Source organism: Lycium barbarum, chromosome 11 (genome assembly GCF_019175385.1).
Source record: "Lycium barbarum isolate Lr01 chromosome 11, ASM1917538v2, whole genome shotgun sequence".
Classification (NCBI taxonomy): domain Eukaryota; kingdom Viridiplantae; phylum Streptophyta; class Magnoliopsida; order Solanales; family Solanaceae; genus Lycium; species Lycium barbarum.
The window spans coordinates 21,074,705-21,146,793 of NC_083347.1; the positions used below are offsets into that span (position 1 = coordinate 21,074,705).

A 72,089-nucleotide genomic window follows, 5' to 3' on the forward strand; every position below is an offset into this window, starting at 1 on the left:
TTCCAATAGTTCCTCCTTACATAAAAAAAAATGTAAAATAAATAAATACAATTTTATATATACCACCCACCTAGCCGTTTCTATATAAATCCCATAAGTACAATTGGATTCCATAAAAGGGTTTAGAATTCATATGTGATTACTCTTTTATGAGTGAAAGAACACACTTTTTATTCTTATAATTTACACCGATTTTAAAATAAATCACATAAGTACACAATTTCAATTTCTAAAGTAAATGAAAAAAGAAGAAATAAATAAATCTTTAAATAAAACATAAATAATTTTTCATCATGCATATAAAACAATTTAAATTACCTTATTCTTCCTCCCCTATATAGTTTATATTCATCAATTTTCAAGCATTATATTTCTTACTGATTCTACAAACTTAAAATAAAAAACACCATGTATTTCAATGTTTAAATTTCTTCGATTTAAAAAATCAATTATGAATTTTGAAACTTGCTGAAATGCAACATATTGCAAAGAAAAAACCAGCCATTCACTCACTCTCTCAACATTTGAAAGAGTTTTATTTTTTCGGAAACTTGCTGAAATGCAACATATTCCCCCTCTTTTTGTTGTCAAAATTCATGAGTATACATTCAGTTCAAACTTCAACACGAGGCATGCACCTATACCTATCTAACCAGTAAGATTCCATGCATGAAATGAACCTTTTTTATCAGACTGTCAATAAAAAAGGTTAAATGTAACACAAAATTTGCGAAGCTTCTAGCAAAATATATTTTAGCGCTTTCAATTCTGAAAGAAGATGGCCAACATGAAAATTTAAGATAAAGTTTAGCCCAACAAAAGAGTACGCCGCATGAGTTTTTTTAATTCTATAAATATCCAGGATGGTGGAAAGTTTCACTTGAATATAAACTTAACCACCCTATGCATTTCGTTGCTATTTGTTAGTAACAACAATCACAAGTCATATAAAAGTTAAACTAAAGAGGTATTATAGATAACATACAAAAAATAAATTAAGAAAATACTACAAACACATCATTCTAACAAATTTAACCATAAAAATATAAAAGAAAAATACCAAAGTAGATGTTCCAGATTCTACCACACTGTCATTATGTAATAACAAGAAATAGTTACCATTTAGGATGGAGCAGAATTTGGGTGAAAGAAACCATAGATTTATGAAATATAAATCCAAGAAAGCAGATAAAGGAGGAAAGTGGTAATTAAGAAAATTTAAGTAGTGTCTTTTGGGTTCAAAATTTAAAGCAAATAAAGAAGAGAAAAAGATAACTGCAAATGGTATTAAGTGCTACAACTACGTGGGCTCTGTTTAAGAAAATGCATATCATCCTTTATTTGGCTACTTGGGCTTTATTAGGCAAATTAAACGGATGAAACATTTTCTTTCTTTATTACTCCACTAGTGAATTGGTTCGCGCTTCGCGCGACCATAAAAATCTTATTCAATTTTTGAAATAATTTTTTAATGTCGGAATATTAAAAATATTTAACTCTTCTTTAGTTTTCAAACTCAAATAAATTAGATTTTCAGTCTAAGCTATTTTATTATTGTCGTTTATTTTTCTTTTTGTTTGATTTTTTATCAATTACGGATTTTTAATTATCCACAAATGCTAAATTTTAAATAATAATCTATACAATTTACACATAAGTTTCCTTTGTTTATTTAATATATTAGTATCTATTTAATTTTTCTTCTCTCTACCTTTCAAGAGCTACATTTTAGTGCTTCATTTTTTTTCCTTTAAAATTCTTAGAAAAAACATCAACAACAACATCTACTACATAAATAATAATGAAAGGGGTAAAACACACAAATGAAATCTCTTTGGTTAACTTTTTCTTTAATGTTTTCCGTTTTCCTCTTCTTCTTCTTCTTCTTCTTCTTCTTCTTCTTCTTCTCTTGCTTCCTTGTTCATTCATTCTAAAAAAGAATATCTACCTTTTCTTCTCTCTCACTCGAACATTACATTTTTTATAGTGGCCACTTCATTCTAAGGCTACTATTTTTCCGGTCTAAAAATTATTGAAGCTATATTGAAAATTCATAAAATCTAACCTGAATTTTCAAGCTTTATTACATTGACAATCCTTCTTTGGACAATTGGAAAATTTATCATTTACTAATTCATTTTTTAACGGAAATATGTAAAATTACTTGGTTAAACTTATTCTAAAATAATATCTTCACTTATTATTGTTGATATATTTTCAAACCTTAGCAGGTATCGACTAAGCAACAAAAACATGGTTATACTATCTATAGAAATACAGGATAGAGGAATAAGAAAGAAGATAAATCATTTAAAAAAGAAATAGAAAACAAATGACACCAAAAAAAAATCTAGGACCTGGAAAAAACCGCTTTCGATTCATGAAAGTTCATACACGTGAGAGATCAAAATTGGAAGAAGAATAAAGTAACATAAATAGAAAATCCTATTAATCCCAAAATAATATATCAACAACTTACTAAATAAAATAGAGTAAAATTACATCCATATATAACCTCATTAGTCACCTATTTTTAATTTGCAAAAAAAACACAAACATTTAGCAAAAGTAACCATATAATATTATATAAATATTTCAAGAAGAAAATGAACAGATAAACAAAGAATTCAAATGAACTAATCACCTTGCATCAGAAGAATGACAAACACGGTTGATCAGGAAGTAGGATTAATATGTTACTTATCACATGGTGGATGAGAAAAAATTTGAAGAGAAATTGGGTCCATATATATTTGCCATAAGTATGTAATTATATTGATAATTGATAATGGAGGTCTTGAAAGGAGGTAATAATTATAGGTAACCAAAAGGTTAAAAAAAAACTGAAATTTTAAAGTACCCCATTTATGGGTGAGTTAAGGGCAGTTAAGTATTATTTTGTATGGGATTGATGAATCGTGGAGATCAAATTTTCAAAAGTTCAACTCTTTAAATTTTCATGGGAAAAAAATCAACTTTGTAAATTTGAATCTTTACAAGCTTTTTGGGGGAAACCACAAAGAAAATTATTCATTTCCATTTACAACGTGGGCAACAGAATTCAATGCCGCTATTGCACAGTGCCTTTCTAGTTGGTTAGGGACTTTTAAGTTTTTCACCATAATTAAGAGAGGTACAGAGATGAGCTTTTAATATGGCATGTTTAATATAACTAAGAGAGTTAAAAGAGTAATTTTTGAGTTTTTTTAACATAGCACATAAATGAAAGAAAATAGAAAAAATCTCAAAAAAAGGAGAAAAAAGATAAATGTTAATGGAGGCCATAGAAAGGTGCCACATAGGATTGTTTATGCCTAGCTTTATATTATATATAGATTTTGTGTCAATTAAATTGAAGGAGAAAAATTTTAAAAATCCAAAAAAAGGAGAAAAAAGATAAATAGGAATGGAGGCCAAAGAGAGATGCCACATCACCTTGTCTATGCCTAGCTTTATATTATATATAGATTTGGATTCTAATAATGAAGGGTATTGGCATGTACATACAACCTCTAAATAGAATTGGCTTATTCTAATCAAATATTTTAGGGGAGGTCACTTAAATACAATTTTTGAAATAGTAATTAAAAAGATGACAACTATTTCCTAAAAATTACATAAATACAACTTATTCATATTTTTAACTTTTTAATTACAAAAATACAAATTTTTACATTCCTAAAATATCAGTAATACTTAATTTTAGGGGTTACTACCATTAATGCATATCCACTTTTTACTTTATGTCCGCCCCCCCCCCCCCCCCCCCCCCCCAAACCAAAAAGAAAATGTATGAAAAGGGCATGAGAGAAAATGCAATTCTCCAAATAAACAAAACAAAATCAACTTCAATTCTCACATCACATCTACCGTTTTAAAAATATTTTTTCCTTTCGTTTTCTCCTCTTTATTCTTTTTTTTTATTATTATTTTCACTTGATGACTCATGCAATTATTTTTTTGTGACTAAATTATTTGGATATATTAATATTAAGAAAAGTACATGAAAAGATATGGTATAAGAAAAGTAAATGAAAATATACCTAAAAAGTATATGGTATATTCAAATTGGCAAATTTAACTGAAAAGATGATAACAAAATATTTATAGATATAATAGTAAAATTTAGTATATTTAAGTTTGTATATTATATATAGTATATAATATAATGATACCTTTTGTGTATATAGTATATAATATTACAACATACTTAATATATAAATATATTACTATACGTGCCAACCATTCTACTCTACAATAACAAGTATAGTATACAATATACAATATATGGATGGAATAATATATATACTTGTTAAAGTCACACAAATACACTTTTCAAATGGTAATTAAAAAGATTACTACTACTTTTAAAAAATTACATAAATACAACTTATTCAAATTTTTAACTTTTTAATTATAAAAATACAACTTTTTACATTCCTAAAATATCAATAATATATCAACAAAAAGTTACATCATAGAAGACATAGCTTAACAAATCAATTTCAAATCCCATATTCCATCTACCGTTTTAAAAAGATTTTTTTTTCTTTCGTTTCCTCCTCTTTATTCTTCTTTTTTTTATTTTTTTATTTTCACTTGTTGACTGATGCAATTATTTTTTTTGTGACTAAAAGAAATTATTTGAATATATTAATATTGAGAAAAGTACACAAAAATATATGGTATATTGTATAACAAAAGTATATGAAAATATACCTAAAAAAATATATGGTATGTTCAATATATATAGTATATAATATTACAATATACCTAATATACTACTCTACATGCCAACCAATTGTACTCTACAATAACATATATAGTAACAATAGACGATATATAGATAGAATAATATATATATATATATATATATACACACACACATACTTGTTCATAGTTTTTTTTTTTTTTGGGGGGGGGGGGGGGGGGGGGGTTAAATTCATGAATTACCTTGCAAGTAGATTGTGCTGGAGCTTTTTTAGGTAAGCACTTATTGTGTTTTTATATGCATTTAATTATGTTATCACTAATATAGAGAATCTCCTTCTTTTTAGCTTTAAATTGCACAATTTGTAATATCTAAATTAGTTGTAGATTATATAATTAACTCTTATATATCTTGTATTTATGAAAACTCCCCTATATATAACATATACAGTAGTATACTTGTTCATGAATTAACTTTTTTTTTTTTTGTTAAAAGAATGAATTAGATTGTTAGTAGATTGTGCTGGGGCTTTTTTAGGTGAGCAATTATTGTGTTTTTGTATGCATTTAATTATGTTATCACCAATATAGGGTATTTCCTTATTTTTAACTTTTTATTCATAACAATAATCTCCTTGTTTTTAGCTTTAAGTTGTATAATTTGTAATATCTAAATTAGCTATATATTATATAATTAACTCTTATATTTATTGTATTTATGAAAGTTCCCCAATATTTTCTTTAGCAAATTAAGCCCAAAAATGACAGTCAGTAGCCATTTATGTATCAAGCCCGCACAAAAATGGGGGAAGAGATATTTGGGGAAATAACTTATATATACAACCCACACATCTAGTTTGTAGCCGGTATAGCCCATTGTATCGTTAATGTATATGTTCTGTATAACTACACAGCCTACGCATCTAGTTTGTATCATTAGTGTATAGATAACGTAACTGTTCTATATAGCTATATATAAACATTACATATACTATATATATAACATGTATACTTTGTATAATTATGAATTAACACACGAAACCAACTCAAATTGCAGTGTCTATATAATATATCTGTTTTGTATAGCTATATATAAACATTACATAGCTAATGCGGAAAAATAACATCATTTACACCAACATGTCACAGATGTAACTCCTAAATAAAATTAAAAAAAAAAAAAAAACACCCTATTTTAGATCAATTCAATAAGTAGAAGACAATAATGGAATTTTTGTACAAAACCCAGAAATCACAGACCAAAGTAGTTGCAATTTGCGAATATAGAAAGGTTTTGAATACCTCAAAGATAAAAATAGAAACCGAGTTTTTAAGGAGCCGTTTGGATATGATTTGAAAATATGATTTCAAATCATGATTTGAAATCATATTTGGACATGCAATTTAGATATCTTAAATTGTATTTTCTCGTATAGACATAAAAACCCCATAAGTTGTGAAGACTATCAAAACATTCCCAATTCTTATACAATCTTACCAAATGAGCAAGTCATAGTTCATAAAAAAATTACTACACTACTAGAAGGTCTTTCTAAAAAATACAACATTAATTTATCAAACTTTAGTTCAATAAAAACGAAAATTTAACATGAATAGTAATGAGGTTGGTAGACATAAATAAAGGTAGACACAAATAAAGGTTGGTAGACATAAATAAAGGCTGGTGGAAGTTAATGAGATTGGTAAATGATTGGTGGGAGTAATTGTTAAAAATATCTACTAACTTATGTGTCTTTTTACAAAATATAAATTTATGGGTCAAATTTTCTATTTTTGAAACCATGGTTTGAAACCCAAATCATGCCTTTTTGGATGATTTGGGGTTTCAAACAATGGTTTAAAACCATGAGATGAAATGCATGTCCAAACGCTGATTTCATCTCATGGTTTCAAACCGCATGTCCAAACGCGCCTACTAAATACAGCAGAAAGCCTTCAACTTTGCCAATTAAGGGTGTGCTCGGTATGGAGGAAAAAAAAATCTAAGGAAAATGTGTTCTTGGAAAATAAGTGAATTTCAACTTATTTTCTCATGTTTGTTTGAGTAGTGGAAAATAAGTGCTTACTTATTTTCTCAGGTTCGTTTGGTTGGTAGAAAACGTTTTCCGTAAAATACCCACCCAAGCACCGCCAACTCCACCCCATACCACACAAACCCCCCAACCCCCAACCCCCAACCCCCATTTTTTTTTTTTTTTGAAGTTTTTAGAATTTTCTACACCACCATATTCCCCCCCCCCCCCCCCCAGTGGACCCATACAACACCAACCCCCCACCCTTTTTTTTTTTTGAAGATTTTAATTTTCTTTTTTGGGTTTTCTACACCACCACAACCCCTACACCCTACCCCCACCACCCCTCCCCCAAAAAAAAATCTTAAAAAAAGTTTTTAAAGTTACTTTTTTTTGGATTTTTACACCACCCACCCCAAAAATCTTATTTTTAACCACAAAAACTTTCAATTTTTATAATTTTTTAATAACGATAAAATTAAATAAGAAGTAGAAAATTCGGGAGAGGGTAAGGGGTGCGTGCAGGGGGTGGGTGTAGAAAATAAAAAAAGAAACTTTTCAAAACTTAAAAAAAAAAAATTAATTTTGAAGGGGGTGGTGGGGGGTGTCGGGAGAGGGGGGGGGGGCGGTCGTGGGGATGGGTGTAAATAAAAAAATATACTTTTAAAACTTTTTTAAGATAAAGGAAAAAAAGAACTAGGGGGGAGGGGGACGTGTTGGTGTAGAAAATCCAGAAGAAAAATTAAAAAAAAATTACGGAGGGGGGGTACGGGGGGGGGAGGGGTAGGGTGCGGGGATGGTGCATGAGTTGTGGGAGTGGTTGGGGGGTGGGTTGGGTGATGCATGGGTTGCAAGAGTTGTTGGGTTTGATAGTTGGGGGTTGGGAGTGGGTGGTGCTAAAAAACATAAAAAAAAAATCAAAACTTTTTTTTCAAAACAAAATTAATTTTTTTGCTTAGGAGGGGCGGAAGGGGGGGTGTTGGGTCGTGGGGCGGGGGTGATGGGTGGGTTGGGTGATGGTAGGGTGGTTGGTGGAATGCAATTGTGGACTTGTTTTCCTTACTTTTATTATGGAAGTCATTTTCTTCATTTTTGAAGAACTTGTTTTCCTAAAGAAAATATTTTTTAAATTTTTTTATTAAACGAACATGAGAAAATTGGAAAATATTTTCCGGAGAATGTTTTCCTTCATACCGAACACACCCTAAATTCCCCAGAATTCAAGAATTGTCAGCTCCGACTCTCACATTCGAACAAATTCAAGAATTGGCTTTAGAGAGAGAAAATAGAGAGAGTAACAGAGAGAAAAAATAGGGTCGAGAATATAATTAATGCAGTAGAAGTATGGATCCAATCACTACAGTTTTGCACACTTGTGAAAAGGAGAGGAAAAAAACACTCTTTCAATCTACTCTTTCCCACAAATGAGTCTCATTCTCTCCATACTACCTCTTTCTCCTCTCTTACTCTAGCGGCGGGGGCGGCGTAGTGGCGGAGATGGAAGTTTCAGGCGAATAAGGCGGTTGGCAGTGGGTGTTGAGGATTCAACAACAACATTTTGGTGGAGGAACACAAGGTGTAGAATAGGCTGGTGAAGGCAAACTAGATAAGAGATAGGCTATTGAAGACAAACTAGATGAGCGAAAGGCTAACTGGGGTAACAAGTTGATATTTGGGCTAGTTTTAGTAAACTAGATGTCCGAAAGGTCACCCGTATTTCTTCACCTAATATCACGCTATTCATGCACAAAAATAGGGCAAGGAATATTTTTTAATATCATTAAAAAGCGGAGAGTTTGTTTCTTAGAGGTATTTAACGATATCCAAGGGTGGAGCCAAATTGGGCTAAGGGGGTCCGAACCCCCTTCGGCAAAAAAATACATTGTTTATATATACCGGGGTGGATCTATTAAGCCCCGAGAGCACGCCACGCCACCCGCTAGCTTGGGTGAATACACTAGGTATATATGTATACATTAGTATAAAATATTATGAATAATTTGATTGCCACCTGGAGTAACAAATGACGACTACGTGCCAGTGGGAAAGGGCAAAGGCTGCCTCCGTCTTGGTGAGGGTTCGAGCTTCACTAGTAACATTTTTAACAAAATGTTTGGCTTGTTGCGCTAAATAAATGCACAACAGCACACATGCAAGGTAAATTCCACAAATTTAGGAACCCATTTATCAGTTATATATTTTATACTTTAAAATGAAATTTATCTTAATAAATGAGATTACTCCACATATGTAGGTACCCATTTATATCAGTTGCCTCTTTTCTTTTTTCTTTTCTTTTCTTTTCCTTAATTCCTCTTGACCTGCTTTTAATTACTGTATCAATATTGTTGACTTTTTATTTTTTCCTCTCTTATTAATTATTTGCTTAATATATAAAGTTGAATTATCATAAGTTTTATAGTCCAAATGTCTTATGTTTCCGGTCAGAACAAAAAACCTTGTGCACCAAGTTGTTATAGTTATATTATATTTTTCCGTTCGATCAATTTGTCTAATTAAAATTGAAAAGATGGAATAACCCGATCTGAAGCCCAACGTCATCAAACCAACCAAATATTTACTCTATTTGGATTAAAAAAAATGTGGCACCTCCGATCTATAAATTCTGGATCCGCCTCTGTATATATACACTGTTAAAATTATTTTATGTATATATAGTAGATGTTGAATCCGCCCTACCTTTCAAGGCGGGAGTTAGGTCTGCGTACACTCTACCCTCCCCAGACCCCACATGGTGGATTATACTAGGCTTGTTGTTGTTGTTGTTGTTGTTGTATAGTAGATATTGAATCCCTTTGATTCCTTTGAGTGTTTATTTCTTCATATTTTGAACCCCTCGACGAAAATCCTAGCTCCGCCACTAATATCAGTATTATATGCAGCCATTGAAAAGCATTCACAATCGAAATTATGAAATCTGGAATTTGGAACACAAAGGTAATCCTTTTTCATCTCCATTTCATTGTTTGCCGATAAATGTGAAGTAAGTCTACGTATCCTATTCGTGAAATTGAATACTTGAAATTCAACAGATCCTCTCTTTTCTTCTTGAAAAATAATTGAAATGACATAATTCTTTACCATAAAAGAATTTCACCGCTTTCTATCCCCCGAGCACTCAGTGGAAGAAGAGGAATCAAGTCATGCAGTCTCCAATCCAACCTTGCTCCCGTAGTCAGTCCTTGGGGTTGATCTCCACGTTCTGATTCTACCTCATCTGATAATAGAAGTACCTCCCTACAAATTGTTTCGTTCGGTATACATTATACAAGCAGAAAGGATACAAAGGATCCTATGCAACGCTGATACATAATGATATGAGATTGCTCATATACGTCGAGTTGAAGAAAAATAGTCCAGAATTCAAAAACTTCCCACTGTGTACAGTGTCACACCCCTTTTTTCCTATAGAAAACAATGATTTATTATGTTAAGTGCCAAAGGGTTTTTAAATCGAAAGTGACGAAAATTGTGTTTCAAAAAGGGCTTTTATTTAGAGAAAAAAAGTCGCCACCTGGCATCGAGTTTTGGTGTGCCAAGTCACCATAAAATCAATATCCCTTTCAAAATAAGTTTGACTCTAAAAACTGATCAGCGACGGAAATCTCAGTTAAGGAATTCTGTTGACCGAGGGGAAGGTGTGAGGTATTCCTCGAGTCCCGTGGTTTTAGCACGATCGCTTTAATTAACTCGTATTGGCCTAAATGGAAACTCAATCAAGTAAACTCACATAAAACAAATAAACACGTGCACAAGAAAAGCTCGAAAATAAAGTTGAATTATCACAACCCGAAATAAAAGAAAAATGCGAGAAAATAAACCTAAAACCCACTATGCTAAACTATACTAAGCTATCCCCGACATCCCGGGGTCTTCTTCACGGGCGGCCACCATTTTTACATTTTTGTTTTCTTCCGGAACATCCCACCCGGGAAATGAATACATGAGATTTAAAGCGAGTAAAATAAAACACACCACCAAACGGACCTAAATTTGCCTACCAGCCGGATTTACGAATCACAATCTTTAAATTAATTCACCGTCATTTTCCACCACGTGATTAATAACAATTCATTATAACATCAAACCCAACAAATTAAATTCTACTCAAAATCATACAACCTACTAGCTTGAAACAATTGATTAATTAAAACCTCAATCCCATATGTTTAAATCAATAATGTAAAATGCTAATAACCATTTGAACTTAAATTATTGGAATCTCAATTCCTTGGTCAGCAGCAGATTCAATCAAAACAAATACTACCACTTAATCATGCCAACTAGAATAATAATGACACAAGCAAACTAATAAAAGGATAAATAAGAAATGGACCTTCACTGTTGCGATTTCAGATAAATATGAAAAGATCTCGTTTAATACAGCTTCTATTCCAACAATGGAACCCAACAACAGAGCTCAAGCCAAAACCGCTAACGGAGTTAGAACGGAATGCCGGAAATCTCGACGTTAAACCGAAAATCTTGAAATCAACTCGAAAAAACCCCCAACAAACAGTTGATGCGTTAATTTTAGATGGTTTCAGAGATATTTTAATGGAGTTTCAACGGTTGTTACGGTGGTGGTTTTAGAAACGGGTTTTGTGGGGTGTGCGAGGGTAGCATTAATGGATGGTAGGGATGGTGGTTTCACATGGATAAAGTGGGGGGTGGAGATGGGGTGGTTGAAAGGGTGATTTTGGGTGAGGAAAATAAATGAAGAAGAAGATGATCTATTCCTCTTCTCTCTGTCCGTGTCTCTGTCCCAATTCCTATCTATTTTGCTTTTTCTTCTTTTTTTCGTCTCTCCCCTCTATATTTCTCTATCTAATACCTATTCTATTCTCTCTCTCTCTATCAATATTCTTTTTTTTTCTTTGTCACGTGTCCCCTCCCTTTTTCCTTTTTTTTTTAATTGTGTGGGCCCCACCCCTAACAATAATATTATTCCAAAAAACGCGGATCCCTTCTCATTTTTGTGATAAGATTTGTTATGATCCTTTGTCATTTTGTGGTGAGGTCGTATAATTCCAATTGCTCATTTCACCCTTTTTGTCATCTTTTTTATTTACCCTTTATTTAAATGTAAAATGAGAAATACTTAATAACTATTCTTATATAGAGAAAAATATACTCTTTAAACGAAAATAACTAGTTAAACAAAATTAAATCCTAAAATAAAATATATTTTTATAATTTTTCATTCTTTTGAACACAAAACTTATACTCTAAAAATAGCAAATATTTTTGTTCTTTTTGATTTTCGCAAATAAACCTACTAAATAAAAATAGAATAAAATCGACACGTCAAAAATTAAAATTAAAAGAAATATTTAAAAACTATAAGGTGAAACACACGGGGAGGGTCAAAATTACGTGTCTACAACCTGTCCCTCTTTAGTTGGGGAAGCGAAGCGTTCTCAGACAAATACATAGACAACGAGACAAATTTGGACCCGATCATTATTTGAAGAAAGAGAACGAAACAGAACAAAATGTGACCGAGCCCCGGTCTTGGGCATCCTACATATCCTGGGTTATAAGGGAATCAGGTCTCGTGTAGTTCAAGAAACAAAAGGGTGATGGAACATACTGAGCTGGAGAGTCGAGTGAGGTCCTGTCGAGATTCCGGCGGCTCTTGTTATTACATCAAAATGAAAAATAAAGGTTAAAAAGAAAATACAAGTACAAGATCCTATCTATGCAGCTTCTCTTGAATCTTGACTTGAATCTTCATGCTTGTTTCTGAACTTAAATTTAAAGTCATCCCCATTCTCCAGGCGGGGCTCCTGCTACTTCTGATTGAATTTGAAACCGACTGAAAGTACACCTTATTCTTCAGGCGGGCTCCTGAACTTGAAATTGAAAATTATCCCTATTCTCCTGGCGGGTTCCTGATGACCTGGCGAATCATGCTATTTGAACTTGCTCCCATTCTCCAGACGGGTCCTACTTGCTTCCCGTTCTTCAGGCAGGTCCTACTTGCTTCCCGTTCTTCAGGCAGGTCCTGTAAATTATCAAAACAAATAACACGAACAAAAAATTTTCTGTCCCAGTTTGCACCAGGAAATTTTTTGGTGAATGTTAGCAAAATTGTAAAATAATTCAATTATGAAAGTAAAATCAAATGTACTAACTAGGAAGTGCGTCTCCCAGGGGTGAATCTGAAAACTCAAACTAGGAAATGCGTCTCCTAGAGTAATGAATCAAATTAGGAAGTGCGTCTCCTAAATGTAAAAACTAAAAGACCTAGACTAAGAGGTGCATCATTTAGGGGTTAAAATAAAAGACTCGACTAGGAAGTGCATCTCCTAGGAGTAGAGGTTTGCATTAGGAAATGCATCTCCTAAAGTCAAAAACCAGAAAGACCCAGACTAATAAGTGCGTCTCTTAGGGGTTAAACTGAAAGACTCGACTAGAAAGTGCGTCTCGTAGGAGTTATGATTCAAATTAGGAAGTGCTTCTCCTAAAAGAAAAACCTGAAAGACCCAGACTAAGAAGTGCGTCTCTTAGGGGTTAAACTGAAAGACTCAACTAGAAAGTGCGTCTCTTAGGAGTAAAGGTTCGAATTAGGAAGTGCGTCTCCTAAAAGCAAAACCTGAAAGACCCAGACTAAGAAATGCGTCTCTTAGGGGTTAAACTGAAAGACTCGACTAGGAAGTGCGTCTCCTAGGAGTAAGGTTCGAATTAGGAAGTGCGTCTCCTAAAAGCAAAACCTAAAAGACCGAGACTAAGAAGTGCGACTCTTAGGGGTTAAACTGAAAGACTCGACTAGGAAGTGCGTCTCCTAAGAGTAAGGTTCGAATTAGGAAGTGCGTCTCCTAAGAGCAAAACCTGAAAGACCCAGACTAAGAAGTGCTTTTCTTAGGGGTTAAACTGAAAGACTCAACCAGGAAGTGCATCTCCTAGGAGTAAAGGTAAATCCTATTAAAATTTCTTGTCCCAGTTTGCATCGGAAAAATATTTGAGTGTTAGAAAAATCATAGGCTATTTGTGATCATATTGGGAGGTAGTTAACTAAAAACATGACTGTATTTGGAAGTAGTCAAATTAGGAGCATGGCTTTATTCGGAGGTAGTCAACCTAAAAATTCATAAACATGACTTTATTCGGAGGTAGTCAACCTAAATCAGGGAACGTGACTTTATTCGGAAGTGGTCAACCTAAAATTAAAAACATGACTGCATTCGGAGGTAGTCAACCTAAAATTCATAAACATGACTTTATTCGGAGGTAGTCAACCTGAAAACATGATTATATTCGGAGGTAGTCAACCTGAAATTTAAAAACATGACTGCATTCGGAGGTAGTCAACCTAAAAGCATGACTATATTCGGAGATAGTCAACCTGAAATTAGAAACGTGACTTTATTCGGAGGTAGTCAACCTAAAATTCATAAACATAACTTTATTCGGAGGTAGTCAGCCTAAAATTCATAAACATGACTATATTCAGAGGTAGTCAACCTGAAAACATGACTATATTCGGAGGTAGTCAACCCGAAATTTTGAAAACATGACTGCGTTCGGAGGTAGTCAACCTAAAAGCATGACTATATTCGGAGGTAATCAACCTGGAATTAGAAACGAGCTTGCCGGCGGACCACTGCCGTCCCATTCTTGAGTGAGCTGGAGCGCAGCCATCGTGACTTTATTCGGAGGTAGTCAACCTAAAATTAAAATATAACTTTATTCGGAGGTAGTCAACCTAAAATTAAAACATAACTTTATTCGGAGGTAGTCAACCTAAAATTCACAAACATAACTTTATTCGGAGATAGTCAACCTAAAATTCATAAACATGACTTTATTCGAAGGTAGTCAACCTGAAAACATGACTATATTCGGAGGTAGTCAACCTAAAATTTAAAGACATGACTGCGTTCGGAGGTAGTCAACCTAAAAGTATGACTATATTCGGAGGTAGTCAACCTAAAAGCATGACTATATTCCGAGGTAGTCAACCTAAAACAAAACATTTTGGTGTACATGAATTTGAAATACATGTAAAATTTTAGCGAATTTCCCCTGCTTCAAACAAAAGAAATTGTGAATTTTAAAAATTGATGACTTGTGACAATTTTGCAATTCAACATTGAGCTTGGTCATTTTGGTTGGGTTGGAGGAATATTTCGGTACTGCGATCAGGGAAGGTTCAAAATTTGATTTGATCTAAGGAGATTTCAACAGTCTGTCCTGACCCTTTCATCTATTGTGAATTATCAAGTCGGTCTTTTTCGTTCATTTGAGCAGCCAAAATGATCCTTTCCTTTCCGGATGAGTTGTCAAGCTAATCATTTCCTTTCAATTGAGTTTCCAAATTAACTGTTTCTTTCCTAATGAGTTTCCAAACTAATATTTTCCTTTCACTTGAATTGCCCAACTAATCATTCCCTTTCTGAATTTTTGATGGCAAAATTTGAAAATTCTTTCTCGCTCGTCTTCTAGAGGGAAACAAACAAAAACAAAAACAACAAAAATATGTACGAGTGAAATCAGAAAAGAAAATAGTATTTGGTGAGATACACTACAATAGGAGGAATAAAAGCTTTTTTAAATCAAAGAAGAAGAAAACAAAATGTGACATGAATTTAGACCAATAACTTGATTTGTCCACCTCTTCAGACTTGCTGATTCATCAAGTCTTCGTCTAGTGTTGGAGAGCTTGCTTTGTCTCACTTGAAGTAGCACTGACATTGTATACTCTTCATGATGAACATTTTGTTGTAAACATAGCTCACATTTCGACTTGTGGTGCCTCGAAAGGTTTTCACCAACAAGTCTCTCTCATTTTTATTCTCTTCTCTCATGTCTCACAATTTCAATTTGCGGTTCCTCGAAAGGTTTTCACCAACAAACCTCTCTCATTTTATTCTTTTCTCTCATTCATGATTAGTCACAATTTCACAAAATTTCTTCAAAAAGACTTCCGCTTCTACCATTGATGGTTTCCACGAGACTAGCTAAGTTCACGACATGCTCGACTTGGCATTTTCAATACTTGATCAGAAGGTCTTTTATTTGGATTGTAATGCAAGACTTTTGGACAGGGAATGAAATGAAAGGACTGCATAACTCATGGACAATGCTAAAGATCAGGGTTCTAACTTACAACTTTTGGAAACGGGTCAAAAAGAAAAATAACTTCTGTCCCAGTTTCTTTGAAACGGGAATGTTGACTTTTATTTGGTTGGACCGAACCCCAGAATAGGGTTGCCTACGTATCCTGTCGAGACAAGAATCAGGTCAGACGTAGTTTCGGAAATTATATTTTGCTGTGGTTTTTTTTTTTCTGTTTTCTTCTTTCTATATTTTTCTCTTGTTTTTTTTTTCTTTTTTTCTTTTTTTATTTTTTACACTTTTCTGACTCTATTTTGATTCCAAAAGAGGGGTATGAAAAAAAACAAAACTTAGGCTCAAAAAGGATAACAGAATGAAATGCCTTCGTCATATCAATTCTTGAAAATACCAACTCAAAACATGCTCAAAATCGGTCATTTCCTGAATATAAAGATCATTGTTGTCTTTTCTTGGAACTCCTTAATCTTATAACTAACTATCTGAAAGCCTGAATTGATGTCCAAATCTTGTCATTGGTCATGATGCATGTCATCTTCATTGACTTCTTTTTTTTTCTTCTAAACTTGATGTGATGAACTAGGAGAAAAACAAAAAGAAATAAATAAAAATAAATACAATAAAATAAAATAAAATTAAAAGGCACTAATATCCTTAGAGAGAGGAAAGTAAAAAAGATATGGAGATTGAACGAGACAAGCAAGATATGGTCCAAAATCCCTAACTGGGCCAATTTTTTTTTTTTTTTTTTTTTTTTAAAGAAGATCCAAATTAAACCACAAAACGCATTTTCAGCATATCAAATGATTAGTTGCCGACAATTATTATCCGCTATTGAACTTGAGGGTCATTTCATGAAACTTCAGAAGGACAATCCTCAATTCGACCCTCTAACATCAGGTGGCATGAGAGTATAAGCTTACAGCGACCCTTGCTCCATCAAATCTTGAATCTTGTATTTCAGTGTGATGCATTCGTTTGTATCATGACCTTGCCCATTTGAATGGTAGGCACATCTTTTGTTAGGATTGAATGATTTGTGTTGGCACTTGGGAATCTGGAATTCTGCCGCTTGTAGCAACCCTAAAGCCCTAGCTCTTTCAAACAAACTAGATAAAGGTTCAACTAGAGGAGGAAACGTGCAGTGCCTATTGTGAGGTCGGGATGCACCTTGAAAAGTTGAGTGAGATGATAGAGGTCTTTTAGAATGTCGAAAATGAAGGGAAACATTATGGGTCAGGTGTTGGGAGTATGAGTGATTGGATGGAGATGGGTAATGATGATATGTGGGGTTTAGAGGCTCAGAGTTTGATTGGTATAAAGATTAGGTATTTGAAGAAAAATGGTATGGAGGTTGAGAGCACTGCCAGGGTTGAATCTGTTGATCTCGAGGCATTGTTGGTATAACCAATGCAACTTCCTCCTCTTCCTGGTTGGACAAACTCCCTGAATCTATCTGGCCTTTTTCTGTGATCTCCTTTAGTGTAGCAAACCTCACAACTTTACCAGTTTTAACTCCTTCCAACATTTCTCCCATCTTAATTGCTTTACTGAAAGGTTTGCCCAATGCAGGGATCAAGAATTGGTAATACGCTTCTTCTTGAACTTGGAGAAAAGTCTCCACCATCTCACATTCTTTCATTGTAGGTCTTACCCTAGCAGCCTGCTCTCGCCACCTAATGGCAAATTCCTTAAAACTCTCTGTAGGAGTTTTTGTCAGGGATCATGTCTATGTTGTATTGAAACTGTTGAATAAAATTCTGAGCCATGTCTTCCAAAATGTGCCACTAAGAAATGTCCTGATTTGCATACCATTCTGCAGCTATTCCGGTCAAACTCTGAATAAAGTAAGCCATAAGTAACTCATTTTTGCCTCCGACTCCTCTCAACTGATTGCAATACCTTCTTAAGTGGGCCATGGGATCACCATGTCCGTCATACGTATCGAACTTCGGGATTTTAAAGCCCGGACGTAATTGGACATCAGGAAACATACACAAGTCCTTATATGACACACTTTTAAAACCCCTTAGACCTTGCAAATTTCTTAGAGATTATTCCATGCTTTTTAGCTTCCTAGACATTTCTTCTTGTTCCGCTAGCGAGTATGATAGGGGAATATGTTGAGTTTGTGCCAATATAGAGGTGTTGGAGGGATTTTCAAAGTAACTTAAAAGGAGTGGTGGAGGAGGTTGCCCACTGATCCAAGTTCGATACATATCTGTCATTTGTTGCTTCAGATTTCGGACCTCATCTCTTAAACCAGATTCTTGATCTACGATTTCCATTAAAGTATCTGTAAGGGTCGGGTTTGCTTCATTGCCGGTCATAACTCCTTTTCCTTTTCAATTTTGTGTTATAATGATTGGATGCATGATTGTTTTTGGTTGGAAGAAGATGGGTAGTGGCTCAACTCCAAACTTGTCACAAGTCAACCTTTATTTAAAAAGTTTTTGTAAGAAAGAAAGATATTAAAATCAAAACCATGGGTCACAATCATGACGGTTTAAAACTTATAGCACAGAAAATGTCATCAGTTAGACCCACTCGTCACATTCCTCTCTTTCATTTTTTTTCTCTCTTTTTTATTTTCCTAAAAAATAATTCGATCAAACCCGACTTGGGTTGCCTACGTATCATGTTGAGACATGAATCAGATCTTTGCGTAGTTCAGGAAGAATCAACAAACTCTTTTCTTTTTTGAATTTCGAAACAAACAAGACTCAAAAAGATATTTTTTGGATTTTTGAATTTCCTAACAAATGAATCCTAAAGGACAAGTAAAAGAAAATATTTTTGATTTTCTAAGTTTGAAATTCCTACCAAAGGGAACCTATAAACTACTGAAAGGAAAAATCTTTTTATGCAATTTTTTATTTTTTTATTTCTTGAATAAAAAATAAAAACTCTTTTTGTTTTTAAATTTTAGAATAAAGATCAAGAGGAATCTCTCTCATTTTTTTTTAAGATCACCGAACTTGAGGAGGGTTGCCTACGTATAGTCGCCCCGAAGGACGGGAATCTGGTGTGCGTAGTTCATGCCGATTAGACTGTTAATGACATTTTGAAAAATTGACTCCTGACTTAAAAAAACAAATATTGCTTTTTTGCCCTTTTTCTTCTTTTCAAAAACATGGAATAGAACAAAAGTAAAATATTTTTGAGTTTTTGACTAAGACATATGCTAAAGAAACTAAAACTCACAAAACACTTTTTTTTTTTTAAGAAATAACCAAAGTAAAATCTTTTTGGAATTTTTATTTTTTTTTTATTTTTTTGAACAAAATGTATAGAAATAACAAAATCTCTCACTAAGACTCTTAAAGCTATGAAATCCTTTTCGACACCTACTAACACTCTCTAATCTTCTCATTTTCTTTTCAAACACTCCTCCCCAAATCAATCCGCCAAATGACCCTTTTACCCTAAAAAATGCAACAAATAGCACATAGGATGATTCACGCCTTTTTGGGCCACAGGCCCAATTTTGACATTACTTTACGACAAGTCTCCTACAAAGTAACACGATACCAAGGATCGAGTCCGGTTGGGTCCAAATGATATGATGCAAATAATAGTGTCCTAAAGGCTGACCTAGGCTGGGGTTCACTAACAAGGATGTTCGAGGAGGCACGTGGTCGATAGCGGTTGCTTTGCTTTCCGCCTACACCACGCTTGAAATGCCCCCTCCCTAAAAATTTGAATGACTCTCGAAAAGGTCGCGTACGCTTACAACGTACTCCGAAACTTGTTGCAGAAAGAATTGGGGGTTATGCAAATGATGCTAAATATAAAAGCAGTAACAGGCAATGAACAATGCAATAAACAAATATGCTCAGAAAATAGCAAATAAGGCCAAAAGATTAACTAAACAAAACGTTTACCCAAGAGTTTCTAACTAAGCTAATACGAGTCATTTTTTGAAAAGCTCGAATTCTAAAATTCCCCAACGGTGTCGTCAGAGCTATCACACCCCTTTTTTCCCATAGAAAACAATGATTTATTATGTTAAGTCCAAAAGGGTTTTCATATCGAAAGTGACGAAAATTGTGTTTCGAAAAGGGCTTTTATTTAGAGAAAAAGAGTCGCCACCTGGCATCGAGTTTTGGTGTGCCAAGTCACCATAAAATAATATCCCTTTCAAAACAAGTTTGACTCTAAAAACTGATCAGCGACAGAGATTCTTGTTAAGGAATTTCGTTGACCGAGGGGAAGGTGTGAGGCATCCCTCGAGTCCTGTGATTTTAGCACGGTCGCTTTAATTAACTCGTATTGGCTTAAATGGAAACTCAATCAAGTAAACTCATATAAAACAAACAAACACGTGCACAAGAAAAGCTCGAAAATAACGTTGAATTATTACAATCCGAAATAAAAGAAAAATGCGAGAAAATAAACCTAAAGAAAATAAACCTAAACTCCACTCTGCTAAACTATACTATGCTATCCCCGACATCCCGGGGTCTTCTTCACGGGTGGCCACCATTTTTACATTTTTGTTTTCTTCTGGGACATCTGATGTGGCATTATTTTACGCCACAATTGATGCTTTTCGGCTATAAGTGTTACTTGTTTTTAAGCAAATTTATGTGATTTTATGTGTTTTTTTTTAGTGGATTTCAGGTATCAAGTGTTTTGATGGCAAAAGTTGAAGAAGTGGAGAAAATAAGTCACTGAAGAGGCAGTTTGACGGAGCAGTTAGACGGGCCGTAAAAACATTATACGGACCGTCAAACTTACCGTATAGTGGTCACAGTGAGAAATGATCGACGAGCCATTTTTGCGGAACAATTTTACGGATCGTAAAATATTTGACGGACCGTCAAATTGTACCGTAAAAATGCTGTGATATTTGACGGAGGAGAAGAAGTAATTTTACGGTCCGTATAACAGTTTTACGGACCGTAAAATGGAACGTAAATCGAGCCCGACGGGCAATTGTGTCTTTTCACTTCTCACGATTTTGGCTCTTATAAATACTTAATTCTAGGGTTCTTGTACGCAGCTCTTGCCACATACCTCAGTTTTTATATTCCTTAGCATAAGTATTAATATTTTTGAGCTCTTTTGGAGATTACAAACAATTGCAAGTAATTTCTCAAGTTCATTCAATCAATTGTAAGCTTTATGATTCTCATTATTTCTCATTGTTCTTCTTTTTCTATGAGCTGCTAATTCCCATTTACTAGGGTTGTGAACCCAATGATGGGTGTTTTGTGACTGGGTTTGTGATTGATATACACATAATGGATTATTAGGATTTAGTTATTCTGCATTTATAATTAATGGTTGCAAACATTGATTAAAGCCAAAAATCTTGATTTATTTGGGAAAATAATTATGGTTGGTAAGAATAACTAACAAGAACTCAAAGCTTTAAACTTTGTTTAATAAATTCACTTAGGAATAAGAAGAATTTACTTGGCATGATTAATCGTTCTTCATAGTTACTTTCTTGTATTTGGGAAAATCATAGAAAGAGATAATCTTTATTTATTGGGAAATAATAGAGATTAATATAGAGATTAAGTGCATTCATATAAGATCCATTAGAAGTATATCAAGATCAATATTCATGAGCATACACCCTATCTAACGGGGACACAACCTTAGTTTCTTTTACCATAAATTTCCACCAAAGAAATAGACAGCGATTAGTTATAGAAAAACCAATTTTTACCAAAATTATCGGATTAAGACATTAGACCTAAAACTTATCATCTACGACTTTAGTAACCTTTTCACACCATATTCCTTGTGGGATTCGACCCCAACCTTGTTGGGTTACTATATTTGACAACGTCCGCGTTATACCATTATTAGGTGTAATTTGAGCATATCAAATTTTGGCGCCGTTGCCGGGGAATACGGTTTTGAAATTACTAAATAGTGTTTGCTTTGATTAAAGTCTTTTGCTTATTCCATCACATCTTGTTTGCTACTTTGTGTAAATAAGGTGAACATGAATCGACATCAGCAAAATCAACGTGCTGAACACCAGGGAAATCTGGTGAACAATCAGGCGAATGAATCAGACGATGAGAATATTTTCGCTGAACTTGTTCCGAAGGAGGACTATGCATCTCCTATTGTTCAGCCTCGAGTTGGAGCTGCTACTGTGAAAATTGACTCCTCTCTATACCAGTTGTTGAAACTTGAGGGATACTTTCGGAACTCTACCGAGAATGACCCTCAACGTCATTTGCAGAATTTTGTGGATGTGTGTGCTAATTACATCCAGAACAATGTTCCACAAGGTGCTATTCGGTTGAGGTTATTCAAATATTCCTTAGCTGGAGAGGCAAGAACATGGTTTGAGAAGCTGCCCCGAAATTCGATTACTTCATGGGCGGAGATGGTAGTTGCTTTTCTCACAAAGTGGTACCACCCTAGCAAAAAGGCTGAAATTCGTGACAAGATATATGAATTTAAGCAGCGACCGGGGGAACAACTATATGAAGCCTGGGAGAGATTCAAGGAGTATTTGCAAAGGAGTCCGAATCATGGTTTTTCGGAACATATATTAATGGAGAAGTTCTACCGAGGGTTAGATCTAGTGACACAGTCAGTAGCTAATAATGCAGCTGATGGTTGTTTCATGAATAAGACCTTTCGACGAGTGACCACCATACTTAACAAGCTGACTACTCATAATCAAGCTTGACACTCAAACAATGCTGATGTGGTACCATATGGTAGTGCTATGCTCCAGAATATAGTGAAGGAGAATCAAGACACCCAACAAACATTGGCAGAACTTGCAACAAACATTTCCCTGCTGACGAAGAAGTTTGATGAATCTCAAATCAAGAAGGTAAATGTTTGTGAGGATGATGCAATCTTGCCAAAAGGGATGTACCATGCTCAAGATGGTCCGTTCCTTGATGGGCCACCTATGCAGGTTGAAGATGCTAACTATGTTAACAACTCTCAAGGGGTTTATCAAAGACAGAATTACCAAGGTGGCTATCAGAGTCAGAATCAATGGAGACCGCAGCAAGATCAAGGTTCTTACAACAACTCTGGGAATTACAACAATAATTATGGTGGTGGAAACCACAGGAGCTACAACAACAGCAACAATTTTGGGAACAAGAGTTCCAATCCTTATATACCACCGAAAGGTGAGTCACCACAGCAAGGTAGTTCGAAGGTTGAAGCAATGCTTGAAAAGATTTTGGCAAATCAATCTAAGTCTGAAAGGACTTTATCTGGGCTGACAGAAACAGTGGGTTCCCATACAGCGGCTATTCAGAAGCTTGAGTCGCAGATGAGGGATATTTCTAGAGAGCAGCACCCTCCAAAAAAGGGAGGACTTCCAAGTGACACTATTCCAAATCCCAAGAATGGGGGAGGCGGTATAGACCGTGCGTTTGCCATCACTACCAGAAGTGGCAAAACAATACAGGGGGCTGCTGAGAAGGTGATTGATCTTGAGCCGATAGATGAAGAGAATGAGGTGCAGTCTGAAGCACCCATCACTGCTGATGAGATTCCTACTGACAAGAAGGGTGATGATATTCCAGAGATGGTGAGGGAAGCTGATAACACAAGCAAGCAGGCTATAAAAGGGGTTCTCCGCCCTTTGACACAACTTTTCAAATCTAAACCTCCTTTTCCTCAAAGGTTGGTAAAGAAGAAAGAAGATGCTAAGTTTGAGAAGTATTATGATCAGCTGAAGCAGTTATCTCTAAATTTTCCCTTCTTGGAAGCTGTCAAGGAGATGCCCGGTTTTGCGAAATATTTGAAGGATTTGCTGACCAAGAAGAAAACGGTGCAGTATGAAACCGTGAGTTTGACTCACACTGTGAGTTCCATCATTTCAACTACAACTGTGCAGAAAAAGGGAGATCCTGGGGCGTTCACCATTCCTTGTTCTATTGGGCACCATGATTTTACTCGTGCTTTGTGTGATAATGGGGCGAGTATAAATTTGATGCCCCTTGCTATATATAAACAATCAGGTTTGGGGATGCCAAGGCCGACTACAATGAGATTGCAGATGGCTGATAGGTCTATCAAAAGACCTATTGGGGTGGTTGATGATATCATTGTGCGGGTTGGTGATTTTATGTTGCCCGATGATTTTGTGATTCTTGACTGTGCTGTTGATCGGGACATTCTTATCATTCTGGGGAGACCTTTCCTTGCTACAGGGAGAGCTCTGATGGATTCGGAGAAAAATGAAATAAAGTTCCGAGTCAACAATGAAGAAGTGACTTTTCAGGCTAGCAAAGGGATGAAGTTACCAAGTGCTTACGAGAGTATTTCGATAATTGATTCATTCGATGTTGTTGATGAAGCAGTGGAGTTCAAGATGGAAGAAGAAAGTTTGGGTGAGGCTTTGGCTGTTATTCTTATGAATTTCGATGCTGAAGACATGAAAGGCTACGTGGAGACAGTTAACTCACTTGTTGGGTTGGGCTCATACATACACATACCACCCAAAGAAGCTGAATCTTGATCTGGAAAATAGAACAACTCCTCCAGCAAAGCCCTCGATTATTGAGCCACCTAAGTTGGAGCTTAAACAGCTCCCATCATATCTGAAATATGAGTTCATTGGTTCGGACAATACATTACCGGTGGTTGTTTCAGCCCTATTGACTGAGGAGCAGATTTTGCAGCTTTTGGAGGTGTTGAGGGAGTATATACGTGCTATTGGTTGGACAATAGCAGACATTCGAGGTATTCCATCTGGAATCTATGAGCACAAAATCCAGTTGGAGGAAGATAGCAAACCGAGTGTAGAGCATCAGAGGCGACTGAACGAGAATATGCAAGAGGCCGTCAAGAAAGAGATCATCAAATGGTTGGATGCGGGCGTGGTTTACCCAATTGCAGATAGTAAATGGGTGAGCCCGGTCCAATGTGTTCCTAAGAAGGGCGACATCACTGTTGTGCTGAATGCAAAGAATGAGTTGATCCCGACCAGAACTGTCACCGGATGGAGAGTTTGCATGGATTATCGCAAGCTCAATACAGCCACCTGCAAGGACCATTTCCCTATGCCCTTCATTGATCAGATGCTTGATAGGTTAGCAGGGCGTTCCTACTAATGTTTCCTTGATGGTTATTCGGGCTACAATCAAATCAACATCGCTTTAGAGGATCAGGAGAAGACCACTTTTACTTGTCCTTATGGGACATTTGCATTCAGCCGGATGTCGTTTGGTCTGTGTAATGCACCAACCAGTTTTCAAAGGTGCATGATGTCAATATTCTCTGATATGGTAGAGAATTTCTTGGAGGTGTTCATGGATGATTTTTCTGTGGTGGGTGATTCGTTTGAAGACTGTCTTGGCCATCTGGGTCAAGTGCTAAAAAGGTGTGAGGAGACCAATCTGGTGCTAAACTGGGAGAAGTGCCATTTTATGGTGAAGGAAGGAATCGTCCTCGGTCACAAAATCTCTGAAAAGGGAATTGAGGTCGATCAAGCAAAAATTGATGTGATTTCAAAACTTACTCCACCTATCTCAGTCAAAGGTGTCCGAAGTTTCTTGGGACATGTTGGGTTCTACAGGCGCTTCATCAAAGATTTCTCCAAAGTTTCCAATCCATTGTGCAAGCTTCTTGAAAAAGAGGCTAAATTTGTGTTTGATGAGAAGTGCCAGAAGGCGTTTGAGGAGTTAAAAGAGCGTCTCACTACTGCTCCTATTATTGTTGCTCTTGACTGGTCCCTACCATTTGAACTGATATGCGATGCTAGTGGTTTTGCAATAGGTGCTGTGCTTGGGCAGAGGCACAATAAAATTATGCACCCGATCTATTATGCTAGCAGAACACTGAATGCTGCACAGATGAATTACACAGTGACGGAGCAAGAGCTGCTTGCCATTGTGTTTGCTTTCGAGAAATTTCGGGCCTACTTGTTGGGGTCCAAAGTTGTGGTTTATGCTGATCACGCAGCCTTGAGATACCTCATGGCAAAGAAGGAAGCAAAGCCGCGACTGATCAGATGGGTGCTATTGCTGCAAGAGTTTGATTTTGAGGTGAAGGACCGCAAGGGCACTGAAAACCAGGTTGCTGACCATCTCTCTCGGTTGGAAGAGGCTGGGAGACCTTCTCATGAGCTTGATATAGAGGATGCTTTTCCGGATGAGAGGGTGTTGGCTGTGTCAAATGAGGTGGCCCCGTGGTATGCTGACATTGCCAATTATGTGGTAACAGGGATAGTTCCAGAAGATATCAAAGCCTACCAAAAGAAGAAATTCTTGCGGGACACTCGACGGTACTACTGGGACGAGCCTTATTTGTTCCGAACATGCGCTGACAACATCATTCGGCGTTGCGTTCCGGAAAGTGAAGTGATGAAAATTATAAAAGCATGCCATGACTCTCCTGTTGGGGGTCACCATACCGGAAACCGGACTGCAGCTAAGGTACTTGAGTGCGGCTATTACTGACCAACCATTTTCCACGATGCTAATCTATTGGTTTGGTCCTGTGATTAATGTCAGCGGCAAGGGAATATCGGAAAAAGGCAAGAAATGCCTATGAATTTTGTTATGGAGGTAGAAGTTTTCGATGTCTCGGGTATTGACTTTATGGGACCCTTTGTGAGCTCGGGTGGCATGAAATACATCTTGGTTGCTGTGGACTATGTGTCAAAATGGGTAGAAGCGGTGGCTTTACCTAATAACGAGGCCAGGAGTGTTATGAGGTTCCTCAAGAAGAACATATTTACTCGTTTTAGTATTCCGAGGGCTATCATCAGTGATGGTGGATCACACTTTTGTAATAGAGCCTTCGCGGGATTGATGGAGAAATATGGTGCAAAACATAGGGTGGCAACACCTTATCACCCTTAGACAAGTGGACAGGTTGAAGTATCCAATAGGGAGATCAAAAGTATTCTAGCAAAAACTGTGAATGCAAATAGAACTGATTGGGCCCGCAAGCTCGATGATGCTCTATGGGCATACCGGACTGCGTTCAAGACCCCGATTGGGACTTCACCCTTCAAGCTTGTGTTCGGAAAAGCTTGTCACTTGCCGGTTGAGCTTGAGCACAAGGCTATGTGGGCGCTGAAGAAACTGAATATGGATTGGGATGAAGCGACCAAGCTCAGGTTGTTTCAACTAAATGAGATGGATGAATTTCGGTACCAGGCATATGAGAGTGTAGCACTTTATAAAGAAAGGATGAAGCAATACCATGACAAAAATATCCTGAAGCGAGAGTTCTACAAGGGTGATCGTGTATTGCTGTTTAACTTTCGGTTGAAATTGCTGCCTGGTAAGCTTAAATGAAGGTGGTCTGGTCCGTTTGAGGTGGTAGGTGTTTCACCACATGGAGCAATTGAGTTAAAGTCCGGAGATGGTACTCGGACATTTAAAGTGAATGGGCAGAGATTGAAGCACTACCACGGTATGGTTTCGGAGGATAGGATTGTTGACAGATACAGGTTGAAGCACCTCAGAACGAACAATGATTTAGTGCACCAAGATAAGGAGTAAATGATCACCACCGTCGTGCCGCGACGTTAAATCAAGCGATTCTTGGGAGGCAACCTAAGTGTAATATTTATTTTCCTTTAGGTTTCTATTTGGATATAAGGTAATGTTTGTTTTGGTGCAGGATATGAACAAATTGGAGGAAAAAGTGCAAACCGTTAGACGGTACATTCGACGGACCGTCAAATTCTTTGACGAACCGTAAAATGGACCGCTTAATGGTACAAACAAAACCTGCTCACTGTGATGCGAATACGCTAACATTTGATGACCGTATAAATTTTTACGTTCCGTCAAATGTAAGCGTAAAACCGTCACAGTGAAGGATGCCATTTCGTTGTTCCCAGGTAAGTCGTAAAACATTTTTACGGTCCATAAAACGTTCAAATTTTTTTTTATCCGGTAGTTTTTATTTTAAGGGATATAAGGAGTCGGCTGGGTTTCTTTCCCATTCAAATACCGAACCAGTTCATATTACCTCTCTCACTAAATCACAACCAGTTCATATTCCCTCTCCCACCAAATCATAAATTGATCCAACTTCCCCCACCCACTCCCTACACTTACACCCCACGTCTCCTATTTCCCTTCTCCAATTAAAACCTCTTTCTTTCCTTTGGCCAAAAATAAAATTCCCACCCGTCTTATACTTACAATTTTGGTGTCAAAATTTGGCTGGTTGTCTTAAAGAGACCACGGTCCCTGTAGAGAAATTTGTAATTGTGTGCTATACTACACACTCCAACAAGAAACCAGGTATGTGATTCTATGTTCCTATGATCATCAATGGGCATTATGTCCCATAATTGATAATATATGTTGGGATTGAGGTGTGTGCATAAATTTGGCTATTGATGAACTCATAATTGATGGTGTGATGGGTTGGAGGGCATTTCAATGATTGTGTTCAAGCCCTTGGAGTCAATCACTGTGATGCCCGCCAACTGTTTGATGATATGCCTAAAAGGAAAATCGATAAAGAAAAGGGTGAAGTCTGAGTAACCCCAGCTTTATATAAGTTCTACAAGGGGGCGGGAATGTATAATCTTGTCTGCGAATTAAAGAGTCGAGTGTAACAATGAATATCATGAACTAAGTGGGAGAATACGACTACAAGTTTGACGGACCGTAAAAATTTTGACAGTTCGTCAAGCTGTGTCGTCAAATATTCAATGCGACTATAATGTATTGTGACCATTTGACGGTAGGTTTGACGATCCGTAAAATTATTTTACGGATCGTAAAACCTCATCGTCAAATGATCCAAACAAAACCCACTTACTGTGACCATTTGACGGTAGGTTTGACGGATCGTAGAAAATTCTACGGACCGTAAAACCTCATCATCAAATGATCAACCAAAATTCAATCACTGTGACAATTTGACGGTGGGTTTGACGGACCGTAGAAAATTCTACGGAACGTAAAACCTCACCGTCAAATGATCCTAACAACACATTTGATGTTTTAATTCCATGTAACTTGTGCATTTACCATATAATTTGAAGGCGATACTTACTTGCTTTCTACAGGTATGCCTCCCAAAGTTCGAGGAAGTGCTCCAACCACGTCACGAGGCAGGGACAGAGCTCAAAGTCTCCGACGCCTCCGTGATGAGCCCGACCAAGGAGAAATTAGTGCAGGGGTTGACGAACCACTGGCAGCAAGACTCACTAGAGCTAGGGGTGCTACTCAGGTACCAGTGTCCTCCCAGTCTGAAGAGAAGGACACTTCTCCATCCTCTAGCAGCTCGGAAGATGAGGTGGAGGCTGCCAGGCTGCGGGAAATCCGAATGAAGGAAAGATCAGAACACAGTGTTAGGTTTTCTATGCCGGGTTCCAAAGACATATACGAGCAGGGGCTTGAAGAAAAAGAAGGGGGTGGCTCGAAGAAAAGCATCCATGAGGAGAAACGAATTAGCCTAGACAGACTGGCAGGTTTTCCACGGCTTCTTGCTACTCTTGACCACCATCAGTGGAACTTCATTAGCCACCCTTCAGGGGAGTACATCTCATCTCTAGTACAAGAATTTTATGCTAACTATGCGGCGGAAATGAAAAATACCTTCAAGACAGTTCAGCTTAAGAAGAAGAAGCCACCCCCGTTGACAGAAGTGACAGTCCGAGGCAAGCGAATCAATATTTCTACTGAGACGATCAATCGTTTCTACTTTAGCCCAGACTATGTTCCACCTCCAAACACAGATGAGCTTCAATACATATTGGGTGGTGATCGGAATGACAAACTTGCTGAGTTACCATGGGTTGCGTCGGTGATAGCAAGGGGTTCCCCTGAATGGAGTAAAAACACCTCGTTACCAATAAAGAAAGCAGATTTGTCCGTGGAAGGAAAATTTTGGTGGAGCGTGTTGATTCATAGGTTGTACCCCATTCAGGCAGATAATGTGTGGATGGTTGAGCGGGCCATACTAGTAGCGGCCATCATGTCAAGGTACAACATAAATGTGGGAGAGTTGGTGGTTCAACAAATTCATCACAGAGCAATGACCAAGGAGTTGTCACTCGCATATCCCTGCCTCATTATAGCGTTATGCTTACGGGAAAATCCAGATCATTATGCACATAGAGATCATCGGTTACTAGCCAAGAGTATGTATGACCTTTGGAAGAGTTGAGATGGGGACATCCACCATACTTCAGAGGTTCCTATAGAGCTCGCAGCTGGGCTGCCTACTCCAGTATCCCAGAAACATGAGCCAGCAGCTCCCGAGACATCGCAGGAGAGGCCGACTGCCACAGGCCCATCAGATCAGTTTGTTTCGGGAACTGCGGCTATATCTACAGGGCCTTCCACCCAGGAAGCTCCAGCTATTCACAGCACTCCTACCTCTCAAAGTAGCCATGTGGCCTCAGCTTCTACGGCCTTACCTAGCGGTGTTATGATACAGTTTAATGCTCAAAATTTCCATGATGCATTTGTAAAAGAAGACAGGGCAGACCGCCAAGTTGCTAACTTAATGGGACAGCTGCAGAGTTATATAGATAAAAGGGTGGCAGCAACCTTGGATCCCGCACAGAAGAAGTGGAAGGATTCCCATAAACTCATCCATTCTAGGATCGATGGCCTTGAGCGGCGGATTCTGGGTCTTGAGAAGGTAGGCCCTACAGTCGATCTAGGGACGATGCAAACAGAGTTGATGCAATTGAAGACAGATGTGCTAGCGTTGAAGGTGAAAGAGGGACTTGCGCCTGCAACCCCGCCACAAGCACAGACGTTAGATTTAGCCTCTCTCTTGCCTGTTGTCGATTTGCTGGGAGATGATTCCCCACCTCGGGCTACTAGAAAAAGGCGTAGGGAGGACGCCGAGACTGATGATGAGGAGGATGACAGTGAGGAGGACGAGTAGTTTTGAAAGGTACAGCGACGCTCTCGTGAGGAGACCCATTTTACAGGGGCGTCATCCAGCCATGCCCCTCCTGTTGAGATGACAACACCTACTGTTGTGCTACCGGCAGAGGCTAGTGATATGGCTCCAGGGGGCAACCGCGCTCTCAGAGTCTGATAGAGCCAGCTGTTGGTACCGCCGTTCCAGTGGCCGAGCAGGCACTGGATCTCACTGCTGAGGTGACGAGACCTCAGGACGTGCAGGAGAGCGTTTCAGGTAGCCCTATCCCTTTGTTTTTTTTTTCATGCTTTGGGGACAATGCATGCTTCTTTAGTTGGGGGTGGAACTATTTGATAGTAGTGGAGAGTATATATGTGTTTAGGAACCCCCTCGGCTTTTCTTTGCCAGAGTTCTTTTTCCTGATGGGGGTTTTATTTTGTTGAAACTGGCATGTTTAGGATGTTGCTTAGGTTGAGTAGAATAATTTTGACTTATTTGGTGTTACTTGGTAACTGATGGCATGTGTTGTGGTTTGTTGAAAGTTTGGGACCCCTCAGAAATTTTGAAAAAATGCATACTTAGAACAATTATTGTCTGACATGATTGATTCTTTATATGACATTGTGATTGTTGGGGTATTGTGTGTGATGAGTGACTACTTAGGAGGTCACAAGTGTAAAAATGATTATCCTTATGCCGATGTGTGTGTGAGTTGTTAGTTTTATTCTGTTTACGCATGTATAATCTAGAACTTGCCTGGTTGGTCTTGTTTGAAATCCGAAAGTTAGTTTGGTTGTGAAATGATCTTAGGCTTTCTTTGTGCAAATAAGTCACTCTGCCTAAATAAACCTCACCAAAAGCTGAAAATATCACTAGTTTTCCCCTTTTGAGCCTTTTTGACCTTTTTCTTGGTTAACCGAATGAAACCTCACCCATTGTGAAATTTATCCATCTTCGCACCCGTTTCCTCCTTGAGGCTACTAGATAGACGAGGCAAAACGCCAAAGTTGGGGGTAAATTAAATGTGAAGTAGATGTTGAGAACAAAGGTTGGGGGTGGTGGAATTTGCTAGTAGAAAGTCGATGTGGTTGTTGATACTAATATATAAAAAAAAAAAAAATAAGGAAATTGAAACACAAAAAGAATTGCTAGTTGGATAGGAATAAAACCACATCGAGGTTGAAAACGTGAAAGAAAAAAGGGGTTAGAAAGAAAAGAGGCGAATCAAGGTAAAGAGATGTTGTAGTGTCAAGGAGGGTGAGTCACTAATACCCAAAAAGTATCCTACCCATCCCTAAGCCTACATTACAAGCCGAAATAAGTCCTAATGTGATCCCAACCGAACGAGCCTAGGATGAGAACATAGAAATAAGGGCAAGCCTATGGTATTTGCATGTGTAGATATGAATTCGTTGTGAGTGTTGAGTGTTTTTCTCTTCATTTTCATCTTCGTCCCATTCTTGTCGTATATATGTGTGTTGGGACATTCTTTGGTCTATGTGAGGGCATAAGGATGAGAATTGAACAAAATAAAGTGACCGCCGAAAGTAGAGTTTGTGTGCATCATAATATGTTCAATAATGTAATGTCATGTATTGAAGCTTCATGGTTAGTCATAACGTTCTTAAGTTGTGTATATTGCGTTACAATAGACAGTTGGGGTGGTCAGTTGAAGGAAACATGCATGTCAGAAGTTCCGAGTCAAACCGATGTAGACATTGTTATTCTGTGATATCTAGGTGTTAGATTGAGTCGTTGCGTGATATGGCCTGCTTGAGGACAAGCAAATACTTTAAGTTGGGGGTGTTGATGTGGCGTGATTTTACGCCACAATTGATGCTTTTCGGCTATAAGTGTTACTTGTTTTTAAGCAAGTCTATGTGATTTTATGTGTTTTTTTTAGTGGATTTCAGGTATCAAGTGTTTTGATGGCAAAAGTTGAAGAAGTGGAGAAAATAAGTCACTGAAGAGGCAGTTTGACGGAGCAGTTAGACGGGCCATAAAAACATTATACGGATCGTCAAACTTACCGTATAGTGGTCACAGTGAGCAATGATCGACGAGCCATTTTTGCGGAACAGTTTTACGGACCGTCAAATTGTACCGTAAAAATGCTGTGATATTTGACGGAGGAGAAGAAGTAATTTTACGGTCCGTATAACAGTTTTACGGACCGTAAAATGGAACATAAATCGAGCCCGACGGGCAATTGTGTCTTTTCACTTCTCACGATTTTGGCTTTTATAAATACTTAATTCTAGGGTTCTTGTACGCAGCTCTTGCCACATACCTCAGTTTTTATATTCCTTAGCATAAGTATTAATATTTTTGAGCTCTTTTGGAGATTACAAATAATTGCAAGTAATTTCTCAAGTCCATTCAATCAATTGTAAGCTTTATGATTCTCATTATTTTTCATTGTTCTTCTTTTTCTTTGAGCAGCTAATTCCCCTTTACTAGGGTTGTGAACCCAATGATGGGTGTTTTGTGACTGGGTTTGTGATTGATATACACATAATGGATTATTAGGATTTAGTTATTCTGCATTTATAATTAATGGTTGCAAACATTGATTAAAGCCAAAAATCTTGATTTATTTGGGAAAATAATTATGGTTGGTAAGAATAACTAACAAGAACTCAAAGCTTTAAACTTTGTTTAATAAATTCACTTAGGAATAAGAAGAATTTACTTGGCATGATTAATCGTTCTTCGTAGTTACTTTCTTGTATTTGGGAAAATCATAGAAAGAGATAATCTTTATTTATTGGGAAATAATAGAGATTAATATAGAGATTAAGTGCATCCATATAAGATCCATTAGAAGTATATCAAGATCAATATTCATGAGCATACACCCTATCTAACGGGGACACAACCTTAGTTTCTTTTACCATAAATTTCCACCAAAGAAATAGACAGCGATTAGTTATAGAAAAACCAATTTTTACCAAAATTATCGGATTAAGACATTATACCTAGAACTTAGCATCTACGACTTTAGTAACCTTTTCACACCATATTCCCTGTGGGATTCAACCCCAACCTTGTTGGGTTACTATATTTGACAACGTCCGCGTTATACCATTAATAGGTGTAATTTGAGCGTATCAACATCCCACCCGGGAAATGAATACATGAGATTTAAAGCGAGTAAAATAAAACACACCACCAAACGAACATAAATTTGCCTACAAACCGGATTTACGAATCAAAATCTTTAAATTAATTCACCGTCATTTTCCACAACGTGATTAATAACAGTTCATTATAACATCAAACCCAACAAATTAAATTCTACTCAAAATCATTCAACCTACTAGCTTGAAACAATTGATTAATTAAGACCTCAATCCCGTATGTTTAAATCAATAATGTAAAATGCTAATAACCATTTGAACTTAAATTATTAGAATCTCAATTCCTTGGTCAGCAGCAGATTCAATCAAAACAAATACTACCACTTAATCATGCCAACTAGAATAATAATGACACGAGCAAACTAATAAAAGGATAAATAAGAAATGGACCTTCACTGTTGCGATTTCAGATAAATATGAAAAGATCTCGTTTAATACAGCTTCTATTCCAACAATGGAACCCAACAATAGAGCTTAAGCCAAAACCGCTAACGGAGTTAGAACGAAATGCCGGAAACCTCGACGTTAAACCGGAAATCTTGAAATCAACTCGAAAAAACCCCAAACAAACAGTTGTTGCGTTAATTTTAGATGGTTTCAGAGACATTTTAATGGAGTTTCAACGGTTGTTACAGTGGTTGACGGTGGTAGTTTTAGAAGCAGGTTTTGTGGGGGTGTGTGAGGGTAGCATTAATGGATTGTGACAGATGGTAGGGATGGTGGTTTCACATAGAGAAAGTTGGGGGTGGAGATGGGTGATGTACTGGTGGAGATGGGGTTGTTGAAATTCAGTTTCCGTTAAAATTTTCTTCATCAACCATGAACCACATTTTTCAGAATCATGTCATGCCACAACCGTTGTTTCCTCCATCGGTTGCATAAGGTGATTTCATGTTGAAGCCTCCGAATTTCATCTACGAACCCTCAAGGATGGCTTTCACACAATGAGCACTAATTTCAGAGGGATTCCCTTTGAGACACGTCTGGTCAGCAGGTAGCACCATTGGGTTATGCTGTTGGGAATGTGTTCATATCCGTCAGTATTATAAAAAAAATCTGTTGGCAGTCAATTAGCAGCTTTATTCAGCGAATCATGGACTCGCTAAAACATCAGGTAGAGACGGTGAGTGCATCAAAAACTTGCCCAGTCAAGGTCTCTTGTCCATGTACATAACAGCTGCATCTTTTCGAGTGTCCTCTCTGAAGGGTGGACCCCAAGCATAGCCTGAGGGCGCACAATTGCGGGAATTACTATATTAGACGCCTAGCCATCATAAAGGTCGCAAGTAATGGAAGGCGAGTCCATCAACAACCATGTCAGCATCCAGTGGGCTTATACGCCTATAGCAAGGGGCAAGCTCTAGCTTGTGATCATCAGGGCTACGTGTTATGGGAGGCGGGCTATCGCTAATAACCTATCATCATGGTGGGAGAGCAATCTCTAATTTTAAGCTCTAGACATTGGATGATACCGAGCTAGACCGGGGCTTCACCAATGATCCGCGACAACATAAGGAAGGACCTGTGAGCAAGCTTCTTTGCGGGGAGTTCATATGTCACAATTCAACAGGTGGAACCAACCACCACACCTATAAAGGAATGCCAAACTATTTAATAGGGAGGCAAAATTAAGAAAGAGCCGAACTATCACGTAGGGAGGCAATGTCATTAAAGAACCGAACCACTGAGCTTGGGGCGGCACATGTCGCATATTGTGTTGTTAAACCGGCACACGGAACAATACCAAAATCAGGTTGATCGCATGGCGGGAGACATTGCAAAAAGTCACCGAGCCACGACACGTGGTTATGTATTTCATCATGCTGAATCACCGAGATGAGGAGGCAAAGATCATTAACCAATGCAAGAGTGGGGATTAGCTATGCTTCAAGTTTGAGAATGTGATCTAATCCAAAGGATAACAAAGGGGTACCGAACAACCAGGAGGGTAACACGAGTACCATACTGAGCATGGGAGGATCAATTTGAACAAAGACCTATGGTCACGTATGTATGAAGCTATCTCCCTTCGAGCAGAAAAAAATTAAGTACTCACTAGGAGTGCGTTCCATGAGTTCTTCTCAGCACCACATGGTACCAAGCATACTAGTTACCGAAGATGCTATGGTGCAGCATGGTTTTACCAGAGGCCACATATTATATGCAGATTGGGTTAGAGTTGAACTTCAAGCAGCCACCAATGCCAGGGAACAAACAAGTCGTTATGTCAGTCACAATTTGTCCACCAGAGCAGTGGCTCAAATTGCAAGTTAATCTGAGTCATGATATCGGTACTTGACCTTGCTTATACACCCAATAAGGTGAGTTGCCCACAAGATAGAAGGGGTCCCTAATAGTATGGTTAGCGAGAGCGCCGCATCAAGGGATGCCCATATTGGCCATCAGGTTGTCATCATTAACACAAGCCATCAAACTAGCATCAATCATCACAATATTTGTGTCATGCCAAGGGATACTCACATGGGTCACCATTTCATCGTTCTCAATCTAGGTTGGCAAACGTCATCAGATCATCAGCAGACATATGGTCATCAGGTCATCGGCTAACATACCGTTCTCACATCATCGGCCAGCAGGTCGTCCTCACATCACCGACTATCAGGCCGCCATCATCTTTCATTCATCCACCAAGGGCGCCATTGCTAGTGTGTCGCCAAATAAGAGGACATCTTGGAACATCGGTATTAGCACTTTAGTACTGCCGCCACCTATGTGGGGAAGTATTAGCCTATTGCAACAGCATTGGGTCCATGCATTCCAATTGGAGAAAATTCTTCCACAAGCAAAGCAAATAGACCGCACCAAACATAGTGGGGGTTGCGTATGCCACATCAGGGTGTGCCAATCCTAGACCGGGATAAAGATACAAAGGGAGCAGTACATCAACTGGCTGTAAACTAAGTGCCTTAGTCGAGCAAAGAATCTCAGATACAAACTACTAATCGGAAGCAGACTTCCAAACGGATTTGCCATTTGCTATAATGATTATGTGGCTAGCAAGAGTGTAACCACTTAAAGTTAAGCTACCAGAGGATGCATCAGTTGCCGTGAGGATCATGGCGTGGTTGATAAAGAGGTCACCACGAAGTTAGCCACCAGAGGGTGCAAGCGCGGAGGCGCTTTCTAAGTGAACACCGGGAGGCAAAGTGCAGAGGCACGCTTGGGAGAAACTTGAGGGGAGCAGTGCACGGGTACGAATCCATTTTCAAGAAGAAGACACATGGGCTGTGAACCCACAGGATTTGGGGCCGCGATGTAAAACCCCGAGGGGTCAAACTCCAGGTTGTCGTTGGGGTTATGAGACATCGGGATGATGCTTAGCTTGAGTGGGGGAGAATATTACGGGCTGCCTTCATTGTGCCTTAGCGCCCGTAACCCCGCGCGCTCCGAGCGGGCCAAACGAGTGTCAGTTGCATAGGCAGTGCCAACCCACAGGCAGTGTCAGCTCCGCAGACAGTGTTAGCCGTGCAGGTGACGTGCACCAACATGGGATCCGAAGGACGGGAGTCCACAATCATCTTAGATATGTTCCATTGCACATCCTAAAGAGTAGCAAGAAAGTTTAGCAAGGATCTGGGATGAGCCCACGGGTCGTCGAAGGACGAGCGGCCCCGTGCGAGCCTGAGTGCCAGTCCCTAGCGTTTCCGAGATATGGATGGAATCTTGGGATTTCGGGTGAACACACCCTTCCTAGGATGATATTGAATGTTCTTACCAAGTTTGGAGTCATTTGAACATCCTTTACTTAAGGGCTTGACTTAGCCAAGGAGCAGTGTCAGTGTCAAAACTCCTTAAGGCCATATCTCGTTCCACGAGCATGGGGATGAGATTAAACTTCATGGAGGAGTGAAGGAAGTCAAGAGAAAGAGTTGGGAACAGACGGTGCCTCATTTGGAGTTCGAATCATTGAGAAAGGCTAAGTGTAATTCTCGGGCAGAATCATGTCCAGTGCTAAAACTTGAGCTTTTATTTTTAAAGCATATATAAGGGGGGCACAAGTATCTCAGCTCAGCCAGCCTCCCCCGTGTGTGCCACCATCAAGCCGCACTAAGTGAGCAATCTTGAGGACCAACCTCAAGGGCCTGCCTAGGCATCCCCAAAGGGTCCTAGGTACCCATACGAGTTACGCAACTTTATGGGTGACGCTCAGCCACAGGCCAACGTTGGGCACCCAACAGGGGTCGAAGGCTTGACGTATGGACCGACCATGCCCTGCTTGGGAATGATAAAGCCCTCCGTGCAGATTGAACATTGGAGGAACCTCTCTTAAGAGTCTCGTGTGTCACTTGTGAGCTTGGCTTAGGTTCAGCCTCGCGAGCAAAGGTCCGTTGGCCTAAACGTGCAGTCGCAGGGCGACATTGCACCGTGTAAGATGGAAGTATGTTTCTACATTTAGCAATGCCTCATCATAGGCATACTACAAAGGACACACATGACACAAGCTAAGGATTCAGGAGTTGTCCTACTCGGCCGTCGCACCAGCCACGTGCACAGGCACCAGGCCAGTGTCAAGCTTGAGGATTGGACTGTGCGCGCACCAGCGACGCTCAGCGCCAGGCGAGGGACTGTCATGTCCGTAGCCAACCTCAGGTGTGCGTGCATACAAAGAGCCAACATATGAAACATGCCACAGGGGCATACTATTAAGGCAAGGCCAAGGTCTTGACATCGACCCAGCGACAGCGCTGAAGCTAAGCCTCCGAAGCCATGGGCACAAGGTCGGGCCATGAGTCCTGGGACTATCATTAGGCTGCCTTGTAGTTCGCCTGGACTACGGGCGCCGCACGGGCCATTAGTGTATTGCTGACACTATGAAGGAGGCGGCCTGTGACAAAGCTCTTGATATACGCACTATGGTTAATGGTTCCACTATGAATGTTGAAACTGCATCTGGTTATTTTCCAATTTTTGGTATTCGGGGTATACAAAATATTGATCTAGTTCTGCTAATTGAATGCAACTCAAAAATGTGATATACATTGTATGTATACTAGCATAATGTATCTCAGATAAATGGGCATTATACATGCTGCTATACGTTAAGATGTGTACATATATTATTCCAGCTATACAGTAGATCAACATGTATACTAATAAAAGGTATACAGTCAAACCTCTTTATAATGGCAGTGTTTGTCCGAAATTTTTATGGATGCTATAGTGAGGTGTTGTTATGTATGTATACTGACATTTGATTTTAGATCTCATTTAGTTGTTATAAACAAAAGTATGCAAATAATTATTTTTCCGTACTTTTTATGTTTAAAAAATAAAACAATATACTTGTTAATTGTAAATCTCAATTGCTTTTCATCTTATTAATTAAAAATTGAAAAGACTAATAAATCTATCTAGTCTAATAAACTACTAATAAATCTATCTAGTTGTACCATACAGATATAGAATTAAAATCTAAGAAACATATGCAAGTAGAATTAATTGAGAATTTGAAAATTTCAAGTTTGACGTAAGAATTCTACAATTGTAGGTTATTTCATAAATCCAGTCTCTTAGTGATAACATAGCTTTTGAATTGACGAACAATTATATTTTGTCCTAACTTTCAGCAAAAAGAATTCAATAGCTTTCCCTTAAAGGCTATCTAAGGGCTTAACAGTTAACTCTTCTACTATGTTCGATCATCACATTACTGATGATTATCATAAATATTTTAATATTTTATTTTTATATATAATAGATTTCTTACAAAATATAATTACACAATATTTGAGTATGATTGTTATAGAAAAGTAATTTTACAAAGGTTGTACCGCTATAATGAATGCTACTATTGTTATAGGTAGAATGCCATTATAGAGAAGTAAAATATAACATGAAAAATCGGTTCCAGAGAAAATCGAATCATTATAGTGAAATGTTGTTATATCGAATGACAATTATAGAGAGGTTTGACTGTAATTAGTATTCTAGCTATATATACTAATAATATATCCTATATTTTTTTTCTTCAAAACTTTGTATACTGATTAGCGTGAAAAATACGATACTAACAACATATCCTATATATTTTTTTTCAAAACTTTGAATACTTATTGTGAAAAATACGGGTTATACCGTGATAAAATATCTGTTTTGATTAGACAAATTAAAGGAGATGGAATGAAAGAGGGGGAAACTAGAGGAGAGAGATATGGATAGCAAAAAATATGGGATATATTTTATTAGAGATATAAGGAGAAGGAATGAAAGAGAGAAAAAATGGAGAAGAGATTCCCGGTTCTAAACAGAGATATTAAGAGAAGAAATGAGAGAGGGGAGAAAATTCTAGGAGAGGGAATGAGATTGGAACGATACGTGCAATTATTTTAAGGGGCTGATTTATGGGTTATGTGATACCAGATTTAATGACGCAAAACGTGTGAAATGGTGACTGAGTGCCAACTCCTTAAACGCTGGCTATTCTATGTCAATTATATGTCTTAGTTGATTCATTATACCATTCTCTTTATAATATATAGTCGTGTATATCACGTATACCTCTATATATCCATGAACAGCTGTGTGTGATATACAATAATATACAAGTTATACACATGTAATGTTTATTGTTGTAATGACATTTTCCAAATCGATTTCAATCCTGAATGTTGAATCCAAATCAGTTATAGTACCGTCAATCTTCCTTAAATACATACCCTAGTCCAAATGTTTACAACGAATTCAACCGACACCCCCTCAAAGATAGAGAAAAGTGTATTTATATGAAAAACTAAAATCTATTTTGGACATGCCAGCAAAGAGCTTTCCGGTAGCCTACCATTTTTCCAACTATAGAGGACTGCCTTAAGAATTTATGAGTTACTGAGGAGTTGTGGAAAAGAGATTCGAGATGAGATGAGGAAAAAAAATGGAGAAGAGAGAAAGGAGGCAGCCAGCGGGTGTGGTTTTGGGGTTTTGGGGGGGAGGGGGGGGGGGGGGGGGGGGTGGAGTTATAAGATCACACATTGCCAATTATTTTGGGCTATAGGTGGCAAAATAAGGGGCGCCAACACAATCTTCCGTCATTATCTTTTCTCAGCTTGACACCCCGGGGAAGATCCACCCGGCAACCCCTCGATTAATAATTTTTTTATATACTTATGTTGTAATTTGTTTAATTTAGGTTAAATAATGATTCTGCCACCTCCAATCGTAAATTAGACAAAGGTGCCACGACTGGTAGATACAATTTTAAATCTATGTTGAACATTTTCCGACTCTCATTTTTCTTTGCGCTTTTTACTTCGTTTGTACCAGTTATTCCCTTTTCGGCCTCCTAATTTTCTATTTATCTTTTTATTATTTATATTGTCTTTCCTTTTTTCTATTATTTTATCTGTGATTTCTAGCGAGAATGCACAAGAAAATTCAAAATCTCTTAAATTAAGCATTTCTCTTAATATCAAATCTATGAGTATTTAAATCGAAAAACTTGGTTCTCAATGGGAATTTCGGATTGAGATCAAAATTCATTTGTTCTTAATAAGGAATAAATAAATGAGAAATGAATTGGAGTACTTAATAATAAGGGTAAAATAGGTATAAAATGGTAAATTATGTCTTGGTTTTTCAAACTATATAACTTACAAGTAAAAGTGGACATATATTTTTAGTATAATGGACAAATAAAAATGGACGGATGGAGTGTATTATAAAAATTTATGCTATTCTATAATTGTTAAATTCAATTTATATCACTTTACTACTTAAATTGATGAAAATTTTGTAAGCACTGCTTAGAAAAAACATGAAATTTATGATTTATTTTTGAGAACTTGTAGTTTATCTAATTCTACATTTACTTGTGGGGTGTATTTACCTATTGAAGAGTTTTTCTATTATTTTTCTTATTTTGATTGGTGTAATTCCCTTATTGAAAATGTTAATTTACTTGTGCAAATTCATTTTTAATGTACATAAGAGATGCAAGTCCCTTGGTGAAAATGCTGATTTTACTTCTGTTGTTAATGGGTGTTAATGAATGTGATTCCTTGTTTAAGATGCTAATTATTTCGTTTCTTGATTTTTGAGATGTGATTTTCATATTTGCAAATGAAAAAAAGGCCTATTAAGTTGACCCATATAAACTAAAAAGAGATGGACTCAACCCAAATACACGTTCCTAACAAGGTGTACATTAAAGAAAATTGTGGCACCCGACACCTTCAAATCCTAGATCCGCCTTTGTTGAGTGTTTGACACCTACTTTAAAGCCATCATTTTTTAAGTATGATAAAGCTTCCTTGTAAATTAAGACCGGCACACTTGATAATTAGTAGAATTAGTGATTTGAATAATAATACAAATGATGTTTTAAAGCTGATTAAATTGCACTGATAGGTAAAAGTTCATTTATAATAGTGTCAATGAATATATATCTATATATGATAAATCCATAATAGATTACAACAATCTTGTTCAATTTTGAAATATTATGCGAGTGCACGCACGTAAAGTTAGAATTAGAGAGAGAAATACGGAGAAGGAGAGAAGCTGCTAAGAGGAGAAAGATTGGAGCCATAGATCAGCATCAATGAAAGAGGAGTTGAGGAAGGGAACAATTTGTGTATCATTTAGTCTTTGAACATATGACGCTCTCAGCGACATATTGGATCCTGCTCCTGAGCAGTTGTACTCTCCATAGAATATTGTCCTGTACATATTAATCATTCTAATCAATTAAACTTTAAAATCAATAGGAGTATAATTTAGTTGAATGATAATTTAGTTTAAACGTTTAGATAAAATGATTATATCGATGACTTAACTGGTCTCTTGAAGGGTCGTTGAAGTCGTTCCAGCCCTCGGGAGCCACGATGTCAGTCATGTAAGTGTTAGCAAAGACGACGGTCGAGTAAGGCCTCCACGCACGCCCTAACCAAATCCAACCAGTGCCTCCCAAAGTGCAATTCACGAATGCAAAGCCACTGTTTTCGTCTTTGGTGGACTTGCCGTTTGCTGTTACTGCCCCGTTTATCGACTTCACTCCTGCTGCTACTGGACTTGCTATTGATATCAATTGGCAGTTCTGCATACACTTGAAACTATTAGAATACCTAATTCAGAGGGATCGGCCTCTTGAAACTTTATTTATTACATTTAATTACTTCTGCCGGTGCTTTTTATAACATGTGCTCGTTTCGTTTCAAAAAGAAAATACTCCTCAAAATATTACTCCCTCTGTAACCATTTCATTTCCCTCTTCCTCATTTGATTTTTTGCATGTAAAAGCTGATCTTTCATAAGGAATATAATGCGTAACTTCCAAAATCCAGAATGTTAGTTATGGTTTCATACGTTTCTCTAATCATCAAACTATACTAAAAGTGGAAAGCTCCAAAGTGAAAAGTTGAATTATCAAAATACCCATAAAAAATTGAATGAAATTCTTACCCATCATCTAAATACTATTGTTATACTATTTATGTACCAAATAGTAAATTTACCTACCAATGATAATTAAATGAATCAATTAAATGGGAAGTTCAATGAATCAGTGAAAGCACTTTTTGGAATTACATTCATCTTTCCGTCATGTTCATACATTGTTTTTGAGACCTTTTAATCCACCAACGATATTTATATAACTGTTCAGTTGATTTGTAAATAAAAAAGTAAAACAGATGTATTAAAAAAAATTACTTTTGAGCTTTAATTTACATTGCAGCTCTCCATCTCCCGCGTACTAATAGATGGATATGAATTTGTCTTTAATTAACATTTCAGTTTTTCTCCTTATATCTTCCATGTGGTAATAATGAGCTATGAACTTGCTAACAATTAGTCATAATCATTTTCACTTTTCAGTTACAAATTTCATATTTTTACAACCTTTTTGTTTTACCCTATAAAAGCGCACACTAATTATCAAAGCAGTGCCTCAGTATTTCTTTTCCCAAAAGACTAATGTTTTTCCTGCTTCTGCGTACAACATTTTGCAACAACAGGTAATATAATATTTGCCTTTTTCTCTACGTCATTTTATTCACTCATGTCCTTGTCTTAGGCGTGTGCATGTGTTTGGGAGCTTTTTATTTCATAGCTCACACTACTAATAGTGTTATTTTTAGACAAGTACCTCATATATGTGTTCCCATCTGAAAACTTTTTGTTTCATGACTCATACTACTGGCGGTGTCATGGTTGCTTCTATAAAATTTTAATTTATCTTTGAATAAAGCTAATGGAAGACAAGTTGAAGTTTCACCATTTAAAATCAGCAATCGAATCAAAAGATCATTTAATCGGTAAATTAACCATACATAAAATATAAAATAAATATTTTCAAATCTAAGTTTGGGGGTTACATTTTTTTTGGTCTGAATTTGAGGGTTTAGTCTCATTTTTTATCTTCTCAACCTCAGATTTACAATAAAAGAAGTCTAATTTAACTAGCATCAATTACTTATTACACCTTTTTTGCCGTAGTTATAATAGGCTAAATTAGAAAGAGGTACCCTATAGGATATAATTAGCATAGTTGACTTCTTACTTTCGATCTTCTTTTACAATTTGTCCATATCAAAATATGAGTGCTTTATATTTAAATATGAAAAAAGTATTTTAAGATTGTTCATGCTAAACACTAAACATCAAAGTATGAAATGCTACGATGAAAATGCACTAAGTAGCAGCTTATATAACGAATTCCCGACAAGAATCTGAAGCCCTTAAATTGATTGTAATTTTGGTTTTTCGCTAGAAGAAAAGGATTGATTATTGCACTATATTTCATAATAGGATTATATAATATTATTCAATTAGGAAAAAAATGTACTAATTTAATATATCATCACACAAAAGTTGCGTCCACATTTACAAACATTGCTTTTTAGAAGTGTCAATTTAAATTCTCTTTCCTTAGTTATTACTGAAACGTTGCCTTTTAAAAATATAAGTGTCAAAATTTTACTCTTCTCTCCCCTCAATTATTACTGAAACGTTGCCTTTCAAGAATTAGTGTCAAAATTTTACTTTTCTCTCACCTTAGTTATAATTGAATTGATAATCCACACCTATTCGTCCATTCCTTTACCGACGTTACTTCCCATTCAAAATCATCTTTTATACTGATTTGTTTCAACTGCCTATTATTTTCAACATATTAAAGAATTCCTTTGCCTCTATGGCTTTACGCTTCCTTTTTCTTTTGCATTACTGAGATAGCAATATAGACTTTCTTCCTCTTTATTTATTCTAATTATCATTGATTTACATTTTGATTTTTAACCATAGTCTGGCTTCTGCTTATGGATATAATTCCGCATCTTTTTAAAGTTTCTCTGGTGTGCATCTATGATATCAGTTAATTATTTACTTTTTCCCTTCAATTTTTAGTTTTTTTTTTAATAGGAATGATAAAAGAGAAACTAACCAACGAAAAGAAATTGTTTTATGTTTCCTGATTTTGCAGAAAAATGACAATTTTATAAAAGATATTCAAGGAGAAAACTGATAATTTGACTGGAGTGGAGAGGAAAGTAAGGTGGTAAAGCTTCTATTTTTTATTTTTTTTAAATCTAAAATTTTGCTATAGAGAAAAGATATATTGAATTAAGAAAAAGCAGAACTGGCCGCTTTATTTGCCCGAAAATATGATTTAAACCATAAATCCTCAATCACTCTTTGGTTTCTGTTCATTAATACTCCCTCCTTCCCAATTTATGTCACATCGTTCACGTTAATTTGGTCAAGCTTTGAAGCTAAATTGAATTACATCAACTTAACATTTTTAAATTAAAAATTACACATTAAAAAAACTATATAAAAAGTACTATAAGTTGTAACTTTTCTCATGTCAATGTGATGAAAATATATATTATAAAATATCGACCAAAATTTACATACTTGAATCTTGAGAAACAAGAAGTGGCACATAAATTGAGAAACAGGGAGTATGTTTCTTCTTATTTTTGATGTATTTTTTATCTAATATTTGTTCGTTAATTCTCTGTTGGTGAATTTTTTTTATAGATTATAAAAAGAGAAATAATGACGGTTTCTCTACGGAGCAAGGTGATACTAAAAAAATATGATGAAGTTGATTCAAGGTATTATTCTGTCTCTTTCTAGTAACTCTTTTTTGGTGTAAGGTCCATTTGAATCTATTTGTTCATTGATCTTAAAATCTCATGAAACAATTGCTTTTAAGATGTAATAAATATTCCGTCTTCTTTATCTTAAGCTTGATCAGAATCTCATTATTAAGTGATAATACAAGATTAAAATTTTATATGAGTAGGATTGGGATAAAATTCATTTAACTTCTTTGTTATTTATTAGTATTTGCTAGACTTTTTTTGTGTATGAAACTTAACAGGGTAAATTGACGATAGTTATTGTTGCCTCAGTATTAAGTTGTATCCTAAAAAAAAAAAAATTGCAAGGTAGTGATTTCCACATTATTTCATTGATTTTAGTTTTTTTCCCCTTGCATATTAGTCATTGAAAAATAGGTGAATACGCTGTGATGATGCTTATCCGTGTAGTCTGTTTAATTCAATAAAAAAAAATTAAAAATATTCTCAATCATCTAATCATATAGCATTTTTTTTTTCTTTTGCAGTTTTGATGTTTTTCTTTTCTTCATCTCTTGGTGGTATTTTTTGACTTGGTTTAAGGTCTTCAAGGTGATCTTCAATTTGGTACTAATGCGATCAATAATGAAACTATTCCAAATTTGTTAATTCAATCCGTGATTCGAATCAATAAATTCAACTACATGTTTTTTTTGCAGTATTATTTCTCTTACTTTTATGTTTTCCTCCAAATTTGTATTAATAATTCATTGCATGTGGTACCTGATGTCTAAACACATTTTAAGGCATGTAAGAACACTAAATAATACTCTGTTGGCTTCTTCGGCAATGAGCTTTATGTACTATTTACATTTTCTTTTATCTTAGAAAACATGCATGCCATGTAGTTGAAGTTATATACACAAGAATATATCAAGTAAAAGTTAAAAATTGATGAATGAATAATACTTCTAAATCATTCATTAGAGGTACTTAATGAAATATTATCAACATTTTTTTTAAGAATTTGCTTTTTGTTATTTTTAATTCTTAATATTAGAAAAAAGTAAGTCGCAAAATTCAATGAGGTCATCAATATCCACGCGAAGCGTGGGCAGATTTCCTCGTATTAATCATATAGGCTCATTATTCATTAGTTTGAGCGTGCGCTTTTCTATTTCAAATTTATTCTGATCCACTTATTCCAATCTATATATTGTGTTTAAAAATATTATACTGATTAGCAAGGAAAACATGTGCAACGCACGTGTTTGAAAACTAGTAATAAGGTAAGTTTTCAAGCTGCTATAATTTAAAGGAGCGCGCTGAATGAACTGTACGTAACTGTGAAAAGATTGGAAGATCTTACCAAAGAAGGAGATAGCTATGTAGATTCATTCCGCCTGTTCTCAATTTACGTGGCATCATTCGAATTTCGAGAGTCATTTTTTTTTTATAGTGAATTCGGATATGGAATTTATAAACTTTTTGAAAAAAAATATATATTTAGAAAATACATAAAAATACTATATATAAGTCATACATATAATAATTTGACAATTCAAATTATTTAAAAGGCATATGAAAAATTACGGTTAAAGAAAAACTCGTTCAACCTAACAAACAAAGGTCGCCACATAAATTAGAATAGAAGGAGAATATGTATTTTGTGGGATAAAGATAACACGTATTTTGAACTCCACGCAATATCTTCGTACTTGTGATATGATTAGGTGAAATAAAAGCAATGTACCTCGTAGAGTGATTTGCCATTGCCAAAAATGAAGTCGATGGAACCTTGAATATAACAATCCTTGAAGTAATGGCGACCCCTATCGTCATGAAGAGTATCCTGTGCTCCGAAAAATCCACAACCCCAGAAGGCAGCCTCATCTCCGGCTATCCTAATCGCCACTGCCTGTGCTCCTACCGCCCCTGGCACCGGCATTGGAGCTACATTCTGTATTTATTGCACTATGTATATAAGAAACTGCCACATAAATTGGACGGAGTATAATGATAGGGTTCATTCAATTGAACTCCATTCGTTTAAAGATTATAATATGGTAACAAATTGTTGAATTTCGTTTACATATATAAATTATTGAATCTCTTTGACATAAGGAAAATTTCTGATGTAGTGGCAGAAGTTGTCCAAAAATAACGTTAGTTCACAAGGTCAATTAAATCGCAGGTGATAATTTAGATATTTCTTTTTCTTTTGAATCTCTTTGTTATAATTCCTGAGCTGCCATTGCAAGTATGGAGTCACAAGTAGCGAAATAATAGTTAGACTTTTTTCTGCGCGAAAATGAAAGAGAAAGAGAAGGGTTGATGGTAAGTATATATACCATGAAACTTATATTCTTGGCAATGAAATTGGTAGAGAAAACTTGGACAGAGCCACTGTAAAATGTGCCATTTGCAGAATTGGCTGTGTCATTCCATACAATAGCTGTGGTCGTATACCCTTGCCCTTGAAATGTGATGTTAGGTTTTGTTTTTGGAATAATCACCTTTTCACTGCATTTTTAATCAAACAAAACAAAACAAAAAAATCAGTTACATTATAAAACAAGAGAACTTAACAAAGTCACCTAATTAATTACTGGTTTGTTCTAATTTATACTTTTTCGTTCGAGATTCAAATTATGTAAATTTTGACCAACATACCATTTTATGATGTTCTTTTATCACATTGGCATGAAAAAAAAACTGCAACTTATATTACTTATCATATAGTTTTCGAATATCTACATTTCAATTTTAAAACATTAAATTGATCTAATCCAATTTAACTTCAAAGATTAGTCAAATTGATTCACGGGAAGCGAAAGGAGCCACATAAATTAGGACGGAAGGATTGAGAACTACTGCTGCTTACAAATAAATGCCATTGTTTATCCATATTAAGCTTCTTTTCGCACTAAAATTCCCAACAGCATCAACAGCAGCTTGCACTCTGGTGAAATTGCAACAACCATTATGATCAACGCAGAGAATGGACGTTGTACTTGTGTCTATAGTGGGAAAATTGGGTGAAAATTTGTCACAGGGTGATTGTTTTGGCTTATCATCGTCAGTGTGATGATGATGATCATGGTGGTGACTACGACTAACACTGAACGATGATGCTGTAGAGAAACGATCAAGAATGCAATTGAAGTACGTTCGGGGTGGATTCATGTAACGAGTTGATGCCAAAACAGCAACAATTGCTATTAAAACTGGGAAATATATGGCCTTAGGATTCATTTTTCTGGCTCGAAGGACAAACAAACAACGTGGACATTAATATAAATAAGAGAAGGATGACATTTAAAAATTGGAGTTCTTGGATTATACACTTGATAAATTGCTGATAAACCGAAAAAATAATAGGAGTACTACCTGAGTGAAGTATAAGAATGGGTGGCATGCCTTGCAAATTACCCTTTCCTTTTTTTGTTCCTTTTTGGGGACAATGCCCATAGGCCATACCTACCAAAACTTCAAATGGATGATGGATTCTTATGCCTTGATCAGACCATTATATTGTTCTAACTAACAAAATCAAGAATCACTGCTAAAAGCAACTTAAGAGACTTGAGCCCCTATATTTTCTTTTCTTTTTTCAAGACTAAGATATCTGAATATACATATTTTTCCTTTAAATATTGTTTCAACAAATGAGCATTGGATGATTAGGATTCATCAGTTTCTAAGCATCTGAATATTTTTATTTTATCTTTATTAAAAAATTATTAAATATAAAAGTTACATAAGCTAATAATTAGATTACACATCAAAATGTTTGAGAAAATCTTATTTTACATGATATAGTAAAAAACAAACGTTTGATGAAGCGCATTGCAAAAGATAAAACGTGTCAATTGCAGCTAGTAGTGGAGGTGGTGGCACTGATGGCTTTTGTTTACTCGGAAAACGGTTTAGATGAATTTGTGTTCGTGGTCAAGGACACGTGGATCAAAATGACCAGTAAAGCAACTTAATATGTAATTATAAATAGTATAAACGAAATATATGCAAAGTAACGTTAAGAGTAGCCTGGACTTTGACGAAGCTTGATTCTTATGACTCCGGTCTAGTTTGCAATTAAAACCTCGATGAACTAAAAAATAAAGTAAAAAAAAGACTTTGGAATGAGGCAAGTGTATATTATATGTTGTGTATTTCTATTAGATCTCGTGTCATCATGATACTGGTCCAACTGTTCATACGAATTTAGCCCAATACAGATAGCCCCCCGCTTCTCAGTGACTCGAACAGGTGTGACCCAGAAGAGGAGGTTCGTGAATGAGTGACTGAAATGCTTTTGAAGATTGACGAGACATATCCCGCAGAGGCCTGACACCCCCAGAACATGTGCTCCTTCCTAAATGGGTACCGATTCACATTTTTTTTTCGCGAAGTCCCGAGGCTCATGATGACTCTTTTGGCTCATGATGACCTTTGGCATTATCTTTGCCTATAAGTACCCTCAACAGAACCTATTTTACCTTAATCTTCTCTTTTCAAGCAAAGCTTTCTTCTTTGTCAGAAAGGATATTAAATTGAGCATCGATTCTAGGCACCGAAAAAAGAATAACCCCGTCCTCCCAACTTCCTCCTCTTTCAAAATAAAATGGCCACCCCAAGTACTCCAGTGATAATTACTGCTTCTGCCACCACCGCTGCTTCCACCACCTTGACTCTGCTACCTCCTGCTGCCATGAGCGAGCAAACCTGCGACTGCGGAAGGCGGGATCCCCTTGCTAAGTCCATCATGCCAAAAAATTGGCACTGAAAATTGATTTTACCGCCAAAACTGTCATATTAGGTCGGCCCTGGGTTAGAGATTCCCACATCGGTGATTACCAAACCTGAATCACTGGCAGCGTCCTTCCTAGAGTAAGGGACGATTGTCTATGGAGAGATGCCAAAATCCTCCTCCATGACCTGGAAGAAAGGGTGACTTCCCACGCCTGGGTACTCATTTTTTTATGCTTACCCTTTCTCGATGAAAATCGACAGTGGTGTCGCTGAAGTGATCCTCGAGATATGTCAGTGCTACAAAGTGTGCATAGCACAAATAAGTCCTTCAGTGTAGAGGGTCGTACCGAGCATCATATACTTTTACAAACCAAACCAAGGTGGAGTTTACCCTAGCCCATTTGATCAGGGTATATTCTCCAAGGATCCTCCGAGAAGGGGTGATAAAGCTTACCAAAAGAGGAGACTAGTCGCTACTCACAGACTTTGATGATGACCACGAAAGAGGTTGGATGGAGCGATTCGTGAACATTGCTACCACCGACCGTCTTCCACCCAAAGGCAGAACCATCTCGGAGAAGTGGAACCCAATTTGTAAGCTTTCGACTTTCCTCCAGTAGTATGTGTTTTTCCCTTTCAATCTGGAAGACTTTCATTCTTTGTCACCATTACAGCTACAGCCTGGAAGCCCCCGGAGATTGAGAATCTAGAGGATTGGATCCAAAGTATCCTGGACGTTTCCACCCATGAGACTCGAACATGGAAGATTTTGTCAGAATATCGAAACTGAATTCCAAGCAACCATGGCAAGGTCCTTTCCTCCCTCACGCTCTCATCGTTGCTCGAATCTTGGCATTCTTATGGTTTGCTGATTATTTCAGCTTTGCCCAAATCAACTCCTCCCGTTCCATTAGTCGAAGCTCCGGATGATGCTGAAGCATTCCAAATTATTGATCAAACCCAGGAACGCAAGCATGCCTGAAAAGACAGCTCTTCAAGCTCCTTGTGTGAGGTTAAACATACCACAAGAAGACAAAATAAAGGCCCAGAAAGAGCCAGACAAATCCTTCCACCATGCCCCACAGAACATTTTGGCGCTGCCAGTGTTTCACCGATTATGTGCCTCAATGGTCCAGAAGTTGAGAAAGATGTACAACCCCTCTTGAGGAGCCTCTAAAGAGCCGGAAACCCGGATGTCACTGCCCCGTGTGAGTCCTATCTCTGGGCAGAGATGGTTATTTCCGACCTTGGAGCCTGAACAACACAAGCCTCTTTTGCCCTTGTAGCTTCTGAGATCGCAACTCAGCACATGCCTCCCTCAACTTTGCTGTCGCACCGGACTGTTGCACTTCGTCGACACTAGCTCCTCCTATCTCTAACCTCAGGGAGAAAGTTCCCTCAACTCAAGAACGCTGCCCTTCCCCCCAGCGAGAGGGTTTAGTGAATGAATACCCTACTCCGGCAAATGAACCGGATAAGTTTAGGTTGGTCACCTTCCAGGTCCCTGTCGAGTGCCACATCCTATCCCATCCCGTAGGCATCAAAATTACATAAAATATGTGGCCTCAGAGAGGGACCGAATGAAGACATGAGAGGTCTCGGCAGAGTGCTTGATAAACACCAACAACTATGTTGCAGCCTGAGTAATACATTTTCCCTTTTAGAACTCATTTTGTCCTTCCTTTGTCTGGAATCTAACTTTTATTCTGCTTTTTGGCACAGGCTATCTTTCTTTGCAATGAGGGCTTTCAGAAGATGATCAGTGAAAAAGTTGCTCTGGTTAAGCAGAGGGATTCGACCGTGGAAAAAATGTTGTCAGCTGAGGCAAAGTTGGCTGGGGTAGCAGAGTTGGAAGTCAAACTCGGCCAATCTAAAGCAGAGAGGGAAGCCTTAAGTCAACAGGCCAACATCCTGCAAAACTGTGCTGATGACCGGAGGAAAAAGTGGGGCATGGCCAATAAATCCATATTGGATATGACAGCGACAGTATCTGTTCTCGATGTGGATGTGCGTGCTCTGGAGGAAACTATTCGAGCTAAAAATATAGAGCTTGCCGCAATCTGCAAGGAGATGAAGGGCTGATGAACCGAGTGATCATGGTTACGGCACAAAGTCAGAAGCATTAGGATGCCAACTTGGAGTTCTCAGGGTCCAAGGCAGCTCTTCACAGCAAAAATGCTGAGTTGATTCTAGCCGCCAAAATGGCTGAGGCCAAATATCAATCCACCATTGGTAGCCATAACTTAGCCCTGATCCAGATCACTTACTAGATGAGGAGAAAAACCCTCGAAGCAGTTAGATATGGGAGCATTGGTGACCTCAAAGCTAAATTGAGAAAGCCTCTAGTTGGAACAGAGATCGGTAGAGTCTTTGGAAGAGGAGCACCAAGACGAAGGTGATAGAGATGATTCCTCCAGTAAAAATGAGGATATCGAAGAAGAAGCGCCGATTGCAGGCCAAATCCTCCCCTCGGAAGTGCATCCATACCTTTCCACTGCTACTGCTCCAGAAGGCTCAGGATCTCTGCAACTCCCACCTTTAGCCCCTTAGAGTCGTTTGCTGCTCTTTTCGTGTTTCTTTTTTAAGAACTATTTTGTATGGCCTTTGTGGACCATAAACGACCGTATTGGTTCTTTTCGCAGGCCTGTAATTATCTTGTGACTGTTACCTCCGGGTCTTTTAAGCCCGGAGAGATTTTATAATGAAAAACTTCCTTTCCACTTTCGATGACTTGTTCTTTAAGTTTTCTCCTTTTTGTATTACTTATTTTGTTAAGACTAATAGTATAATGCTTTAAAAGATAAGGAGAAGAAACCCTTTGATTCTAAAGCTTTTGAGGCTTCTGACCCGAAGGTTTTAACTTCACCCTACCGAGAAAGCCAGTTTTTTGGTTTTGTCTTTTGCTTTTCAAACTTGAACTTTCTTTTAAAGGAGACTGAAGGTTTCTGCTTAACATGTCTGTTACTAAGTCGGTGAAATTTTGTTCGACTACTCCGAACTTAGCCTTCTTTCAATTGAGGCTTTATGTTTATTTATAAGAGAGGGCCCTTATTTTATAATGCTTTAGAAAAGGACATCTCCAATTCGTTTAGGCACATGTTTTCCAGTATATCATAAATTGCATATGTTTAATGTATTTGCTTTTCATGGCAAGAAATCTATGTATTTTCTTTTCATGGCAAGAAATTTTCAAAAGAAGGAAAGTATTATTAATTCCCTTGATTTACAAATGCAAGTGAAAAATGGTCCAGCTGCTATCTAGCATGGCCAGTCTGATTACATGAATTCGCGATCCTTGATCTGAGTAGTCCCCGGTACCGTTACAATTTATGTCTAGACTTTCAGCTTATAGCTTAGTCGTAGACTTTTGGCTTATAACTTAGTCTTAACTCTGTATGAGTGCACATAGCCCTCCCAGTGTTTGGGAGTAAAGACTGAAGTTCCAAGCACTAGATAAGACCTCCGGGAAAATGTTCAAGGAACTATATGGAGCTGTCTCGTTAAAAACCTTGCTGGAAAAATCCAATTGGGATAAAAACTGGACTAAGGAAAAAAATAGTGCAATCCCGCTAGCCGCGTTTTTCTCGGTTAGGTGTAATATCTTTTAGCTAAGGATCCAATTTCTTGGTAGTTTATTTCCATCTTCTTCTTTCAGTTGATATGACCCTTTACCGGCTACACCGGTAACTTTATAAGGGCATTCCCAATTCGACCCAAGCTTTCCAGCACTAGCATCTTTAGTATTGTGTGTCACTTTGTGGTGTACCAATTCCCCGAGTTTAAAGTGTAGGAGGTTAGTATGACGATTGTAATAACGTTCCATCCGCTGCTTTAGAGCCATCATCTGGATGTATGTCAGATCTATGTGTTCCTCAAGTAAATCTAGTTTGACCAACATTGCATCACTATTGGATTGTTCTTTAGCTCGAATATACCTTGAACTTGGGATACCAAATTTAACCGGAATTAACACCTCTACCCCATATACGAGGGAGAAAGGAGTTTTCTTCGTACTATATTTTGCCGTGGTTCTGTAGGCCCAAAGTACCTCAAGCAATTTAGACGGCCATACGCATTTGGCGTCTTCCAATTTCATCTTCAAATTTTGGATAATAGTTTTGTTGGTTGACTCCGCCTGACTATTAGCACTAGGGTAATAGGGGGATGAGGTGATGCGCTTGATATTTAAGTCCACGAGAAATTTAGTGACCTTAAACCCGATAAACGGTAGGCCGTTATCAAAGGCTATTCCCTTCGGAATGCCAAAGTGACAGATAATATGCAGCTAAATGAAGTCGATCCCCTCCTTCTCTCGAATCTTCTAGTAAGCTGCTGCCTCGACCCACTTGGGAAAATAGTCGATCATCAACAGCACCAAGCATACTTGTCCCCGATCGGTCAGTAATGGTCTGAATATATCCATTCCACACTTTATCAATAGCTAAGAGGACACCGCCGGATGCAACTCTTCGCCTGGCTAGTGAAACATCTGAGCATGCCGCTGGCATTTGTCGTATTTCCGGACGAAGGCCTTCGTATCCTCCTTCATTATGGGCCAATAATATCTGGCCCTAAGTAGCTTATTGGTCGGCGACTCTACACCGAAATGATTATTGCAAATCCTTTCATGGACTTCTCTCATCACGTAGTTAGCTTCTTTGAGCCCTACGCATCTTGCCATCGGACCATAAAAACACTTTCTGTGTAACAGACCGTCAACGACACAATACCAGGCAGCTTTAGCTCCAAAGCCTTCGATGCTTTCGGGTCCTCCAACACCTTTCCATGATTCAGGTAATCCAGAAACTCATTGCGCTAATCCCAGACCAAACTGGTATAATTAATCTGATCACACCCTGATTGATCCAGTGCGGAATGGAGAAACTGGAGTACTGACTCTGAATTCAGGCTGACTGACTCCGTGGAAGAGACCAAATTGGTTAGTGCATCTACTTCCACATTCTCTTCCCAAGGCACATTTACCACTGTCCATTCCTGGAACCTGGAAATCAATCCTATGACATTCTCGAGGTATCGAAGCATTCGTTCTTCTTTTGCTTCAAATACCCCGTGAACTTGATTTACCACTAGCAGGAATCATATTTTACCTCGATGACTTCAGCACTTAGTCCCCGAGCTAGCTCAAGACCTGTAATCAAAGGTTCATAGTCCGCTTCATTGTTAGTCAGAGGCACGTTATTTAATACCGGCCTCAAGATTTTTTCGGTAGAAGTATGTATGACTATCCTAAACCGGTTCCTTTTACATTAGACTCTTCATCAGTATACAACATCTACACCCTAAATGTATTCCCCGGTACCAAAAAAGCCTCATTTTCAGCTTGGGGGGTCATGCCTGGACTGAAATCGGCAATAAAATCTGTGAGAACTTGGGACTTGATTGCAGTTCGTGGCTTATATTCAATATCAAACTCCCTTAATTCGACCACTCTCTTTTCCGATTGCCCTACCAGTTCAGGCTTATGGAGCATATTTCGCATCGGGAACGTGGTCACAACGATAATTGAGTGGCACTGGAAATATGTATGGAGCTTTCATGATTCCATTACTAGGGCGAAGGGCAATCTTTCCAAAAGCGGGTACCATATTTCAGCCCCGGACATAACTCTACTTACATAATAGATAGGAAATTGTGTACCTTGTTCTTCCCGGACTAAAACAACACTTACAGCAACCTCTGAAACGGCTACATAAACTAACAATAACTCGCCGTCCTTTGGCTTTGACGTGAGCGAAGGTGAGGACAAGTATGCTTTGAGATCGCGGAGCGCCTGCTGGCATTCCAGAGTCCATTCTAAGTCGTTCTTCTTCTTGAGCAAAGAGAAGAACTTGTGGCATTTCTTCGAAGATCTTGATATAAATCAGCTGAGTGCGGCGATACATCCGCTCAATCGCTGCACCGCCTTTACATCCTCCAGAGTATCCGGAATGTCTTCAATTACTTTGATTTTAATGGGATTTATCTATATTCCTCTTTGAGAGACGAGCAAACCCAGGAATTTTTCGGATCCCACTCTGAATGCACATTTCTTCGGGTTGAGCTTCATATTGAACTTTCATAGGCTCTCAAATATTTCCTGCAAATGACTAAGATGGTCCTCTATACGAAGACTCTTAACTAACATGTCATCTATGTAAACCTTCATTGTCTTACCTATTTTCTATTCAAACATTTTATTTACAAGCCTTTGGTAAGTGGCTCTAACATTTTTAGCCCAAAACACATTACGTTATAGCAATAGTTCCTGAAATTTGTAATGAAGGATGTTTTCTCCTAATCCTCCTGGTGCATCCTGTTTAGTTATACTCGGAATAAGCATCGATAAAACTAATTACCTTATGACCGGACTTAGCATCGATCATCTGGTTGATACTCGGGAGCAAAAATGAGTCCTTCGGACAAGCTTTATTAAGGTCCTTAACAAACGACCCTATATTTAACTAACGAGATACCTCTTGCTTGATAAACATGTTGCGGACCTCGGCAATCGGGCACTTCTTCTGGAGCACTGGCGAGAAACTGAGGTCCAATACCAGCTTGTGGGTTGCCACATCTGCGGGTATCCCTCTCATGTCTTCGTAGGAATAAGCAAAACAATCATTGTTATCTTTTAAAGAATGAAGAAATAATTCCCTGAACTCCGGGGTTAACCCCATGCCCAGGTATACCTTTTTTTTCTGATAGATCCGGATACAAAGAGATCTGCTCGAGCTCTTCGATCGTGGACTTGGTGGCATCTGAGCCGTTAGGTGGCTGGAAATATCTCGGAACCCTGCGCTCATCCTCAACTTCCTCCGGAACCTGCTAATCCTTACCTCCCGGGGGAGTTTGATGAGCTGCGTTTGGTGTGGGTTCCGGATCCAGTGAATACTATTTGGCGGCTGTAACTGATTTGTTTGCTTCAGGTTCCTCAATCACGAAATTCTCCTTTGATGTCGGCTGCTCTCCCCGAATCCACCTGATCCCTCCTAGAGTGGGAAATTTCAGTAACAAATGAAGAGTTGATTGAACAACCTTCATGTCATGGAGTCAAGGTCTCCTAAAGGTTACGTTATATCATATATCGCCGTTGATCATATATAACTTTGCCGTTTTGATGATCTCCAGCTTCTACGGGCAAGTTGATCTCTCCTATAGTAGCTTCACTGGACATGTTGAAGCCGGAAAGAGTTCTCACAGCCGGTATGATTTTTTCCAGAAATCCCATCTCTTCTACTACCTTCCAGCGAACAAAATTGGTCGCACTTCCTGAATTGACCGTTACGCGCTTTACCTGGCAACGATCGATGAGGACAGTAATAACTAAGGCGTCATTCTGTGGCAAAGGTATGCCTTCCGAATCTTCATCAGAGAAGGTGATCATGCCTTCATTCGGAAGTTTTCAAACCTTCTTCTCTCGTGTTACCAAGGTTTTCATCTTTTTAGATACGACAAAACTGGTACTGGCGATCATAATCTGCCAAAAATTATATTGAAAACATGAGGAGGGGCATCAAGAGCATTTTTCTCCTCGATAGTCCCGGCTTTCCTATAATTATTCTGGCTCTTTCACTTAGATATTCCCAGAGATATCCCTTGGAGAGCATGTTGTCCACCTCCTCCCAAAGGTGTCTGCAATCCGAGGTTTTGTGCCCGGGGTTTCGTGAAACCAACACCATATCATCTGATCCCTGGTACTAGGATAGGTCCATAGAGACTTTGAGGGCGTGACGAAAGATGAGTTCCTAACATGGCCACTATATGTGATTCGTTAATAGCAAAGTTGTATTCCGCAAGCTTTGAATACTCCGTTCCTTTTGAAGAATTACTTGAGGGATTGTTCTTGTGCTATAACCCACGAATGTTCTTTCTGTGGCCCTCTTTCTGGTTAGCATTTGGCTTTTCCAGAGATCTATAGCCCGACCCGCCATCAGACGTTTTTGACAACGAATAAGGTTGAAAATGATTCTTGAAAGAACCCCGTTTTGGGTTGAATACTTTGTCCGACTTTCTGGATGGGTACCCTGCAGGAGCCCGCAGTAGGTCATCTTCCACCGGATCTTCGATTCATACATGTTATGGACATTCTCCTAAGTCGTAACCTGAAACTCCAGGAGGTTTTCTTTGAGCTTCCAGGAAGAATCCAAGCTTAAGGGATTTAACCCCTTAGTGAAAGCTTCAGCAGCCCGCTCATTCGGTACCGCGGGCAAGAGCATACATTCCTTTTGGAACCAAGTAATGAATTCCTGAAGTCGTTATGATTCTTCTAGAACGATGCAAAAGATGTCCGCCTTCCTGATTTTTATTTTCCTTGCTCCCACGTAGGCTAAATTAGAGGCCCCCGTCCAAGGGTCTCACAAAACTTTTTGATTAGGACCGACTCAATTTCCTTCTTCTTCAAGTCATTCCCCTCAACCACGGTAGTGTACGCCAGGATATGTTCATGTGGATCTGTTCTTCCATCATACTTGGGAATATAAGGCATCTTGAACCTCTTCAGGATTAGCTCCGGCGTGACCTCGGGTTTGGACATCAACTGAATGTATCTTTTAGCGTTCGAGCCCTCTGCAATTGGGGGAGCCCCAGGGAATTGATCCAGGCGCCTCTGGAACTCTTTGGCATTATTCTCAGCTTCTTTGGGAGTTTGATCTACTTTTCCATTGATTTCCCTCATAAATCGCACGACCTGCGCCTGGAAGGGGTCGTCTTGGATAGACTTGTTGTCGGAGGCATCTTCGTTCCTCCCTACTGTTTGTCTACTAGCGTTGGCAGCATTTTCGTTAGTTAGTGTCGTAGGCGTTTTGCTGGATCTACGACCTTGACCTACGGATTAGACATGAGAAAAGTGACAACCTTCCTCAGCTGATCCAAATCTACCCTCATAGCGTAGTTTTGCCCCCTCAGGATCAATATCGATTCCCCAGGGGACTCGTCGGTGGGAGTTTCTTCCTCAGTGACTTGATGCTCTTGCCGTTGGTGTTGTCCCAGTGGTGTTATAGGTCTGCAAGCTCGTTGTAGGATCCTGGAAGGGAAAGCCGCCAGGGCCGAGCTGGTTGTTGCCTGAGTTGTTTCCAGTATTCATATTGTCATTCGCTCCTGTCATATCTGCATTTAATCCTAAGGCAAGAATGAAATTCACGAAGAGTTAGTGAAACAAACAATGGTCACAATGACTACCACAACTATCCTGGCCCCACAGTGGGTGCCAAACTGTTTACCCAAAAAATGGTTCAGTTGAATTTGTGTTTGTGATCAAGGACACGTGGATCAAAATGACCAATAAAGCAACGTTATAAGTAGCTATAAATAGTATAAACGAAATATAAGCAAAGTAAGGTTAAGAGTAGCCTGGGCCTTGACGAAGCCCGATGCTTATGACTCTGGTTGAGCTTGTAATCAGAACCTCGATGAACTCAAAAATAAAGTAAAAAGGAGTTTGGAATGAGGCAAGTGTATATTATATGTTGTGTATTAATCTTGAATCTCGTGTCATCATGATACCGGTGCAGCTGTGTCATCCGAATTTAGCCCAATACAACTTTTGTTGGGGTTGTTGGAGGTGGCTAGCAATGATGGCTGACATGGTGATCATCTTTTTTAACTACTCACAGCATTTTAATGCTCATTAAATTATATTCAATTGACATAATTTTCGCTTAAATATAATCTATTATCTCTTGAAAAGAAACTGAAATAAATTAAGAGTAATTAATTGTTATTAGCATAAAGCTCGGAAGTTACTGTGAAGCCCTTAAATTAGTCCCTTGCTGATCTTCTTTCGTGAGAAACTTTGGGTGAAGTTTTCTTTAATCCATCTCCCAAATGGAAGGGATGCCGCTCCTATATATTATTATTGCTATAAATGCAATTTTGAGTTTAGATTTCTACACTTGGAAGTAACTCAAAGACAGTTTGGCTGATAGTGGTTAAATTCCAAAGTCAGGTCCAAGTTGGCAATGATTGAATGGAATAAAAGACTAGAACAGTAAATTAGCAACGAAGGTGGTTCATACTACTTTATTTCAGTATAGTGAATGTTACTACAATTTTATAATTTCTTTGATTCTTCTTTAAAAAAATAATGCAAAGGTCTTTGAGCTTGAATTTGATGAATTTGATCTTGAATGTGCATTTGATTTATTCCTCATGAGTATTTTGATGGCCGACACGAACAATAATTATCCCACAAACAAGTAAATTTGATCTTGAACGCCTTAATATTTGATTTGCCTTCGTTTTTTATATTTGAATATTTGAAACTTGTAGAGGAATGTTTGAGTGCTTGGACGGTTGCAGTATGTAGAGAAATTTGTAGCGTTTGAGCTCCCTTTGGTTTCTTGTTTGGCCTCTGGTATCTGGTTGAGTTATGAGGACCCAAGTTTATAGTTGTAATGATGACAAATTCTTTTTGAACAATTATATTAAAGTGTCATGACGACATTTGATTGACTGGAACATGTCACTTGTACACGTGGTGCGTTCATTAGCCTTTGATTCGATTATACATGCTATGCTATTTTGGCATATGGCATAATCATATTTGCTCTTCTATTTGACTTGGTATGTCATTTCATTTGACCCGTGACTTCAAACTGGGCATCTAGAATAAGATGACATCTTGAGCTTAATAAAATTGACTCATCATTTATAGATAATTATTAAATTGACTAGGCAAATGTATTTGGACCTTTTATTAAATTCATATTTATTAATTCAGTTATATTAGCCTAAAATATTTATTAGGACCAATATGGCTTGAATTATTTTATGAATGTACATAGAATATATAAACTTTATATGCTTATACGTGGAATTTTAGGAGCATAAAATTAGTGTATAACATTAAAGTTTGCGCTTGTCAAAGATCACATAAATAATGTCGATTCCAATAGAATTATGTTTTTGTTACGCTAGTCGTATTGCTTATTACAATTTGAGAAATTAGGAATTAGTAAATTGAAGAATAATTGTTGACTAGAATGGAATAAAGTTATAACGACCCATTTGGTCGTGATTGCAGTTTTGACTCATTTACCTTTATTGACCCTTTCCCGAGCTCTGTTAGTACGATTTTGACACGCAGAGATGGGTGGTACGGTTCCTGAGGTAGTCGGGCGAGTTTTATGACGATTTATCTGAAATAGAGCCTTAAAGTGAAAATTATTTGACCAATAGTTGACTTTTGGGTAAACGGACCTTTTTCGAAATTTCGTCGATTCCGTGAGGTCCGGAGGGTTGATTATGACTTGGTGGGGTGGTTAGTTAGGTTTTCGAGGAGTTTGGGTGCATTTTGGCTACTTGATTCTAGCCGTTTGGGGGGTTGACTGGGTCAATTAGACCTCCGTTGGGAATTCCGAGGCCATGAGTGAGTTCGTAGTGTATTTTTAAGTGTGTGCACATATCTAGTTTGTGTCCGGGAGGCCTCGGGTTGATGTCGGGATTATAGAATTTGTGAAAACCAGAAAATTTGGTTTCTGGTGTTCTTGCCATGGCAGGCCTAGTAGCGGTCCTGCCCGATATGGCGAGTGTCTGCCTTTTAATAAAGTTCCGCCATTTCGGGAAGGCTTACAGCCAGGGCGGGACCGCCATGACAAACCTTTCGATCGCCGTGGCGAGATGACCGGATCAATTCTTATTTTAAATCCCTAAGTCCGAATCATTAGTTCCCTACACCTGAGAACCTTATGCTAAGAACAATTAGGGAGATTCTTGAAGAACATCTTGGTGGAGTTATCTTGGGGGTAAATTCTCATCTCCCTAATCTTGTATTCTTTTTCTACTTAAGCTTCTACGGTAGTTCTTGTATGAATTTTGAGAAAAAGGGTCTATAAACCCTATGTTTGATTTTAAACCTCTCTTAATCAATTTTAGTTAGGTAAATTCTGATTTCTAATACTTAATCAAAGGATTATTAGCTCCTAGGCTTGAATATTTTTGTTTTTTTGAGTACTTAAATCACATCCTAGAAATAAGGGTCCTTACTAGTTTGGGGGGTTTTTGGTTGATTTGTTGAAATTGAGGTATCATTTGGGATTAGAACTTCATATGATTAAGGATATTGACTAATGAGACTTTGGGTAAGGTAACTTCACCCTTAATTTCCCCTTTTTTCCTCGTGACTCGTTAGGGGTATTTTGATTAATTTTTCTTGAATCGATCCTTCTTCCGATTAGTTGGTTTATTGTAGTCATTTGCTTACTTAGCATTACTAATTGTTAGACTACGAGCGATCTGAGGCACTTCGGAAGGGCAAGGCTGAGATTTGACGGTTCGTGGCACTAGCTCGGCATTAAGGTAGGTTACGGCTTACCTTTTTTGGGTAGACTCCAATTAGTGAAACATATGTAGGAGTTAGATATTGACGGAGAAAGCATGCTGGGGTATGGAGTTAGGAGGGAATTCTAATAAGTTGGTTGTTGTTGATTGTGGCTTGTTGCCCTGTTATTGTGATTAGGCTTATTACCTTAATTGCTGTGTTGTGATGCCTGTTGCACTCATTTCTCTCTTGTTGTGTCATTCAACATCGGAGAAAGGAAGGATAATGAGATTAGGCCTGAATCGTGTTGTATAATTATGATAATACATGGTTGAAATCTTGATTATGATTTACTGTTGATGATGATATCATGCATGGCATACGTGCTCATTTCACATGTATATTGATATCGAATTATGGCTTGGTACTGATGATGATAAATGAGAAAATGGAGCACTTTGATGACACAAGACTTAGTTATGAGGTGTACTTTATTTGGAAGTAAAGGGTGTCATAGACTCTCTATGCTGGTTAAACTGGTTCATTGATTTATTCCATGGGTGAGTATTATGCATTCATTCTTATTCCTCATGCTTACATCTATGTTGATGTTCCAAATTGGGGTTTCTATACATGAACCAAAATTTGAATACTCATCTTGTATACAATATTATATATATATAAGGTACATCTGACAGGGGGTGAGGATGTGGCCTTTCTTGTGTTATGTATAAGACACATTTGACAGGGGGCGAGGATGTGACCTATTATGTATCCGTGATCCGAGCTCTGTTTCGGAGCGGAAGGTATATGAACTTGTGATCCTGTTATATCCCGTATTTTTGAACGTCGGATTATTTGTAAGCTGAGGTGGGGCCCACACGTCAAGATTTTTTTTTTGAAACATATGACGAGTTATATGAATCACATATGTAAAGTTAAACACAACTCATGAAGGACCCTTGGGCCAAATCAAAGTGGAAGCCCTCCAAACGAATATTTTTAAGAAAACGTTTTCGGGTGACCTGACTTTGAGGGGCAAAAACGGTATTATAAGTATGGAATTTGGAAACATACCAAGAAATAGAAGTTGTAGATAATTGAATTAGTTTTCTAACCATAGGTCGTCGGTTGCAGGTGACGTCGGAATAAGGATATATGGACATTTTAAGGCAGAAAAGTCAGTGGGCTAGGCCCAATCCGAGCCCAACCGGGTTAGCCCATTACCCATGTCCTTATAAGTGCCAATTTCGGCCTTCCTCCTCATTTTAACACCAGGAACATCCAGAAAATTCTGGGGAGAGAGAGAAAAAGAGTTTTGGAGAAGAAAAAAACCAATTTTGATCAAAATCTGAGCCCCGAATCCCGAAGCCCATGAAGGGAAAAGTGTTGTACGCTGCGTTGTCTTCAATTTGAGCTAAAAATCAACCAAGGAGGAGAGTGATAACGTGGTGGCTGCATACTTAAGGTAATATGAAGGTTCCTTTTCATTGTTAACAAGTTTATTTAAAGATTTAACGGATTAGGACGGAAAAAAATAGCGATATAAATTCGTTTGTCGGTGTTGATGTGGTAGCCCTATAGGGGGCTGTTTTGGTGGGGTATGATGAGCTAATTTTATTTAGTCTTTTGATTGTTGTTGTGTTGTGGAATGTAGAAAGGAAAAGAATTCATGAAAATATGGAAGTTGCATGATATATATATATATATATATATATATATATAGCCGTGGGTATGTATGTGTGTAGAAGGATGAACCAATTTTATTTGTTATGTTAATTGCGTTGTTGAAGCCTTGTAATGGAAATGGAAGGAAATGGTTCAAGTTGGTATGGAAAAATTGTTGAAAATGGTTATAGGAACTTATGTGATTTTAATGTAGTTTTTATGTAATTATGGAAGTGGAGTTCTAAATGTGTATTATTATGTTGATTGGTGAATTTGGAGGGATGTAAGTCCATATTAGCATGAAAGGTTGGTTGTTAAGTTGTTATGGGAAGTTTTGTGATTTTATGGTAGATTTATGTAATTATGAAAATGAAATTGTTAAGGTGCAAATTATGATTATTGTTAATGAAATTGGAAGATGAAAATGTGTTATGAATATTTATGTCGAAAATTAGAAGTTTCGGATGAATTATGATTTTGGTGGAATTTTTGTATATTTTGTAAATATTTTGTAGAATGATGTGAAATGCTTCCGAATTGTATTGGAATAATCTTGATTAGTAAATGGATATGAAAACATTGATATTAGTTTGGAAGTGCGAAGTTAGATTGGAAGTTGTCGCAGTATGTTGGAAAGAAGACTACTTATGCTAGAATGTGTTTTGTAGCGACTGTTGATGCTATTGGTATTGTTGTTGGTATGGTTGTTGATATTTTGGCCAAGTTAGAATCTCGGGGATGTTGTATGTATAGGGGAGATGCTGCCCAAATTTTTGTAGACAAGTATTGGTTAAGATTGAATTCTTAAAGTTTTATGATTCATATTTGGTAAATGTGACCAATTGTAGATTTTGGAGGAAATGGGATTCGAATTTGGATAAGCGTAAAAGGCAAATAAGGTATGTAAAGTTTTACCTTTCCTTCTCTTGGCATGTCTTAGATGTGATAGGCTTGGATACGAGCCTTGGGGGCGACTCTACTCTTAGGAATCCGCGCCTAAATTTGCCCATTTTTCATTCAGTAGAATTGAATTGAATATGTTATGAATAGTTGGAAAAATTGCCTAAACATCTAGAAATTGCACAAATAGGACCCGACTACTTTAAAACTCTCATAAGTGATGTTATGGAGTGTAACATACGTAAATTATGTACGCCACCTCATTTGATCTCAGGTAGGGCCCACTATTCCCGAATTTTTCTGATTTGTTCCGTTTGGCTTATTTTGAAGTGGAATTCAAAGGAAACTCTTGGCTACTTTTTTTAACTACTATACGACAGTTGTTTCGAAGTATTTCGTAAGTCCCACAACGTATTTTGAAACATGAAAACGATTTCAGAAAGCTTATTTTGACATAAACCACTGTGACATCCGTAAGGCATACGCTATGATTACCGTTTAGTTTCTTTATATGGTTTGTCATCTGAATTATGCTATTGAGTCTCCGTAAATGTGTTATATTTTATATTGCATTAGTTTCTCACTACTCCATTCGTGGATGCCTCAATGTTTCCTTCACTGAGCCCGGGCCAGGATATGTTATCACGCGTATTCCACTGCATTGTTCGCCGTGCCTCGATGTGAGGGGGCAGGTATGACACGTACATGGGTTCTGGAGTTATGTTGTGTTGTGGCGCCAGTGACGGGGTGGCGATCACGTTCTGTTCACCGAGTCCCATGACGGGGCCGGATATGGCATATGTTTTGACATGCATTGATAGTTCTGTCCACCGCGTCCCTCACGGAAGGGCTGGGATCTGTTATACGCACATATACGACATACGATCCTGATATGCACGGTTTGTGTTTGGAAAGTAAGTTCTCTGGCGTTTTGTATCCTCTGTACTTCTTCTGACCTATGATATTGATATACATGATCTGTGTCTGGAAAAACAAGTATTTTGACATTCTGGATCCGTACTTCTTCTGACATACGACTTCGGCTTATATGATTTGTGTTTGGGAAACAATCATTCTAATATTCTGAGTCTGCACTTTTCTGACATACGACATCTGCTTACATGATTAGTGATCGGGAAATAGCGCTTTGATAATCTGGATAATGTATTTACCTTTGTACTGTTGATCCGGTATGTTTTGTTTTTTGTATTTCATGCTTTACATACTCAGTACATATTCCGTACTGACCCTTCTTCTTCGGGGGTTGCGTTTCATGCCGCGCAGGTACACCCAGATGATGTGAAGTTGTTATAGAGGATGTTCCAGCAGAGTTGGCAAGCTCCATTTACTCCTGGAGCGCTGCCGAGTCAGAGTTTGTATGTATGCTTTCTGGATTGATGTTAGATACTTTGCAGACAGAGTCGTGGGTATAGAATGTCAGTTGTGTAAGCGGCTTCATCAGCCGATATGTCACTCTGTATGATATGTTAAATTCTATATGATCACAAATTCTGTTGATTTGGAAAGCTTCGAAAAAGAATATTTTTGAGAGCATACTGTGTATTTTATTTTATTTGATTTGGGGCCGGGTGCCCATCACACCCTAGTGGAATTGGGGTGTGACATATCCAAGGTATGTTCCGGAGCGAATGGTACATGGATGCCATGAGTCCCCCCGCGGGTCATAACTATTTTGCAAACAATTCCTTTAGCATGTGTGTACAGGTTTGAGATATTTGGCCAGTGCATTGCATTGCACATCATTACATTTCATCCTTCATCGTCATATGACTCTTTATTTCTGATTTGGTATGGATTGTTTGCACCATTGTTGTGTCATATATCTGATTATGAACTGGACCAGATTGTAGATTAGTGACTCTGTCTAGGTTCAGAACTTGGATTCATGATTATCGATTTGAGATTATTGAGACTCGACAGGTTTGTGGATTAGAAGCTTCACCTCGGCTTATGACTTGGAAAGCGAGTCTCTATATGACGTATGTGTGGGTGGAAGTCCTTGATTATTAAGATAATGTGATTTGTAAGTATGCTTGATTGCCTATCTCCCCACTTCTTGATTAATTTCTTCATATATGTGAACTAATTGTTTTCGGCCTATGATACCTACCAGTACTTCTTGTTTGTACTGATGCTACTTTTGTTGTACTCTTCCTTTGAGTGCAGAGTCTGTTAATAATTCCAGTTTCCGTCCTCGAGAGTGATCTGAGTCTACTTGACAAAGATTGCAGGGTGAGCTTTGGGCTAGATCTGCAACCCGGGGACCCTTCTTTGTATTTAAATGTCTACTTTGTAATCCTGAGACAGTATTGATATTTTAAGATTTGTACTTTCTATCAGACTTGTATCTATGTAATAGTGGCTCTTGTACTAGTCCAGACCAAATTTTGGGGTTATTATTACTTCTGCATTAATCATTTATATAATTTGAATCTGTTAGCTAAATCATTATTTATTTCCGCATAATTCTTATAAATGACTAAAATGATTTGGGAATGGTTCGCCTACTTGGGGGGACAGTGTAGGTGCCATCACGATACACGAACTGGGTCGTGACAAGAGTAAAGCAAAATAACGCATTTAAATAATCTCTCCTACCTAACATGTGAACATTATGTCTCTAATTAATTTTGTTTGGTTTCCACCCGAGGTCTGGTGTTCACATTGGGGCTGATAAGATTCAGATTCGCGTCGGAAAGTCCAACATTGGGGGATAAGTTTCTCCCTAACAAATGCGACTAGATCTCTACCCGGGAGACTCAAACCGCAGACCTCTAGTTAAGGATGAAGGAGTACTTACTACTCCACCACAATTCTAGTTGGTTTTCTAATTACTACTCCCTCCGTCCCAATTTAAGTGTCTTAGTTTACCTAGGCACGGAGGTTAAATAATAAAGAGAGACTTTTGGCTTTTATGATCCTAAATTAAAGATGCGTTTAATGTACTAAAATGTCCTTTGAGTTTTGTGGTTATAAACTTGTCATGTATGATGTTTGAATTATCAACTTACTAAATATAAAAAGAGTATTCCTTTTGGGATGCCTCAAAAAGAATAGTAGACAATAAAATTGTGACGGATGGAGTACTACATAATTTACGACCAACAGTTATCAGTGAAACCGCACGACTGTATCTCAGTGACTGATCTCTACATGCTGCTAACTTTATGTATATACAACTATCCTATCATTACATGTTACCGATTTTACGGAAGGCCAAATATATATCCTGAAGTACTCTTCTTTGTGCCAAAAGGAATCTAAAGAAATAGACTAGCCGTAGAAACTCTTACCAAACAAATAGGAGCAATGTGAATTAGTGGGATTACATAAAGGAAACAAGATTAGGGAGTGTGGAAAATTGACTCTGTCAAGTCAGTAGTACCTTCATTTTCTGCTTTACACGGTGAGTGGGACCTACTAAGCTCCCATACAACCCCTCTGGCCTCTTTCCATCCCAATCTCTCACTCCACATGCCATATTTCTTTTCAAGGTAAATTCTGAATTTAAATTTAAAGGGTGCAACTTTTAATTAATTCTTATAATCAAATATGTTGTGCTTATTATAATTTCAGAATATACTATTTATACATGAAATTTTAATATTTTACACTCACATACTTATATGCATGTATCATGTAAAATCATCATGTATACTCTCCCTCCCGCTTACACTCTATTCGTGGAATCACACAAAATATGTTATTGTTAAAAACATCTAATTCAGTTTAAATATATTATATTAACTATCGTCACCTGTCTGTATCGTTTTCCTTCTTTATTCAGTACTAGTTAGTTCCTTTGTTTTTTTTTTCTTTCTCCACGCATGCCATCCTTTTCTAAGTTGAATTTTCGCCAAATAAGAGGAAGTGTGCGGTGTGCCCCCGTAGACCCGCTTCCCTTTATTGAACATCCTTTTGTTCTCTCCTCTTTATGTTTTTCTTATGGAACAAGAAGCAAAAACAAAAGAAACTGAATATTTCATGAGTCAGTATTCTTTGTATTTTTTGTTTTGTCTATGCATGTATTCCATGCCTTAATTTACCTGTTGTTCTGAAAAAAATCTCTGCTTTGGGACGTTTTTTTAATTTAAAGTTTGGGGAGAGGAGGATTAATCCAGGATATAACGGTTATGTGAGTTCAAGGAAATTTGATATGATGAAATGGACTCACATATTTAGTTTCTTCTTATATGAGCGGAAGCCTGGCAAAAGTAATTAACATTATCTAGAAGACTTTTCGTCCTTTTTCATCTAATTTAGGTACTTTATTTCACACTAGCTATGTGCTTTTATAGGATCTTTTGAATTGAAAATGAACCAAATGCTAGTAACGATGATGTATCATCCGCATAGTTTGAATTGACTCGAAGTTTAAAGAAATAAAATCTTTTTTTGTTAGCCTAAAACATATCATAATATTCTATGTTTTATGTGGCTATAAAACTATTGAAATTGTGACTTTAATCATGTCATAATGTTTATGTGGCTATAAAAAATTCTTACTAAGAGTAAAATAAAAAGTGTAGAGTTATTGTTTCAATTTTAGAAATGTGTCGTTCCAAATTGTCACATAAATTGAAATAGAGATTATATGAACTGATCGTCTTAGTAGGCTATTGATTCGAATTCGACAGTTATAGCTTGCTGAATTTGATGGTCCAGTTATTATATTCTCTATTGGAAATCTTACGGAAAATATTCGATCACGATCACTTTAACGAATTCACATAGCTTGAGGCATGTCAATTAAGACACTATCCTTAAAGATATTTCACCCGATACGGGTGTATCCCTAGGATTCAACAAGCTCTTCCAGTACACAACTAGAAGCCAGAATCTAACAAAAATTTAACCAAAAGAAAAACCCAACACTACAAAAAGAAAATCGGAAGAGGAAAGTTTGTTTCTTGGTTTTTTCACTCTCTAGATGAACATACATAAGATAGTATATACAGTGTAAATCCCAAAGAAGAGAATTGACAATCTGCAATAATAAGCCATAAAGGCTATGAATTCAATTGTAAAAATAAATAAGAAATAACGCTTAATCAATGCCATTGAATGGCTGGAAATAAACGTTAGGCAACAGCCAATTCTTATCATAATTGTAAGCCATTAAAGTAGTATCAATTGACGATATGAAAATTATTTTTGAGATATTAACAAATATTTTTTCAACATTCTCTATATTATAGAAATTCTATACGTACCGCATGGTAAAAATGGCGCACATAGAAAAAAAAAAAAAGAATTCCCTTTGAAATGACTATATATAAAACCTCTATTACTCCAAATAACAGTATTTCGTCGAAAGGAAATAAATAAAGAAATCAAAAAAAATTACATGTAAACAGATTTAAATACTATACTATGTAAAAGTAAAATAAAAGGAAGCAGCAGGATCTTGTTCTTTGTCAGGAGTTATGTACACAAGTGTTCATCACTTAGTGAAAAATTAGAACAAAAAAACAAGAAAGCGACGGAATCACAAAGTCGCATAAAATTATAAGTGACCCAAGCCGCCGAAGTTGAAAGTTGCCAAAAATAAACAGATGAAAATTAATCTGTGTGATCAGATTAATTAATCAGAACATAAAGTTATTTTCAGACTTGTTCTCATTAGAAGGTGAAGATCCACTCTCACTAGGAGATACCAACGTAGTAGCCCTATGGATAAAATTATCAGCACGACCTTGAACAACTGATGGAGGACGACTACTAGTACCCAATGAACTGAGGCAATTGATTTTGTGGCAGTGTTTGCTGAAACTGAATATTATTATTATTGTAAGCACCCGAATTTGCAGTAGTAACCGAGTTCACAATTTGCTGATGATGAATATTATTGGAACCGAAACCTAAGTAGGTCCCTTGTGAAGCAATAGGGCCACCAGTGAACTGTTGAACCATAGCACGGAAATTAGCCGTGTCAGTGTTCAACACGGTGGTTGGTGTTCGTCGTGAAGCCCTAGATCGTCGTCTTATAGGCTTGGAAACACGGCCATCAGATGGTCCGTGGTGATGATCTGGAGTACTGATTATGGAGGTGGCAGTGGTGGTGACAACCGTGGCATCAGAGACACGTCCGTCAGAGAACATAGTGGTTTGTGGCGATCCTTGAGGTTGGCCTTGTTGGTAGAATTGTACCCAATTGGTGGGGTTTGGCATGGTATCACTCATGCCCATACAAAATAAAAAGAAAGTAGAGAAGAGGAGAGACAAAGTGAAGAGTACTTTTTGAAAGCTTGTGTAGATTAAAGACTTGGGAAGAAGAGAAGAAGTTGTGAACTTGAAGTTCCCACATCGCTCGCACACGGGATTGTGTGCGTGCTTATAAGCTGGGCCTGAAGTCTTTACTTGTATACGCGTTTGAAAATCGTGAGGGGGCCAGAAGTTCCCCAAAGCGGACAGTTTATACAAGTGAGCTATGGTGCCTGGTGGCCCTCCTCCTTCGTATACGCGTTTTAAAGCCGTGAGGTGCGCCAAAGCGGACAATATGTACAAGCAGTTTATAATACGTTATCAGCACGAGCCTCAGCCATCTTGAGCAAATACTTTGAAAGCCTCGAAGGTGCAATTCTTGGAATTACACTGAGTACAAGTCGTTGCCTCCTGGAGATAAAGTAAAGGACTTGCAGTACTTATTTAGTCTAAACAGTTCAGGTAA

At 37.6% G+C, this 72,089-nt stretch overlaps 2 protein-coding genes, 1 long non-coding RNA gene, 1 other non-coding gene and 1 pseudogene across 4 annotated transcripts; all 5 read right to left on the reverse strand.

Annotated features, from left to right (window-relative positions):
• Nucleotides 1-9,687: 9,687 nt before the first annotated feature.
• Nucleotides 9,688-12,033, reverse strand: LOC132618784 (uncharacterized). The gene is made up of 2 exons (XR_009574317.1): nt 11,101-12,033; nt 9,688-10,001 (listed from the first exon to the last, which is right to left on the reverse strand). It is a non-coding gene; the product is annotated as an uncharacterized LOC132618784 (long non-coding RNA).
• Nucleotides 12,034-22,246: 10,213 nt separating this feature from the next.
• On the reverse strand, nt 22,247-22,352 carry LOC132620599 (small nucleolar RNA R71). Its single transcript, XR_009575040.1, has one exon. It is a non-coding gene; the product is annotated as a small nucleolar RNA R71 (small nucleolar RNA).
• A 19,790-nt stretch (nt 22,353-42,142) lies between these two features.
• On the reverse strand, nt 42,143-49,163 carry LOC132617760 (probable pectinesterase 8). Its single transcript, XM_060332831.1, has 5 exons — nt 48,707-49,163; nt 48,174-48,345; nt 47,576-47,782; nt 42,574-42,833; nt 42,143-42,458 (listed from the first exon to the last, which is right to left on the reverse strand). The coding sequence occupies exons 1-5, from the start codon at nt 49,075-49,077 to the stop codon at nt 42,302-42,304; spliced, it is 1,167 nt and encodes a 388-aa protein (XP_060188814.1). The 5' UTR covers nt 49,078-49,163; the 3' UTR covers nt 42,143-42,301.
• Nucleotides 49,164-54,178: 5,015 nt separating this feature from the next.
• Nucleotides 54,179-55,082, reverse strand: LOC132619548 (uncharacterized). The gene is made up of 2 exons (XM_060334416.1): nt 54,921-55,082; nt 54,179-54,826 (listed from the first exon to the last, which is right to left on the reverse strand). The coding sequence occupies exons 1-2, from the start codon at nt 55,080-55,082 to the stop codon at nt 54,179-54,181; spliced, it is 810 nt and encodes a 269-aa protein (XP_060190399.1).
• A 15,591-nt stretch (nt 55,083-70,673) lies between these two features.
• On the reverse strand, nt 70,674-71,739 carry LOC132618815 (VQ motif-containing protein 22-like; annotated as a pseudogene).
• Nucleotides 71,740-72,089: the final 350 nt, after the last annotated feature.

Coding starts and splice junctions, on each gene's coding strand:
- LOC132619548 (XM_060334416.1), bottom strand. CDS start 55,082: ATGCCAGCGGCATGCTCAGATGTTTCACTAGCCAGGCGAAGAGTTGCA. Junction 54,827..54,920: donor ATGATCGACTATTTTCCCAA/GTGGGTCGAGGC, acceptor GGCATTCCGAAG/GGAATAGCCTTTGATAACGG.
- LOC132617760 (XM_060332831.1), bottom strand. CDS start 49,077: ATGAATCCTAAGGCCATATATTTCCCAGTTTTAATAGCAATTGTTGCT. Junction 48,346..48,706: donor ATAAACAATGGCATTTATTT/GTAAGCAGCAGT, acceptor TTAAAAATGCAG/TGAAAAGGTGATTATTCCAA. Junction 42,834..47,575: donor ATGGCAAATCACTCTACGAG/GTACATTGCTTT, acceptor AAGTGTATGCAG/AACTGCCAATTGATATCAAT.